Below are 72,089 nucleotides of genomic sequence, written 5' to 3'. Positions count from 1 at the left end.
GCTCTGAACTGCCAGCACAGAGCCCGACACGGGGCTCAAACTCACAAACTGTGAGATCATGACCTGAGCCGAAGTTGGGCGCTTAACCAACTGAGCCACTCAGGTGCCCCCAAGTTAAAATTTATTTCTAGAGCAGAGATTTAAGCCAAATTTCTCAGACTCCCAAACCCACGTATGTTATTACCACACCATTGACTCTAGTTTAAATTTTTTTTTGAACCCAAAAGAAATGTAGTTTAATCAAAAGCAAATCTTACTTGCATCTTTCTGGATTTTTATCCAGTACATGAGAAACTTAGGGGAATTAGACTAGTTGATCACTGAAGGCACTATTGAATGTGACTTGCAAGGCACCTTTAAGTAGTTAAGACTGAGATAGCTTTAGGACAAAATTAGTTAAGTATTCTTTGGCAACCAGTAACCACTCCTTTCTAATTGCTATTAAGAAGTTCACCACATATGTTTGACAGAGATATGTTTAGAAAGTTTTATAAAACTAAAAATAAATTTGGTTTATCTTAAATTTTTTCAGATGGTTATCTAATAGGAAATCCAATAAAAACCAACCTCTTCATTGTCAGATGAAGGCAAAGACAGTATTAAATCAATGAAATTATCGTTAGTGTTATTACTATGCATGTGGCCATGATAATAAAGGGCTAAAATAAACCCCAAATTAAACACATATTCTTGGGGGCACCTGGGTGGCTCAGTAGGTTACATGTCCAACTCTTGGTTTTGTCTCAGGTCATGATCTTACAGTTCATGGGTTTGAGCCCCATGTTGGGTTCTGTGCTGGCAATACAGAGCCTGCTTCTGAGTCTCTCTCCTTCTCTCTCTGCTTCTCCCTTGTTCACGCTCTCTCTCTCTCAAAATAAATAAATAAAAACTTTAAATAAATAAATATTCTTTAATTTGTCATACTTGGAGTTGTGAATGATGTTGACTTTAGTAGTATGTCTTTTCATTTAGAAAAGCTTCCATAAATGATTATGTTGAGGCTTTTAAAAATGGTCTTAGATTGCCTTCTCCATCCTGTATCCCCATAGGACCTGTGTGAAAATTTTTTCAAATAAATGCTTGTTTTAAAGAACTATTTCTCACTCTTGCAAGTGTGGAAGTAAATCATTTGTATAAACTTGAAACAGCCTAGTGTGATTTTTATGGAAATAACAATGGCAGTTCAACAATGGAACCGAGGGTGGGAGTACTGGCTGTTCTAAATACATCGCTAATAACGTCAGTGCATTTCCCTTGTCTTCCACACAAGTATCTCTGGGGAAATAGAAACTCTGTTGCATGCTAACCTGAATTCCTGTCATTGTACTCTGCACATCAGTCTCTCGAGTCTCAGGCTCACAGCCTACAGCTGAAGTTATCATCTAATGAGCCACACACAGCCACTGATATAGAGGGGAAATCAATACAAAGAATTTTTTTTTTCTTGTATGGGTGAGACAAATGATTCATGAGCTCAGCAATAAATCAGAGTGAACCAAAACAACTGAGCAATAGGACAAATCTTAGCTGGAAAGGCTGGAAGTTTCCAGGGGAAACAATATTAAATATAAACCCTTTCCTATGTGCTGATAACTATATTGGCTTCAAGTTTCTGAACCACTGAAAGTGATGACAAATCTAGCTTTACAACATATGCCAAATGCATCATTTCCTTCCCTTTCCCCTCTACACCACACCCTCCCCCACCCCAACGTTTGAGAAAAGAGCTTAGGACAGCAAACTCTACAGGATTATACTCTAGAGCTTTAGTCTGGCTTCTCCGGGGAGATGTTGGCTTCTTCTTCAGATAACAACTGTTCTGCAGGGAAGCAGGTATGTGATTTCTCTGCAGAACGCCTGAATGTGGTTCCTGTGATGTTTCTACGTGTGTACATTCATTCATATACTTGTGGCTTTTAAGAGTCTTATTTTGTAATTATTAGTGCTTCAAACATGATTCAGGATTTGTGGTATGTAAACCTCAAGGAATGAGTAATAATGCCAAATAGTGACAAAGCATGACCGACTGTCTTAGTCTGGTGTTTCCAACAACGGTGTCGTATCTGAATCTGGTTCTGATGCTTGCTTTGTCTCTTCAGACTGCATTTTTGTCTTGGTTTTCCCAGGCCTTGTAGTGTTTTGTTGTAAGCTGGAAATAATGTCGGAGATAATAGGCACTGAGAGAAATAGGCCTTCAGTGTGAGATAGTCTATTAATCAATTTAGAAGTTGGGCTCTATTTAACTCTTGCTATTACTGTAGGTACCAGAGGCTTCCAACTCCTCCAGCATCCTTGATTTTTGTATCCTCTACTGACGTGGGCTTCCCTAAGTATTCTTCCTGAAAGGGAGTCTGACTCTTGCAGCTCTCAGTTATAATTCACTGTTGTTATGAGGACCCAGTTTATGTGACTCCTGTTCTAGGAAAGCAGATATTGGCTATGTCTCTAGGAAAGCAGATTTGCCTACCTCTCCACATTTTGGTGTGTTTGTCCTGTGAGTTTAGTTCTCTGATGGGTTCTAGAAAAGTTGTTGAATTGCAATGTTTGGGGCCTTTTTTTTTTTTTTTTTTTTTCCTTTCTAAGGATGGGAGTGATGACTTCCAAACTCTTTTCAAAATATTGGAGCTGAAACAATATGTGCATGGTCTAGTCTTAGAAATCCACAAACAGGTCCATTTGTTTGTTTAATGTGAAAGACCCAAGTGATAGTCCCAAGATCTTCCTAGAGTTTTTTGTCTTTTTTTTTTTTTTTTTGCTTTTAGCCTTAGCGAGAAGGAGTTATATGTTTTCAAAGCTAAAACTGAAAATTAGCTATATAAAATCATACGTACAACCAAGTCAATAAATCCCTAAGTCCCTGAGAGCAAAGGTATCAAGACAGGACAACGGCACTACCACAGCCCCTGGTTGTAATTCAACACCCTTCTAAGATAAAGAGCATCCAGTCCACAGTAACCCCAAAGTATACACTCAGTCACGCCACAGCTGTATCCTTTCTAAGATCTCACACTTGGAAATTTCCCGATCAAAACACAGAACCCTTAGCCCGCCAAAACTTCCACTTCTGTACCTGAGGCAGCTATAGCAAAAGTATTTTATTACTGGCTTCTTAAATCAACTCCATGGCCTACTAGTTAGGCTAAATTCATTCTAGATACCTAGTTTCAGTGGATGACTGGCTATTCACTAAAATATGTCTTCGCACTTCTATTCACGCAGCCTCTGCTGCCTGGAAATCTCTTCCGCTCTGCCTTTTGAAATCCATTTTGCCTTTTAATTAAAACAACTTTATGAATCTACTCAATTCAGTGACTTTGTCTTTAAGCTACATAGCCCTTTATTTACACCTCTATTATGCCCTTAACATACTCTGCCTTTTATTTAAATTCAGGTCCACCAACTTCATCTCCTCTAGAAAGTGAGTTCTAATTTCTTCTTTTTTTAATATTTTTTAATGTTTATTTTATTTTTAAAAGAGAGAGACAGAGCATGAGCAGAGGAGAGGCAGAGAGAGAGAGAGAGAGAGAGAGAGAATCCAAGGCAGGCTCCAGGCTCTGAGCTATCAGCACAGAGCCCGACGTGGGGCTCAAACCCATGAAATGCGAGATCATGACCTGAGCTGAAGTTGGACACCTAACCAACTGAGCCACCCAGACCCCCCTAATTTCTTCTAAGAAGTAGTTTATACATGGTGCCTTATAGATAGTAGGAAAAAAATCATCAGTCTAATGCATAAAGGAAAGATATCATGTTTGTGCTGGGAACAGTGAGTTACTAAGGCTCATTGAGTTATATCATTTCAAAGTTAGGAATTCCAACATGTCGAAAGCAACATGTTAGATGAATACAGACAGGGAATGGATTCTACTGATAATCAGGTCTCTATTGTAGATGGGTTCAACATCCAGAGCCAAGAATTCTCTAACATTCTTTGAGTGATATTACTCTTGGAGTTATTATTACTCACGCTGAGGCTCGTTGCTGTCTTTCTATTCAGTCACATAACCTGGTAAATCTTCTCAAAGTTTACTCTCATAACATTGGCCTTTCAGCATCCAAAGATCAGGGAATTTGTAATACTAGAGATTTCACTTTGTAGTCTGTCTAATTAATGATTAGTAAATAAGACTGGTTGCTCCATGAGCACTGTTTAGATTCTGTTAAGTGGTCGTGCAGCCTGAGATTGACCATCTCCAGTAAGTATCAGGATTTCATTTTCTCAGGTTTTCTGAAATTTCCCGTGTCTCCACCAAATTTGTTTCAACGTGAAAGAAAAGAATTACATTACAGAAATTTAGCAGAGTGCTGGTAACTGTCTTTTTAGAAACTTTCTAGAAAAAAATTGAAGGAATATTTCTAGAAGTTTTCTAGAAAAAAACCTATTTGCTTATTCAAAAACAAAAACATATTGTATCATAACCCAGAATATTGGATATATTTCTGATGGCTGGGGTCAACAAACAAACAAATAATGAAGCTGGAAAATTCCATGGAAGAAAAGATAAGATAATGAAGGGGAAATTGAGGCTTCTGTGAGGAAAGGCCAAAAATAATTAGATATCATAAATCCGGAATGATAAAGTCTGAGAAGAGGATGAGAGGATGAGATAAAAATGCTTAAGACCACTAAGTTATTAAATAGAGCAAACATGGCTGAGTGACTAAATTTTAGAACAGTAAAACTAAGAAATATCTTTTGAAGTTTCACTGAAATCAAAAGCAGTACTATTTGGGAAACATTTAAACTGGCAAAAATTACCTCCGTAAACTCACATGAAAAATTAATTAGGCTAAGCAAGAGTTTCAGTAAAGCAATAGATGAGTTCCAAGGATTATAAAGAAAGAGATGAAATCATGAGTGTGTAAGAAGCCTCCATTATGGAGATTACTCCAAACAGATTTCTTTAATGCCATGGATTTTAACAACATTCAAGGCCCTACATAGACATTTAATCTGATGAGAGATGGATAATCTAATAGGTTCAAGTCTGACTGTATACTAGAGATAATTTAGGTAAATCACTGTTCTCAATTACTGTATCCACATGGCAAAATATTGTTGTACAGGACAGAGTGTTATACATTTTCAGGCAAGTTAAATCAAAGAATAGCTTTTGTAAGAGAAGGAGTGTTTAAATAGAATGTAATAACTACAATATGTAGCAGTTGCTTAAGTCAGGAATCAATTTGTATTTTAGACTGATGTTGCCTTAAATGGTAGGCTAACCGTTTCCATCAAAGAAAGAACTTTTATGAGAGCAATGACAACCCCTATCAGGCAGATCTTTGCAATCGCACAATACTTGCTCAACTAATATTATCCATTATTTTAAGCTGTGCAAAATAATTTAAGGGTAATTTAAGAGTCTGTTGAGAAAATGTTTATATGACTTAGAAAACACATAATGTGGCTTAATCATAATATTTCTGAAATTGCCTCCATTCTCAATTTCCTTTTTCAATTGGTTTGAGTCAGCATCTTCCCGACTATCTAGATAGCTTCAATAAATAGGAAAAAACTTACCGATATGTCAGTTTTTGTCTGAATGTTAGACATACCTGAAATCTAGTGATTAATCAATAAACATGTCATGAATGCATGAATAAATTAATGAATAAATAGCTGTACGAATGGTCAGTGCCAGCATGTTGTGCATTCTAGAAGAACATAGGTCTGTGAATGAGAATTTTAAGTCCAGTGTGCTATCATAATTTAAAATATCTAGGGAAGAAAAACACATACCTTTGTTGAGTCCTCACTGTGTGCAAATTCGTTAGCATCATTATTCGTTTAATTTGCTCAACAACTTTTTACAAAAGGCATCGTGGAGCATCGACAATGTACAAGGCATTTTTTTATTCATGGCCTCAATTCATTTAATTTGCTCAACAACTTTTTACAAAAGGCATCATGGAGCATCGACAATGTACAAGGCATTTTTTTATTCATGGCCTCAATTAATCCTCCCAACAAATTTCTGAAGAAGGTATTGTTTCGACAAATATACAAGTGATAACACTAAAGCTCAGAGAGATTAGAAAATTTGCTAAAGGTCACACAAATGAAATGTGCCTAGTTCTCTGTCCACCAGAACAAATGTTCCACAAGTTAAATTTTGAAGTTCAACCTTTGCATGATATCATAAGTGTTTTAAAATCGGCATACGAGTTGTTAGCATTTTGAAGTTGCTACAGAAACAAATATTTCCAAAAAAGGATATTGCAGAGCCTTTAAAATAGCCCTGTCATCAACATTTCTTAAATGCACATAATGCAGCACGAGAGAAATTTGCATGTCTTAATGCTTGGCAAAACATGAAAGTTTGCTTCTTTAATGTGCTGTATCCTTTAGTTGGCCATGACAGATTTATGACAACTGGATGTTTTCCAAAAGTCATTATGCTTTCTGATTTATTCATTTGTTTTAATCTTGGAAAGATTTGAACTGAATTCTAAATTTGTGTAATTATAACATTAAAGTTAAGATCTGTCTAAAAATGATTGGAAAAAAAAAACGCTTTGACCAACATCAGTCATTGGAAAGATTCACTTAATAATTTTGGTGTTGATTTTATTCATTGTCTTTTCCAATAAGGATGTCAGTGGAAGACAGACAAGGAAGCCATGAACAGACGTTGACATGTAGTGTCAATGTGAGTATGATCAAAACATTTGGTTAAGAGCATGGGATTGGAGTCAGACGGGTTTGTTCTCAGGTTCTCAATCTGTCACTTACTTGCCCTATGGCCATAGGCACAGACTTACCCTCTCTGAGCATCAGTCTCTACATCTTTAATGCTGGGGAAATACCTACTTCATTGTGTTTTTTAAATAAAATTTTAATAAAGCAATACACATAAGGAAATTAAGTGACTGATACATCATTGAGATCCCACTCAATAAATGGAAATATTTCTATTCTTATTTTTAAAAATAAACCTTGTTAAATAAGCAACAGAAATTGGTTGATTGGTTATCCTCATGTCTTTTTCATATGTCAGTATGTAGATATATTCTGATAAACTGGATCCAGGGAGAGACACTGAAAAGATTGCAAAAGAGGTCAAGCTGTCTCTGATACCCACTTCACTGCAGAATCCTCTGCATCTTTGAGCATCTTTAGTCCCCCCTATCCCGGCTTCATCCCCTCATGTTTGTACTCTCTTCAGCCTTCCTTTTCTGAGACAGTGTCTAAACTTCAATACTTTAGTCCCTACCTTTGGATCTATTCCTACCCTATTCTCAACCGGCTCTCTCTTCACATTTTTCTGATAATCTAATTCACCAAGATAGTTATGTCTGTATTTTAAAATTGGACATGGATATTATTTTGTCTTATATTTCATAAAGGAAACAATCGAATCTTTCAGGACACAGTTGAATAAAAATTAGTTTGTGATCTAATGTCTCTTAATTAAAGAGAGCTCTTATTGAATGGTCCGAGCTACTACCCTAACCATTATATTTAAAGAGATGACTATTTTTAGATGATGACAGGATATTTAACTCCTATTTAATAACATGGAAATTACTTCATTTCAAGGAGACATAACAAATAATCCTATATTTTCAGGGTAGAGAAAACCCATGTGGCTCCTTCCTCTCATTTTCTTCCTTTGTCTCTTAGATACTGAGAAAGCAGCTCTTAGAAGAAAGAACAGAGATGATACTGGGAAAGTACTAAAGATCAGATACTCAGAAGTGCAAACAAATGTCATCTATTTAAGTAACCCAGACAATCCAAGAAGCAGTCTGAAGGGAGTTTGATGCTAAATAGCTCTGAAGACTTGGGAGGTAAATCCTAATCGTGTCAAAGATTTGGCACAAAGACATGTTTCAGGGTGAGTTAATAAACAAACATGCTGATGGATAGTAGTGATAAGATCATGGTGAAGTCTTCTTAATCAGATAGGGATTACTGACCAGATTCCAAATATTTCCTACATGCATATTTCTTTAAATATTTGTTTTATAAGAGGATATTCCATGCCATTTTGTGTTTGTTCTGTTCAGATGTTTAAATAATCTTATTTTCAATGTTTGTAAGTCAAGGACAATTTACTGTTGTATTTTGTGTCTGGGAAAGAATCTAGTTGTATTGTGGGTCATACCTATGTAGTGTGTGATCTGAGAATTCAAAATAAATCCTAAATGATAAGGGATGGGGCACCTGGGTGGCTCAATCAGTTTAGAGTCTGACTCTTGATTTTGGCTCAGGTCATGATCTCATGGGTTTGTGACATCAAGCCCTGACAGTGTGGAGCCTGCTTGGAATTCTCTCTCTGCCCCTCCTGCACTCAGGCTCACTCTCTCTCAAAGTAAATAAACATTTAAAATTTTTAAAAATAAAATAAAATAATGAGGTAAATTCCCATCTGAAAATTACTTAATGTAAGTCTTCGTAGGAATTTTCACAAGAGTTCCATGACAGTAGAATTCTTGGCATCTCTGTTGAAGGCCAGAATCTTCAAATATCATTTATGTCCCAAAATGTTGTGGCACATCAGGTCTCTGTTCCCTCCTAACACCCTAAACATAGTCACCTACTTTTCACTAGTGGACCTTGATCAAAGGCACCGCATTTGTGATTGGACATATTTTCTACCACAGGTAAAGAAGAAACAGATAAAACCTTCAAAATCTAAAAATCCCCCCAAAAATTTATTTATTTATTTTTAAAATTTATTTATTTATTTTAAGAGAGAGCAAGAGCAAGTGTGCAGAGCTCGACATGGAGCTCGATCTCACAAACCATGTGATTGTGACCTGAACCAAGATCAAGAATTGGACCTTTAATCTACTGAGCCACCCAGGAGCCCCTAAAAATCCCAAAAGAAATTTTAAAATATAAGGTATAACAAAGACACTCCCAAATATGAACATAATTAGCACTATGTAAATTGAGCGTCGTGGAGATAGATTGACTTTCTAGTAAGTGATCAAAGAATACACATAATTAAGTCCTGGAAAGAAGCATCATCTAACTCAACATGTGTCAAAATCCCACAGTCAACAATAAGAGACAGAAAAATCCTTGTCAAACCTATGAAATAAACAAGATCTAATGGCTGTGGGAGTCTGGAAGGTTCTAACCAAGAGAGAAGTGTTCCAACATAAAATGTCAGCAGAGATATGAAGATACAACCAAGGACACATTAGTACAATTCAGCTCCTGAGCAGCCTGGACCATGCCCGCCTTATCATCTTATTCCTATGGGGCATGTGGATAGTTAACACTCATCTACTGAATACATAATTAAAACAAAGAGATGGGGAGGAAGGGTCTATAAGAACTGCATCCATTGATTGGCTAGTCAACCATTGCCCAAGTTCAGAAAACAGAGTGATATTAAAAATAAACAAAAACAAAAACTATCTGTGTGTGGTTTATTAGCTATAATAATTGGAGATCTTTATAACTAGTTACATTTGTTTTATTGGTTTTTTGATTGTGTAAAGCACTTAGGACCAGGTAGAATCTCTTCTCAAGCCGGGTTTTCCCGGATAAGAAATGATCACCCCAGGGGCTCCTGGATGTCTCAGTCCATTAAGCATCAGACTCCTGATTTTGGCTCAGGTCATGATCTCATGGTTCATTCTTGAGTTTGAGCCCCACATCAGGCTCCTCACTGACAGTGCAGAGCCTGCTTGGGATTCTCTCTCACTTCCTCTTTCTGCCCCTCCTGCGGTCTCTCTCTCTCTGACTCAATCAAAATAAATAAAATAAACTTTAAAAAAAGATGAAAAGATAATTTCTTAAAAACAAACAAAAAAGAAATGATCGCCCCAAATGGCAGGGCATGTACTCTAACGTAGAGTAGATACAGAGAGAAAGATGTGAAAGGAAGCAGGTAAAGAAGTAGCATCTAATCAGGAACAGCTACATGAATAATTATGGGCCCAAGAGACACTCAAAATTGTCTCAGCAGACACTCAGAATGATAAATAAGTGAATGAGTGAAATGAATGCATGAATTAGATCCAATTGAATAAGAATTTTCTTAGGAACTTAAGCATCAAAGAAAATAATTATTAGATAAAGGACAAGTTACAAAGAAAAAATGTAACAAACCATTTCTCCCCCAGGTACGAAATGTAATTTAAAAACTGGTAATCAAGCTATCATTCATATGCCACCCCTGCTGTGCTGCCTGTTGGCACTCCTGACTCCCGACTAGGGCAACCCAGCATCACAACAAACACACACATTCGGTTTTAATCCACTAATATTTCTCGGAGATAAATACCTCCTCCCAACCTCCAGAAAAGAGATATGCTAATGGATACTACCTTTAAATTTTGGCAATTTATTCACTTACCAATATTTACTGAAAGCCTACCATGCACCTGTCACTATTCTAGGCATCATGAATTCGGTGACGAACAAGAAAGAAAAAGCTCTTACCTGTGTAAGCTCATATTCTAGTGGAGTGGGATAGACAAACAAATAGAAGTATAATTAGAGTAAGAGGAGACAAGTATTAGAATAGGATTTATTTTAGATAGGGAGCTATTACAGCTCTTACTCATGATTTTTGCATCAGTCATAACTATTTGGATTATTATATTTGTTGAATAACAATTCAGCCACGCTGAAACTAATTTTGTAGTTTTGTGATTTTGTACAAAACTGATTTTGAAAGAAGACTTCACTACGCCCAATCTAAGGAAAGGGAGGGCTATTTCTAGGCTTCAAAAAAGCCAGATGGAAAAACTCAAAGGTAAAAAAGTTCTTCCCCACTGCTCTTGACTAGTTGGCTAGATTATCCTAATTGTGCACTGACTGGTGTCATTTGATGGAAGCTACCAAGGTCTCCTATGAGAAAATTATCTCCCTGATCTATTCGAGACAACAACAACAAACCAAAACAACAACAACAACAACAACAACGACACTGTGAGAGGCATTGTTAGGACAGCTTAGGTCTTGCTTCTCCCCATCAGTCACCGATGGCCACCAAGGCTGGGCCATATGGTACACAGTGGACACTTGGGGGATCTCACCCTGTATGTCCAAGAAAGTTCCCAGAGAGGAAGAAACTTGGACGGGTCAGAAAGCTTCTCCAAGAATGTCAATTATAATCAGGTTGATTAAAAGGTTTTGGGCTCTTTAAGAATAGGACTTGCTATAAAAAATTTGAGAAATTCCTCAACACTGTGAAGACAGTCGCATTTGGGGTCATGACTTTAAACATAAAGTCTAATGAAACTAGCCACTTCATCAATGTGCTTATGGTACTTAAAATTTCATCTTATTTTAGTCTCAGTTATGCATGTAAGTATTTTAGATGTTGTATTACAAAACAGAAATCTGGCTTTACATAGTGGCTGTAGGAAAACAGGCTGGAATCATCTCAGTCATCAACTACCATGACATTGGGCAGCAACTATTTAGATGCTGCTTGTCAAAAACAGCATCTGGGGGCAGAATTTCTGTTTCTCTTTGGCTTGCAAAAATCATTATTTTGCTGCTAAATATAGGCCTGTGTATAATACACATTTAGAGTTTGGATCTTACCTTATAAGGTAAAAGTAGGTGTGGAAGTGTTATAAAATAGAGAGTGCTACAAATTCCACTGGTGCCAATAATAAGACCCAGCTGTGCATGTTAAACTCCGCAAAGACCAAACTTTAGGCACTGCATGTATTTAGCAAAGTCTCCTTGTTTCTGAGAACAGCTCGGAATTGCTAAAAGCTCCGTTTTGGCACATAACAGATGAATCAATAAATGCTGGATTTTTAAAAATAGTGTTTTGTATGTATTTTTCAGAAGTTAGTGAGTTACCAACTATCAAAATTTCTGACATGATTTTCATCTCTGATATGCCCTAATGTGGATGGTCTGTGTCCGCCATTGTGGAAGTTTCTATCTGAAACCATTTCTCCATCACAGCACTATTGTCTTCCTGAGAACAAACATCCAAAGAATGAAGAAATCATTTATACTAATTTGTGGTGCCACACTACAGATATTTAATAATATTAAATATAAAATTAAGAAGAAATATTCTGACATATAAATTGGAACGGATACTGTTGTGTTCCAGTTATCTATATAGTCCTCTCCAAAAGTAGCTTATTGGGATTACACTTCATGCATGATAGTACATTTTAAGAAGTTGCTGAAATTAACAAGACATCTGAGTCTATGTAGCTCTGTAACTGATGCAAAATATGCTACTTACATAACTGGCTTTCACTGCTTTCCATTTCCTTGGCTTCCTTGGTTATTGTTGAGTTGGTCATAAAGACCTTGACCACATCTTTGAAGACCAGTAGAACATTCACTGAGGTGGTCAGTCTTGCTCATTTCATGATCATTGCATAGTTGCTCATCAAAAGATGGTAACCCGGAACAACGGCCAAAAACGATGGCACAGACTTACCTACCCATCAGTTCAAATACATCAAGTCTATTAGAAACAAGCCTTTGCTAAAGAGACTCTATCATGCAGTCTAACAAGTATACCCACCTTAATATCTACTTTTGAGGAACCAGAAAATATATTAATAAAAATGATCTCTGATCTTTCCTAGACAGTCATTTTATTCCAGGCACTGTACTGAATGTTTACAACCATCGTAGAATTTAAACTTTTCATGGAGGCACTATCTTATTCTCCCTTTTACCCAAGAGATACATGGAGGTAAAATGAGTCACATGAGGCCTCTCAGCTAAATAAATAACCAAGGTTCATTCTCTTCTCTTTTCCAGGCCACCTCTTTTGAAAAAGACATCCTCCTCTTCTGTTTTTAGTTCAGAGGTTTAAAAGGAAAGTTGTTATCAGAAATCTTTTAGAGAATTGACCTGCCGTGTACAACTCAGTCTTCAGGGCCTTAACAAATATCTAGCCCACATCAGAACTAAGACAATTGATGCCTCATTGCTCCAACATAGATAGGTCTTAGTTTAAAAAATTAATAGCAAATACTAGCCACAGAAGGGAAAGTCTATTGTAATACGCTTTAAAAAAAATAAAGGTAACTTAAAAAAACGGCAGCTATATTATAAGACCAAGCTGAAGCCAATATCATGCTAAATATCAAAAGAATATTCACACGTATGTGTGGATGGAAAGGTGCATCCTACCATGACCAATCTTTATATGTTTATCTTATTCTCTTCCCCTTGCATCATATTTGTGACTGTCTGGGAAGATAGAGTCCTATATATTTTGATTCTCTCACTCATATGCTATGAGTGACTTCTATGAGAATTTCTAATAATCAAAACACTTCATGGTATTGGGCCCACATTATATTTACTCATGCCATACAAACAAGACCTTTGCATGATTATTTCCCTTGTCAGTCACTTCCAGAAATCTGTTGTAACAAGCAGCATAGTGACAAGTGCAGGAAATGAATCACTAACTCTTGACCTTCATCAGTGTCTGCACCTAAAATTTAAAGCTGATACATGTTGGAATATAACTGGTTTTTTAACTGAAAATGCTTATTGTTGAATCAACCATTATGACTTTGGATCCTAGTTCGTCTTTTACTAATGGAGTAGGCTCTAAGTAAATTTGATACTTATAGAAATTAATTTAAAAGTTGGGAGTTGGAAAATGGTTGTTATTATTCAATTAAGCATATTTTAAGAAATCTTTAGGAAATTATACTTAAATAATTTGGTGAAAATGTTACTAGGACAATGACATTTTTGCCTTTGCTTCTTATCCCTAGAGCAAATTCAGCTTTTCCCTGGAGTAAAGGTAAAGATAGCACTGTTCTCAGACTTGATTTTTTCTTGACTTCGCAGAAGCTGTGTTATGTCTGGAATTCCAAAGGAGAAAGGGCATTTTTGTTTTTCAGGCAGATCCATTTGAATTTATATATTTTAGAGTAAATAACTTAAATGTGTGTTTTTTGAGCTAATTTTAAGCCAAACACGTTCTTGATGCCTCCACTGGTAAACATTTTCAGGAAAAGACATTCCCCTTGAAAACAAAGCTCCTTAAAATATCATGTGCTCTAGCTAATTTTATACCAAAAAAAAAAAAAACTGTCATGAAAAAAAATATATAAAATATTTGGTAACAATACTGAAACCACCCTGTGGTAAACAAAAGAGATGAAACATTTCCTCAGAATATCTCTTGTTGGTAAATGAAGACCACCAAAGATCAGGTCACTTGGTTCTTGACATAAAATGGTGGTTAACGTTACAGCTTTGAAAATATGACACATTTCAGCAATATAGAATATTAAATCCACAGACACACATATATATATGTGTGTATATATATACATACATATACTAAAGTGATATCTTATTTACCCTCTAGATTTTTATAAAAGATTAATTCAATTGCTTTTTTATTTGCTTGCAAATAAAAGATTAGATATACCTAAGTAACAGTGTTGCTTTTTTTTAATAAATACTTGACTTCCTCACAACATCGGGAGTATTCACCATGAATATTTAGATGGATGGATGGATAAAGGTGCTAGAAGAAAAGAAATTGTGACAGTCTTAAGAAATTATAGCTTTTACTTAAGATAAATTCTATCCAGTGCTCCCGTGATAACCATCATGTAGTTTTTCAACTAACTTGAAATTGAAAAAAATACCATGAAAACATTTCCATGAAGTTCTTGATTGTCAAATTTACTAAATGCCAAGACTAGTCTCTTACCAAATTCTCAAGAAGGGGGAATTTCTCTTAAATTTGCCTCGAGCACCCCCACCTTTGGTGGCCCTTGACCTAGTTCCTAGACACAGACTTTCCCAATCCTCACCCTTCCCCCACAATGGGTCAGCTAACACCCTTCTTGTGTAATTTCAGGTCTGTCCAGTCCCCACACCAATCCAGAACAAGGCAGGATATAGTTCAAGCGTCTAATCCTCAACCATGCCTCAGTGGATACCTCCATCTGGTATCCATACCTTTGTGCAATCTCCTCCCCTGGAGTGTGAGCTAGCTCTAGTGTCTTGCATTAATAAATAGAATACAGAATAAGTGATGAGATGTCACTTCCAATATTAGCTTACAAAAGACAGTGAATTTCATATTGGACACTCTCACTCTCTCGTTTGCTCTCTCTGAGGGAAGCCAGGTGCCAGGCTGTGAGCTATGCTCTGGAGCAGCCCACAAGGCAAGAAACTGATGTCTCTGACCAGTGAGGACCTGTGGTCTGCCAAGAGCCACATGAGTGGGCTTGGAAGTGTGTCAGGTGAGGACTGCCACTGAGTGATCTGGAAGTACATCCTCCATCAGTCAAACCTTGAGATGGCTACAGTCCCAGGTGATACTTCACTGTGGCCTAATGGGGGGCTTGGAGCCAGTATGGCCCATCCCCAGCTCCCCTCTGCTATATCCTCCCAGCTTGCCTGGTATATGGCACACAGCATCTCAAGGATTCTTCTCAAACTCCATTGTCCCATCACCCGGCCACTGTCTGACTGCAGAATGGAATTCATTTTCTGGCCCTGTCCACCCCACCTCCCACCCAGCAATTTTCCTATTAGGAAAAAACTTGCTCTCAAGAAACGATCATGAGCCCATTAGTTCCTGAATGTGGAATTCCAGACCTCAGGAAGCCACAGGGAAAGGTATGCATTTGAGGGGCAGTGAGGACAAGGGGTAAATCTTCCCAGAAGTCCTGACGTCATACCATGTTGTCAAGTCAATCACAGGCCACACTGCCCAAGGGTAAATCCCTTCCTGTTGCCACAATCAAACTATTTTCTTTTCTCATGTAAGCTCTAGAAGATCAAGGTTTGATGTTGCAATTTACATCAGAAATTAACTTATTTATTTGTTCATTTGCTTGGCATCAATCCTCTCCATTGTACAAGAGTCAGAAAATGAGAGGGGGCAAAGAAAACAGCAATTTCAATCCTGACACATTTCGAGATAGATTTCTTATGTCATTTTATATTTTAACCATTCGTATTTTTCTGTGAATGATGTTATGAACTATTTCCTGAAAGGTAGTTTACTTCAATATAGATATGTCATTGTATATGTCATTGTCATCTTTATGACAATATAGATATTGTCATTGTAAAATGGTACACTGCTATGGAAAACAGTAGAGCCGTTCCTCAAAAAATTAAAACTACCTTACTATCCAGCAATCCCATTTCTGGGTGTACGTCCAAGAGAATAGAAAGCAGGTTCTCAGAAAGGTATTTGCACACTCATGTTGGAACTACTACAACAAGAACACCATGGACTGGGTAGCTCATAAACAATAGACATTCATTTCTCACAGTTCTGGAAGCTGCAACATCTAAGATCAAATGTTCAATGTCTGGTAAGAGCCCGGCCCCTGCTTCATAGACCACCGTCTTCTTGCTGTGTCCTCCCATGATGGAAGGGGCATGGGAACCCTCTAGAGTCTCTTTTATAAGGACACTAATCTCATTCATGAGGGTTCTACCTCCCAAAGGCCCCAACTCCAAACACCATCACCCTGGGGACTCTGCTTCAACATACACCTTTTAGAGGCTCACAACCACCCAGTCTATAGCACACATTCAGTCCAACACTATTCACAATAGCCAAGAGGTGGAAGCAACCCAAATGGCCACAGACGGATGAACGGACCCACAAAACGTAGTGCACACACGTACAAGGGAATATTACAGAATATTATTCAGCCTTTAAAAGAGAAGAAGTCCTGTCACATTCTGCCATATGGATGAAGCTCGAGGACATTATGCTAAGTGAAATCAGCCGGTCACAAAAAGACAAATATTGAACGGTTCCACCTGTAGGAACTATCTAAAGTGGTCAAATTCATAGAAACAAAGTAGAATGGTAACTACCAGGGCCTACAGGGAGCACAAAACGGGAGTTGTTTTCTAAGGAGACAGAGTTTGAGCTTTGCAAGATGAAAAAGATATGGAGGCCAGCAGTTTGGATTACACATTGAACTGTACACAAGGTGCTACATTTTATGTTATGTGTGTTTCCACCACAAAAAAACCAAAAACAATGTCGATGTTCAAAGGATTAGCTGCTCTCTGGATTCCCTATTGCTGTATCCTGCCCGCTTCCCTGCCTACTACTGGTACACCCCAACCTCCGCAGTGGTCCCTCAAATGCCAGCCTCGCACCACCTGGCTGCCCTTGAGGCAAGTGTGGCTCCTGTGCATCTCCTGTAAGATTACGTGAACGATTTCATTTGGATAGTCCGTGGTTGATGAAGCCATGTCAGAATCCAGCAATCCCACCTCTGAGTGCACGTCCAACAGAATTAAAAGCAGTAGCAATAAGTGTTCTTCCTAGAAGGCCTAAAAGAGAAGAGGCACTTTCCTGTGTATGCATCTCTAAGAGACGTCCCCAGAAACAGCCCGATAAACATTGGGCACAGCTCTGAAAGCCCCTGATGATCCCCCACCTTGACAAAGAGATGCCACAGCTGAGCTATTTATTTTAGGTGAGGCTGGAAATCAAAGGATTCATCTACTGTACAGTAGAGAAGCTTTCAAGAATACCACTGTTTCCCTTGACATTTTGGTTCAAGTAGTTCTATCTTCCTACAACTAGGTTTTTCAAATTAGGAAACTTTTCAAAGATGTCAGCAGATTTTGACTAAAAAGATTTCATCAAATCCGAAGTTTAACTATTAGCAGAAATGAAATAAAAATATCTCACTGATAAAATACAATTGTTTAAAAAGTAAAAGAGACCTGACGTGGAAATTCTTTTCTGTGCCTTCTAGCATATTCTATACGGTACTGCCGAGAACTTTTCCTTTCTTTGAAGAAGTAGCAACTCTCCTTGATTCAACAGCAGATTGTTAAATCTCCAAATTTCTCTTTCTCTTCTATTTCTAACCGCCTTTGATGATTTCACATTCTTTGGGACACTCCATCAGGGTATTGAAAGAGCAGCAATAAGAAAGATAAAAATTAAAGGAAGGAAAAATCAAGGGTAAAAATGAAAGAAAATAAAGAAAGGTAAAAATGAGAGGTAGAAATGACCCATAAACTCATCATAAACCATTTCCCATCCGAAATAGCAACTGTCTAGAGGAGTGCTTCACACCTGCTGGACTTGTTCTAATAAAAAGTAATGATAGTGTTTGGTCCATGATTGAATGGGCTGAAAGTAATTTACCTAATCGCCAAGCGTGCACCGACAGACTGAGAGAGCACGGGTTGGGCTGCGTGCTTGCTCAGATTGGAATTTCTAATACATTTTAACAGTTGTGCCAAAGAGCTCTTGTGAACGGGCTTAAAGAGTTCATAGACCACGTTACCCTCATTTTTTCTTTTGCCCATGCTGGTATTTAAAACTACATCAAAGAAAGAAATACAAAAATTACTTAAGCCATAAGCAGGAGAGCAAACTCCTTCATAAAACCTTTAATTAAAGTCGACCACAGTGTGAAGTAGCAAACTATGCTTCTTTCCTCAGATAGAACAAAGGAAGTGTGACCTTCCTGTTTCTCATATTTCTTATAAGCAGAAAAGAACTATGTCTTATTTCTAATTACTGCAAGTCTATCAAATTCTCGTGACTGCGGGCATGGACTAGAGCTAGGCACGATCGAGTAACCATGAATAAAGTTTCAAATCTTAGTTTCTTTCATTTATAAGTACGCCTCTACTTTATGAATTTTGTTTCAGTTATGGCAGCTGATAATCTGTATAAAACAAATTGACTCAGCAGGAGAATGTCTTGATAAAAATCTTAATACGAATAGTGTCCACATCCCAACTATTCAAATTTCACTGCTTTCGAAGAATAAATGAATTTTGAAAAAGGCCCATGAGGTATGGGTCCCAGAGGGGTGAACTTGTCAACACTCTTCGGACTGGACACTTTAGTCCCATCCAGTTAACTGTATATAAAGTATACCTTAATCGGAAAAGAACTTTTAAAGTATCCTTACCCTTAAGGCCCAAGAGCTATAGTCACATAATCATAAGAGAAAAATCCGAGAAAAGAAAGGTTCCGACTGTTTGCTATTGATTTGTGCAGCCATTTTAATCTTTATTCCCTTACTTCAACCATTATTTGATCATTGGATCTGTTCCTAGGGGAATGTGTGGAGAAGCAACTGAACCAACTCTTTCTGTGTTTTTCACACACCTTGTCCCTCAGCATTCATGATTTAAGGAATGCAAGGTAGGTTTCCAAGGGTACATTCATATCAAGGGGATTACATGAAAGTATTCACTTTTTTGTGGCTAAAAGGGCTTTTCTTTGTTCTCTTACCAGGGGAAAAGGTTTGCTTTGGGCAAGCTCCCCATGGCAAACCTCTTTGAGGAAAGAATTCTGAAGTGCATTCAACCATGTCTTCATGACCTTCTAGTTAAAGTAATTTAAAAGGGATAGTGGGACGTGGTCCTTCACCGCCTTTTTCTGTCTTTGATGGCTGATCTTAGCCAAGATGAGATTTTGATATACTTCCTAGGACACTTGAAAAAGTACCTTTATAAAAGCAACTTTGTAAAAGATTCCACATTTACTAAGTACACAACAATGACGACAAAAACAACAGAAATCTCTTATAAATGCTCAATTCAAAATCAGTTCACACCCAAAAATTTTCAGGACAGGATTCTTAAAATGTGATACAATTTTTTTTTGCATATATTTACAAATTAAATTTACACAGTGCTTTACTGGTAAAGTTATAAGTAAAGTTTATCAGTATGGGATTTTAAGTCATAAGGTGAAAAAAACCCTGTATCTGTGATAGTATCGCCCAAGGCACAAGTAGAGAATATAAAAAGAAGGGGGAAAAAAAGTCTAGCACAAGATTTCACCTTGCTGCCCTTCGGGTCCCTTTCCAGAGTCAGTTTGCCCATCAGACTGACATTTTTGAAGAAGTGACTTTAGACATCATCTAATCCTTTCCCTCCATGTTACAAAAGGGGAAACGGAGACTCCATTTCTTGTGACTTGATTAAGGTGCTTCATGAGGATCAAATAATAAATCTTTTACATGGCTACCTTTATATTTTCACTCAACTTCAGGTTAAGCTTCAGTTGGATATTACTGAGGTCTAAAACACTGTTTTTTCAAAATAAGAAAAAAAATTGGGGGGACCCTGGGTGACTCAGTCAGTTAAGTGTCTGATTCGATTTCAGCTCTGTTCCTGATTTCACAGTTCATGAGTTTGAGCCCCGTATCAGGCTCTGTGCTGGCAGCGCTGAGCCTGTTTGGGATTCTTTCTTTTCCATCCCTTCCCTGCTCATGCTCTCTCTCTCTCTTTATCTTTCTCTCAAAATAAATAAACATTTAAAAAATAAAATAAAAAAATCTTTAGACTCTATGTAATTAAATTAATCAAAAGCATAGTCTGTGTAACCAGATTATCTTGTTCAAATCCTAGTTCCACAACTAACCAGCTACGTGGATTGAGTGAGTTTCTGAGACTATTTCACTTCCCATATTATCATAAAAAACAATATCTATTTCAAAGACTTTCCTGAGGAAATAAATGAGATCCTATGAAATGAGGTGCCCCGTATAGGTGGTAGGTAACCAATATCGTATTTTAAATCCCAGATGTGGGATATGTATGTTTACCTTAAAATTATTTGGTTTTCTTCCTGAAACTTATGACTAGAGTAGTAAAATATAATTAAATAGCTTAAAATGTAATTATCAGATCCATAAAATTATTTCTTGCTCTCAATGGTGGCAGGTATTGTGATGGTACAGAAAGAACCTGTCATTCTATCCTGTCCCGGAGAGGATATCGATTAACATGAACTCAGAAGTGACCCATGGAAGTCTCAATGCGATCAAGTGCTCAGTTGTGTTTAACAGTCTTGAAAGAGAAGGGATAGATCTCAGTGAGGCTTAGATTACCAGCATACGTTGACTTACTGCACCGCCCTTTATTGCACTTTGCAGATGCTACATTTTTTACAAATTGAAGGTTTGTGCCAATCCCGCGTCAAGAAATCCATTGGCACCGTTTCTCCAATGGCGTTTGCTCGCTTCCTGTCTCCCTATCCCATTTTGGCAATTCAGACTTTTTCATTATCACGACATTTGAATTGCTGCATTCTCAGGATAAAATTTTTTCAGGTGAAGAGTTGCTTCTTATGGACGAGCAAAATAAGAGGTTTCCTGAAATGGAATCCACTCCTGGTGAAGATGCTGTGAACATTGTTGAAATGACAACAGGGTGTTTAGAATATTCCATAAACTTAGTTGGTAAAGCAGGGTGTGAGAGGACTGACTCCAATTTTGAAAGAAGTTCTACTGTGGATAAAATGCTAACAAACGATGTCACATGCTACTGAGAAATTGTTCTTGAATAGAGGAGTCCACTGATGTGGCAAACTTTATTGCTGTCTTATTTTTAAAAACTTGCTACAGCCACCGCAGCCTTCAGGAACCGCCACCCTGATCAGTCAGCAACCATCGACATCTCCAGCAGCAAAAAGATTACTACTCGCTGAAAGCCCAGTGATGACTAGCATTTTTAGCAATAAGGTATTTTTCAATTAAGGTCTGTACTTTTTTTTTTTTCAGATAGAGAATAGATATAGTCTATCGCACACTTAATAGACTACAGTATAGTGTAAACATAACTTTCGTATACACTGGGAAACTAAAAAATCCATTTGACTCACTTTGTTGGGGGTATTCACTCTAGTGCGGACCGGGTGGAGCAAATGTGAATGAAGGTGATGGTGAACATGGAAGGAAAGGGGCTTCCCCTGCAGGGACAAGGAAGTATAAGAAGTCTGGGGTAAGAAGGGCAAACCCAAAGCAGCGAATATTCACACTCCCAAATGCACCCATATAATTGTTCATTCGCATAACACTCTATATTTTTACTCAGCTCAGCTATGAAGCAATTAAATGCTGACATTGTTTTTACCCAGACAGGGAGGATAAGTACTACGCCCAAAATAGCCAGGTTTGGAATTAGCACGCACAACCCTAGACCGCATTTCTCATTCCTTTAGCCTGACGCTTGCTTTTCTTATGTTCTTTAGACCATATTTCACACTTAAAATTCACCCTTTTTAAAAAATGTTTTTAATGCTTATTTGTTTTTGAGAGAGAGAGAGAGAGAGAGAGACAGAGCGTGAGCAGGGGAGGGGTGGAGAGGGAGACACAGAATCCGAAGCAGGCTCTGAGCTGTCAGCACAGAGCCTGATGCCAGGCTCGAACTCACAGACCGCAAGAACATGACCTGAGCCAAAGATGAGCCATCCAGGCGCCCCCCCCCCCAAATTCACCCTTTTAAATAGAAATTGGCATCCTATTTCCAGTTCCCCAGGAAGCATTGCTTAGACAACAAAAATCTATGGTTCCTGCCCCAGCTATGCTATCAATTAGCTGTGAAGCCATGAATGAACCACCTAGTCTCTGCGTGAATCTCTGCACGGAATGGTTCCTCCTGGGCATGAAACCTTACAGATTGAACAGGGATTTAGTTGGGTGGAGTCCAGCAGAGGAAGAGCCAGTGTGCATTGCACAGCCTATATCTGACCTGTTTCATACAATCTTCAGCTAAAACTGCCACTCACCATTATTTCTCTCTACCCCCATAAAAAGGGAGTTCAAGAATAGATGGGCGGAAAGGATTTTATCGCTCTGCCTGATAAAAGAAATCACCTTGAATTTGAATGGCAGCTTTCTGATTATTTATATGTACCCTATAGGTATCAAATCCCCCGACAGTATAACAGTGGGGTAGGACACCCCACCCCGAGGTGGCCTAACAAAACACTTGAGGGCACAGCAGGAAGAAAGAGTAGCCACTGCTAGGAAAAATGAAGGAGGAATGCCAGTCCTCTCCCAGGGCAGCACCAGGGCTTGAGAAGAACGAATAGAGAGCTTTTCTGTGTTGGGAGCGATGTGGACTTGAACTCTGAGGGCAAACCAAAACCAGCAAAGAGCACAGCCCCCAAATTCACCAGGTCGTCTACATCACAGCGGGATAGGTACTTAAAGGCAAGAGAAGTCGCCTTCCGCACTGAAAGTCCAGGTTAACTCGTTCAATACAGAACCCCGTTCTAGTCTGGTGCGTGGAAACTTGTCCTTGGTTTAGGCTGGTGGTTTGGAGAACCCAGAACGCTGACAAGCAGCAGGCTCTCGGACGCGTCCCCGGCCGGGGACTGCCCTGGCCAGCGGGCAGCGCCTGCTGATGCTGTCCAGGCGTCGCCCAGGGGGAAAGGTTGCAGAGCGGTCGGAAGGCGCGGGAGGAGTCTGGCGGTGATTGATGCGGAAAGGACGAATGAATAAAAGTACTTGTCTCGGGACGGCAGAGACCTCGAGCAACTGTGGAGGCTACTTGGTCTGGCATTCCCTAGGCGTTTCCTCAGAGCCGGACCGCCCGGCCCTGAAGGGAGGCGTGCTCGCCCCCTAGAGCGGGCTGGAACCGACCTGCGAGCCGAGCGTCCCGGGAAGGAGGTCCCCGCTCATCGCTTTGCTCCCGGTGCTTCCCATTCGCGAGGTAAACATTCTGGCTTGGTGTTGAGTTAAAATCAGTGATTGAACCTTGTCCTGGGGCCTCAGCTTGGGTTGGGAGTTTGGGGATATCTACTTTTAAATCTAATTAAAGAAAAAAAAAAGGACGCATAGATACAATGAATTAAAATGAGGTTGGAGTAAAGGAGAGCAAATAAAAGTTTGAAGCCACTTAGAGGGGACAGACGCTTCGAAGTTCATGCTGACACTCCCCCAAGTCGGACGAGTTGTGTGGGTCAGCCGGCGCACTCCGGCGGGCGCCGGGGCGATCCGAGCGCAGGCGGCTGGGGAGTAGCGGCTTCCACCGCCCGGAGGAGTCTTGACGACGTTCAGACACCGGGTGTCCGCGTTCCCTGCGGAGCAAAATGCAGAGGTTGGCATATGCCCTTGGCCTCTGGGTGCCTTGATACCCCCAGTCCCCACGCACCCTTAGCCAAAACGACTGTGCTTCCCCGGGACGCACCAAAGAGCTCAAAGCTAAGCCCTAGACACCCAGCCTTCTCTCTCTGGCACACCCCTTCCAGAATGCCCCGCCCCACTGCGAGTCACTTATCCCCCGGGGGATCGCAAGGGAGGAAAAAAGCACAGGGAAAGCTGGTTCGGGAAGGACAGTCGAGCGACTCAGGAGTGTCACGCGCGCCGGTTTAACACTGGCGCGCAAACTTGAGTTACATTTGCGCGCGGACGCTCGCCGCGCGGCTGCGCTCTGCACTAGCGGTTTGCAGGGGCGTGGCTGGGGTAGCTGCCCCAAGCTTCCAGTCTTTCTTCCCTGCGGTTCTCCAGACTCACAGCTGCAGAGCGGCCACCCGACGCCCACTGGAGCAGGCAGCAGCATGCGGCCGCCGCCAAGCTTGCGCGGACGCGCCCTGCTGGCGCTGGTCATCGCCTGCGGCGTGGCGGGGGTCCAGGGAGAAGAGAGGGGATTCCCATCGACCAGGGCCACTCTGCCACTTCCGGGACCCGGAGAGATAATGACGCCCCCCGCCGAGGTTTCCTGGCCGAAGGATGCCAACGCCAGCGTGCCTTCGACTTCTGCACCCCCGCAGATGCCTAAAGCAGGGAGAACAACCGGAGCCCGGCCACGCTCGCCTCCTCCGTGCGAGAGATCCATTGAGATCAAGGAGACTTTCAAGTATATCAACACGGTGGTGTCCTGTCTAGTGTTCGTGCTGGGCATCATCGGGAATTCCACACTGCTGAGAATCATTTACAAGAACAAGTGCATGCGAAACGGCCCTAATATCTTGATAGCCAGCCTGGCTCTGGGAGACCTGCTACACATCATCATTGACATCCCCATCACTGTCTACAAGGTAAAGGGCCAATTTTGACGGGAGGGTGCCTAGGTAGGAGGAGGAAGACGGAAGAGCCTTTGGGGGATGCTTACTCTAGAAGATCCATAGCCTCCTAAAAGTCAGCTAGCATTGGAAACAAATTCCCTACTGGTCTTCAGTAACCTTAGGCTAAGCCTCCAGCAAGTATAATCCCCACACCAGCAGGATCAGCATCACTTGGGAGGGAACATGTTAGAAAAGACATTTTATGGCCCCACCTCAGACCTACTGATTTCAGAAACTCTGAGATAGAGCCCAGTAGTATGTATTTTTAACAAGCCCTCCATGTGATGAGGATGAACTGTAAACTCTGAGAACCACTGGTCCTGAAGTATTTAGTCCCTAAGCCTAGCTCACTGGGCCCACTGTCTCTAAAAAAAAAAAAAAAAAAAAAAAAAAAAAAAAAAAAATGTGGTCCACAGATTGGCAGGACCGATATCACCAGAGAGCCTGTTAGAACTGCAACTCCAGCGGAGACTTACAAAAGCATAATCCGCATCTTTAGATACCTGGGCGATTCATATGCACACTAACCTTGGGAGGCATTTTTGTGGAGGGCCCTAAAAGTAGAGGAGCTGGAATTGGGTTTTTTAGGAAACAAATGGGCTAGAAGAAAGAGACCAGATTAGAGAGTACACCAACACGCTTTGCCTGCTGTGAATGACTGCACTGCACCTGCTCTTTAGTGCATGTCTACAGCGGGCCAAGCCCTGGAAAGGATGGGTTACTTCCCTTTACTACTTTTGACAGCCCGCAAGTAGGTATTTCTCCATTTTACAGATGATCGACAAGATGTTCGAAGCCTCACAGTTAGTAAGAGATTGGAGGTGGGATTCAAGCCCCAATCTGTCAGGTCCAAAGTACAAGCTGTACCCCCATCGATTACCTTGAGAACAAACCAAAGAGCACTCAGCGTGAAGTCTCTAAATGGTTTCAGCTGCTAACGTTGATTGTGATTACCACAGGGAACCGGGCACAGAGAGCTAGGGCAGGACATAAACCCCCGCACTATTTGACTCCAGGTTGTTTTGGAACTCTAGACACATCCCGACATCTCTGGGCCTTAGTTTCCTCAACTCTACAATGAGGCTGTTAGTGCCCAGCTACTGGGGTATTGTGGTGTTAAGGAAAAGAGCCTGGGTGAAAGAGCCAGAAAATTTTTAAAGCCCATGCAAGGATCTAAAACTGTGCTTACCCATCATGATCAGCAGTAGAAAGTCACACATAAGAACAGAACCAAAGTGTAAGGGAAAGGGAATGTGCTTTGGGAATTTGCCTGAAGCTAATCCAGGGCTCAGTACAAGGGGGAAAATGTGGCATGGAGGCTGAGAAGGGGTGATAGGGGATGTTTTGATCTTCGTGGCAGGAAGCACCATAAGACATGCCTTTAATCCTAATCCAAATAACCATACTTTAAGGGAATTCTAGCAATTTCTGAAGTGTAGATATAGGATTCAGATTAAGATCCAGGCTCTGGAAGGAAACACTCCCACAAATGCGGGATAAATAGAAGAAATCCTAAAATGCTGCATGGCACCTTGTTCTCATGAAGTCTGAGTGTTTCCTGGGAGAGGTGCAATCGAAAATGGTCCCTTAGATGCAGTCACAGTTCTGTTAGAGCCAGAAGTGATGCACTTACTTCTTAAGCAGCCCCAACGACCAACTCTTACTGTTCCAATTTGGCAAAAGAATTTCAATTCAATTCATCAAAACTAACTTGAGAAACTGTAGAGTGGATGTTGCAAAATATTTAAATGAGTGAAATAAAAAGCCTTCTGAAAAGGGAGATTACAATCCAGTTTTGCTAGGCTTGCATAGAATTGTGTGAAAGGTCTCCTTGGGGAGGACTTTCTTACTTTCTAACTTTCTCTGATCACATGATTACATTTGATAAACCAGAGAATATCTGACTCGCGGGGTGGGGGGCGTGGAGGGCACACAGTTTTTACTTTCATTTCAGTTTTCTTTATGATTTCCCTAGGAAATTGCATCATTTTGCCTGAAGCCATTCAATCTGTTAAAACTGTGCTTTTACTTCTGAAGTAAACAGTCAGTACAAATCCGGCCCCCCAGTCATCTATATTGGTCATAAACACATCCATCACAAAGAATAAGGTCCCATTGCCAAGTTTGCCAACGTGGAATGCTACATAGTAGCTTTTAGTTTATTTTTATCTTGCCTGTAAACATGTGTCGCTTGAAGCATAATATAATAATAATGGCTGCCATTTATTATGCACTAGGTTCTTGGTCAGTATCACTAAATCATTGCAGCAAACCCCAGGGAGGAGGTACTGTTGTCATCCCTGTTTTGCAGGAAAACTCCGTGTTGGACAGGTGAGGAAGTAACTTGCCCAATGTCGCACCAGTGGACAGTGGTGAAACTACGGCTTGGACCCGGGCCATCTGGGCCCTAGAACCCAGAAGGTTCTAAGTCTTCCTAGACCTGGGGCCTTCCCTGTCCCTCTGCACTGAGTGAGCTCAGACCCAGCATTCCCTTCTCTCGCATGCAGTATTCTTAGAACCTCATTTGCATGCCCTGGTGGGATTACAGGACACACTGCCACACGGCAGGGTACTTGGTAAACATTTCCAGCTTTAATCTGAGTCATGTGAAGATTTCTATCTCCTGAAATTCCCCTTCAGATGATCTGTAGTACATAATATGGATAATATCACTGTTATTTTAAAGGCTTTATTTTACAAAAAACACCCAATTCAGACTAGTTAAAAGCCATTTATTCTCCTAAATAATTTTGATGCCATATAAGTAAGTTATTTTTTTTTTTTGAAAAAGAGAGAAACATAGGGCACAAGTGAGCGAGGGGCAGACAGAGAGAGAGAGAAGCGGGGCTCACCAGAAGCAGGGCTCAAGCTCACCCGAAGTGAGGTTCGTGCTCCCCTGAGGTGGGAGTCAAACTCACGAACTGTGAGATCATGACCCAAGCCAACGTCAGATGCTTAACCAACTGAGCCACCCAGGCGCCCAACCATATAAGTAAGTTTTTAAAAATGCATTTAGGGGCGCCTGGGTGGCGTAGTCGGTTAAGCGTCCGACTTCAGCCAGGTCACGATCTCGCGGTCTGGGAGTTCGAGCCCCGCGTCAGGCTCTGGGCTGATGGCTCGGAGTCTGGAGCCTGTTTCCAATTCTGTGTCTCCCTCTCTCTCTGCCCCTCCCCCGTTCATGCTCTGTCTCTCTCTGTCCCAAAAATAAATAAACGTTGAAAAAAAAAAAAATTTTTAAAATGCATTTAGAACCTCAGCATAATCAGGTATTATACTTAACACAAAGTAATTTAAGTGAATTATGAATGCCATTTAAACTTATCCTAAACTGGAAGACTTTAATCTCTAAACCAATGATTTCTAAATTTTTTTTATGTTTATTTATTTTTAAGAGAGAGAGAGAGAGAGAGAGACAGAGCGCAAGCAGGGGAGGGGAAGAGAGAGAGGAAGACACAGAATCCAAAGCAGGCTCCAGGCTCTGAGCTGTCAGCACAGAGCCCGATGCGGGGCTCGAACTCACGAACCCTGAGATCATGACCTGAGCTGAAGTCAGATGCTTAACCAACTGAGCCACCCAGGCACCCCTAAACTAATGATCTCTAATTTTGTTTTTGTGGGATATTACAATTATCTTTCAGGATCCATTTAATTGTATATATTATATACAATTGACATATATTATAATTAATAGATATAATAATTATAATATATTAAAATGCAAAAAAATGTCATTCATGCATACACACACACAACATTTGCAATTTCATAGAGCCCACCTAACCCATCTGTTGGCACACCCAAGGGACATCAGTGTGAATCTATTACATTAATCTGGAGTTCAGTAAATCTAGCATTCAAAAAAGTTGACAAACCCCAAAATGTCATAGTCTCTGATACTGCTGTAGAATGGGACAGGACTTCACAGGGAGGTGCCGACAACCCTTAGGATATAGATCTGTTCTACCTCAAGAGACTAGGTCTCTGGAAACTTTCAGGTAGAATCAGTCCTCTCACCAGGTATCCTATGGCTGAGAGGAAATCCTATGATGAAGGCCACAGAGGTATCATAGGAAACCCAGACAAAGGAAACTGTTGAAGTACTTCACATATGCATATTCATGTAAATATGCTGAAAAGAGGAGTCTGGCTTATCCTTCCCAGCAGTGTCTGCTAAGGCTCTAACATGTTGCATTATGTAAGTCCATCCAGATGAAAATGGAAAAGGCAGTCATCCAAAGCGGGTATTTAAAAGTATGTATGTATCTTTATATCTCTGTGCACAGGTGTATACACATATAAACACATATAAATAGACAGGTAAATAGCATTTGGCACAGTGCCTGGCACCTAGTAAGAAAAAAATAAATGTGTGTGTGTGTGTGTGTAAGAATGAAAATTTGTTTGGGCTTTTTTTTTTTCAGCTTTGCCATTATAAATGTGACTACAAGTAATAGATTCATACAAATGGCTTTGCACACATGTGTGACTATATCTGAAAATTTCTAGAACTACAATTACTAAATCAAAGGGTATGTGCATTTGTGATTTTGATAGATATCTCTATTTTATGCCCCAAAGTTATGGTTGTACTCTTAGTTTGGGTCACTATTTTATATAACATCTCCATACAGATATGCATGTATTAATGTCTATCTCTAGTATATACATGGATCACCATGCCAATATTTACATGGTCTATATACATGTACCTGAACCAAAAGCCAGTATTTATAAGTATATGATGTGAGGATGAATGTCTTCTTACTCACAGGCTAGTTGTGTCCTTCCTTGTATAGACTGCGGTGAATGGGGTAACCGATATGTCTGTTGCCTATGAGAACCTATCTGACTAGTAAGTTGCGGTAGCACTGATGTCAAAGCTGTCCCAGCAAAGCAGGGGTATACTTCTGGATGCCGTGAAGGTTTTATGTTGTTGGTGGCTGATTGGTTGGTTAGTTAGTTCGTTTGGCTTCGTTTGGTTTAGCAGTGATATTTAACAAAGGGTGGTGGCAAGTTCAAGTTAAAATTCACTTAACTTCTTTTAACTTCTCAAGCAACTAAAAATTCTTGAGCAAGTAATGAGTTTTTAAACTATCTCTGGATTTCATTTAACAATTTCACTCTCAGTGCTATATGGGCATGGGTAACTGAGCTAATACGGTTAATTCTCAAATGTAACTTCCTTTATGTGTAAGCAAACCGCATGTGCAAACGAATCTGCTTGTGAACTGGAAGACAGGTTATCGGCATGGACATTGGTTTGATAAGGATCCACATGTAATCAGATGTCCGGCGGTGGTGGAGTGCCTTTGAATGGCTTTGCTGTTAAGATTTCGTAAGCTACTATTAGAGGCAAAGAGCCTGCCTTCATAGTTCTGAAAGGCAAAATCGCTGATCTTTAATGTTTAACTAGTTAAGGTAGGGTATACCTGACATTTAAATGCTGGCATGTAAAAATGTGGAGTTGCTTCACTGAACCCACAAATGAGTTTTGAGTGAAGTGACCTTGTCAGGTAATCAGACATTTTCTGCTTATGACACCCTATCTTTCTGAACAAACTTACCTTCCTCACTTCCAAACTTAGACTACTTCTAGTAATTAACAAGTTTATGTGCAATTGACTAGTTTCATAGTTATAAGTAAAAGTTAGTGGAACTCCATCAGATTTAACTTTTGAAGTTATAATTTTCTGATCGGTAAGTGGAGGTTTATGCACATAGAGCAACATAAGAAGTAAAAGTATCATTGGATAAGGGAGTCTGATTTCTTCCAAGATAATAACACTCCTCATCTCCAGTTAAGTAACTGAGATATTTTACTAACATTTTATAATATTTAGAGATATTCTAGTGGCAGAAGCTCTTTGAACCCAAAGTGGAACCTAGATATGTTGAGATTCATTTATTTAAAGCAAAAAAAAAAAAAAAAAAAAGAAAAGAAAAGAAAAGAAATTAAGGAGCACCAATTAAGCACATGTAAAGTGTTAGCTTTTAAAAAGTATTAATAGGCTATTAGCTCTGAATGACCTAGAATCAACTAAATTGATTATCAACAGATAAAACTAATATCCCAACACCCACCTAGTGTCGTGCCTGCAACAGTCAGTACCAGACAGATGCTTGTGGACAAAAGATGTGACACATAAAACATAAGGACAGTGGGACTTTGATAATCATAATTTTTATAACTGTTCAGATGAAAAAGAAGGGTGAAGTTGTTCCTCTTCCTGTATGAGAACATTGGCCATAGTTACATAATAGGTCAATAGCATAATTCAAATAATCCGGAAACTCAGGAGTTCACATTCCCAATTTATTGTTACACACGTGGATTCCTGTGACAAAATGGTTGGCAAACTCTCGGCCTTGGGCAATGAAAGATTCGCTAGATTAACTCTACGGTCCTTGCGTTTGCTTTTGATCTGCCACTGGCCACTCCATAAATCCAAGCCTCTTAAAATGTCACGGCAGTGTTACTTTCAATATGCCCAGGCTTATCTATCAAAGGCTCTACATTTTTTCTTTGCTCACTTTAAATGAGTTCTTCAGGATGAAGATATTTCCATAGGTATACAAGAGGATGACATAGCCAAGACCCTGTTGTCTCAAGGCCAGGGAGCCACGTGCTTCATTTTGCAAAGAAAAACCATATAAGGTGATCTCTGTGTGGCTAATATGCTATAGTTGATTATTTTTAGAGAAACATGCCAAATGCTAATAAATGATTAAGTGCTTCAAAGGGTGTTGACAGATAAAGCCTGAGCTTAAATAAGATTCAAGATGTAATTTATGATGTGAAACAATCTCTTTCAAGACTTTGACGAGGTTGGTTACGTTTGGGAGGCAGCTGAGTGTGGTATATCGGGGACACCTTACCCAACAACTTCTCTAATTTTAGACTTCTGTCCTTTCCTCTTGCCAGTGCTTTTATTTTAGAGATTGATTATTTCTCTTTCCCCCTATAGACCCTCTGGGGAAAATGTAAACGAAGAAAATAGAAGAGCAAGAAAGAGGCTCATGCTTGAGTCAGAAATTTATTAGCAAAGTTGACAGATGCATTTGTCGAGCAATTCTCTGTCCCTAAGACTCACAGCCACTTAGTTGGACTCTTCAGAATATGTACATGTCAGTGAGTTTTTAAGCACAAACTGTGGATTATTCTTAAATTCGAATAATAGGAGAGTAGCAATCTATTTATTGACCTGTTACAGACTTGGAAATAGATTTCATTGTAACACTAGCAGAGAATATATTTAAAGTAAACTTAAATTTCTCCTAAGATATATTTTTTTAATCTTTTCTTTTTGCTTCTGGAGATTTTGTTTCAGGAAACTCCATTCACCTTCATGGAGTCAATGTTGTATTTAAGCAAGTCATAGGAATGTTTCCAGAGCAGGAAAAACCCTCTGTTCTGCGGGTGTGCACGCAACAGATTCTTGGAGACAGAACCTCTGTCTCGCCCAACTCCAGGGGGCGTTGTTCACACTGTGGTCTGTTGAAGTGTCACCCCTGGGGTTATGCTGGCATTATTTCTGACCCACATTTTTCTAATCCTCACGACCTAATTTTTAGGTGATTAAGTGCATTTTAATGGATGCAGAATGGAACTTGTAATTGATACCTGTCCCCAAGGGCACAGGTACGACATACGTCAAGAAAATATTTTCTGTGTACCTGACCAGTAGCTTACCTTAAATTCTGTCCATACGTACGATTAAAAAAGAAATGAAAATCCCTTAATAAGCGTGCTCTATCTTTAAAATGCCAGTTCAAATGCAGAAAAATTCTTATCTGCTGCAGGAAACAGAGATAAAAGCAGAAGAATACACCCTTTCCCAAAGCTGTGAAACACAACCACTCCATTATTTCCCTCTTTTGACTCTCACTGTAAAAACATTTCTATAATACCAGTCATTTGAAAGAAATGTTCACACTTCATCACAGCCGTCTGGCAAAGTAACCGTTGTTGTTGTTGTAAATACATTGCTCACCCAGCCTTTTAAACAATCATGTCCTACAGCATCTCCATGCTTAGGCAGCCATCTCCACCAAATTTGCAACTAAAGCTCCTGGTAGGATCCCATTAGATATTGAGAAACAGTAAGTTCTGTTTTATGTCAGTCATTTCCTTGGCAGCTTTGAGTAGGAGCGACAGGATGGGAGAGGAACGTTTGCTTTTCACTTTTTCTAGCCTATTTGGAAGGCGGAACTCCAAAAAGAGAAGAGCTAACCATCACCCCGCAATCCCTCAGGGCCCTGGCTCCATGTGTCAAGAAGACCTGATCCTCTGGAAAGAGGAAGGAAGGGCATGGAATAGACAATACAAAAACAAACAAAGAAACAAACAAACAAACAATAAATGCGTAGCCATCTCAGTTCTCTAAAGACTTTGTTCCAAATATGAGAACTGAAAGTTCATGACAATAGTTTTATCATAAGATTTCTGCCTTATGATTGCATTCATGCATTCATCCACTGCACACTCATTCACTGTTAATCAACAGGCATTTAATGAGTGACCACTGTGTGCCAGGCACTATGCTGGACGTTAAAAATGTGATAGAGTATTCTGAAACAAGTAAATAGTTAAAACTCAGTATATACTCTTGATTTAAAAAATAGGAAAAGAAAATAGTATATAAGGTTAATGAAGCGATTGGACATTTATTAGTGCAAGACGGTTAACTTTCAAATTTCCTGACTTTATGGGGCTTAATTCCTTTGGGCATTAACAGTGGTATGTATTAACAGGGTTTTCTCCATTTAATTTCTCAGGAATGTGATTTTTAATTAAAAAGAGAAATGAAAAATGTAAATCTCCCAGTTGGAGAGATTTTGTAGGAATCATTAACAATACTTATAAAAAGGGGATATTTATTTCCTATTCATGCTATTTATCCTTTTAGAAATTAAGAAAAAAATATATAATATAAAAATAATTGCTAAATGTAATAGAAAAATAATGTATTTGTGTTTTTTCTAAATTTTTTTTTATACTTATTTATTTTTGAGAGACAGAGAGAGACAAAGCACAAGTGGGGGAGGGGCAGAGAGAGAAGGAGACACAGAATCCGAAGCAGACAGCCCGATGCAGGGCTCGAACCCACAAACCATGAGATCGTGACCTGAGCCGAAGTCAGACGCTCAACCGACCGAGCCACCCAGGTGCCCCTGTATGCTATTGCCTTTTTTTCTTTCATAAACAGCCATTCCAACATAAAGTTATGCAGTCATGGTCATCCTTGAGTAGAAATCTTATAATCAGTACGATCACGTCTTTTTTCAGTCTAGTGTTGATTTACTTATTTGTTTTTATTCATACAAAAGAAAAGTTCTCGGGAAGCAGTGTAAACCATAAGGGAAGGGGATGAGCACAAGCGTGGGCTATCATGTGTCGAATGGACACCACGCTGTAGGACCTAACAGTTTTGTCAAAAGCTCTTGGTTGGTTGAGTCATCGCAATATGAAAACCAGTAACAGTTATGGGAGTAATTTCTAACTGGTTCACATTTAATTAGTGGTAGGTAATATATATTCAAACTTACTTTTAAGCAGAACCTAGACATTTAATTCCTGTGACAGGGACCAAGAAACAATACAGAACTCTAACATTGATTTTGCAATTAGAGAGACTTGTCTGATTGCGTGCTTGATTTGTTTTCAGTATTCACGTCTTGCCCTTAAGTTATCTAATTGAATGGAGTGAAGTCCAAAGAAAAAACTCAACATGAGGAATAAGAATGTGTTATTGCTGGGTTTAAAGTTAGAATTACTTCCTCTTGCAATAAAAAGAATCAATTTCCCCTACAAGAGGAAAGCTATATTGTTGGACTTCAAATTAGGTGTTGGATGTCAGGATTTTTGTCAACGAAGAGTGAAATAATTAATTTCCAGTTATCACAAAAATCTATAAGAACATTCTTCCACTGAAATTTAAAGATGGCACCTTGGTTGAGAGTGATGTTTGCTTTTAAACTTTAGTAAATCTTCCCTCACTTCCACTTGGGGTTTTGTTCACCATTAAGCAAGGGGTTGATGTCTTTGCGTTTTACATAAGCTCCCAGCACTAAATTGCCCAAGACTTACCGGAAGCCATTAAGACCAAGATGAGCGTCAGAAGTGGGCATGGTTTCTGCCACTGGGTAGCTGGCTTCTCAGAGTCTCCACAAAGCCTTCTGGTTGGAGAGAGGCAGGGGTTGCCAAAGTCACCCTTCTCATTACAAAATAACAGAAGTGACAGTGGGCACTTTGTCTCTCATCTTTTGTGGCCTTCCAGGACCAGCAGCATTCGGGCCTGAATTGAAAGCCTGCAAAGCTAAAAAAGCTGATGAAGGCTAATGCTCCCTGGTTTGCAGTTCCTTTCCCTTTGGAAGGGTAGATTAGAAAATTGTAAGCCCTCAGTTATGATTCGGTTTCTGACTATCTCTGTGTCGAACGTGAAGAGAACGGTTACAATTTTCAGTTTGTGTTTCCCTATCCCCTGTGATAACTTGGGTCAGAGGTTGAGCTGCAGGCCTCCCAGTGGTATGAAGAACAATCCTCCAATTTCTGGGCTGAGCCAAAAACAATAGTAACCTCAAAACAGGGCCTGGATTCAGTACAGGGCTCCTTTCCATTGGCCAGACTTCTTTCCCTTCAGTGGCCTGGACGCTCATTCATCTTGATTCATCTGATGCCTGCACCTAGGTGATCCTAATATTTGCATATCTGGAAATAGTTTGAGGCAAATAAGATATTTGGAAATATGTTAATTTTTGGATATTATGTGAATGAGATGGCTACATGATTAGGAGAGATTTTATTTTGCATCTAGATATTTTTACCATTGACACATAGGTATGGGTCAAAATGCGAATATTGATTTAATTCTAAACAATCTTTTTTCTATGGTCGGTTTCTCCAAAACGCTATATAGACTCTAAAATCAGACCATGTGGGTTCAAATGTGGATCGGTTACTTCAGTGAGTAATAAACCAAGTTACCAGGACAAGTAACCAAGTGAGTAAAGCAAGGACAGATATATTACTTGTCAAATGATGAATAGCAAATAACCCCAAAACTTAGTGGTTTGAAACTTTTATTATCTCACACCTTGTCTGTGGCTCTAGAATTCAGGAACCCCTTAGCTGGGTGCTTCTGGTCCAGTGTCTCTCATGAGGGTGCAGTCAAGGTATTTGCTAAGGGCTTCAGTTTTCTGAAGATTTGCCTAAAGCTGGAGGAATCTCTCATTCATACAGCTGGTAAATTTGTGCTAGTCTCACCTTTTTTTCTTTTCTTTCTTTTTTTTTTTTAATGTTTATGTATTCTCGAGAGAGAGACAGAGACAGAGTGTGAGTGGGGGAGGGTCTGAGAGAGGGGGAGACACAGAATCTGAAGCAGGCTCCAGGCTCCGAGCTGTCAGCACAGAGCCTGATGCGGGGCTCAAGCTCACAAACTGTGAGGTCATGACCTGAGCCGAACTCAGATGCTTAACCGACTGAGCCACCCAGGTGCCCTGGCAAATTTTTGCTAGTCGTTTTCAGGAGGCCTGCGTTCCTCGCCATGCTGGCCTGCCCACAGACACTTGGGTGTCCTCCTGACATGGCACCTGGTCTCCTGAGAATGAGTGATCTACCAGACCACAAGGAGAAAGCCATATGCCTTTTGTGACTAGTCTCCGACATCACACATCATCCCTTTCACCACATTCTGTTCGTAGAAAGCAAATTGTTAAAGCCAACCCTCATTCAAGGAAAGGGAAACGAGGCTTCTTCACCTTGTGAAGGGAGGAGCAGCAAAGAATTTGTGGACGTATTTAAAACCAACACAGTATGTTAATAACCTTCTAAGTGCCTCAGTTTTCCTACCTGTAAAATGGGGATCAGTAGTACTATGTCCTAGGATTTCTTCAGAGATGTCAACGATATGGTATGTGCAAAGTGCTTAGAATAATGCCTAACCCATTTGCAAGTGCCACATAACTGTTAGTTTTGTTTTCTTTCTTTTTTTTTTTTTTTCCTGATACCTCTAAGAGCAATCAGAATTAGAAATATTGTCTGGATAATTCATAAGAAGCTGGTCTGGTAGAGTCTTTGGAACTGGTTGGAACTTTTTTATTCTTATGTTTCCAAGGGCAATTGGCGGTTCCTTTAAAGTATCTTAAGTTCATAGCCGGTTCAGACCTAAGGCATCCTGAGTCTGATGAATGAGTCTGAATGGCTCCATCATTCATGTGACAAACCTCTTAGTTCCCTGACTCCTCGTGTCTTATATCCAAACCATAACAAATCCTCCTGGCTCCACCTTCAAATATAAAAATATATCTGGTCTGCAACCCATTCGTTCAGCCCCAGGTTACCGCCGGGTCCAGCTGACCACAATCTCTCATCAAAGCTTCCTTTCTCGACCCCACATTCTATTCTACATTGAGCATCCACACGGATCTTTTTACTTATTTTTCTTTTTTTAATGTTTACTTATTTTTGAGAGGGAGAGCACAAGCAGGGAGGGGCCGAGAGAAAGAGGGAAACAGAATCCCAAGCAAGCTCACACTGTCAGCACAGAGCTTGATGTGGGGCTCAAACTCACGAACTGTGAGATCACGACCTGAGCCCAAATCAAGAATCAGACGCTTAACTGAGCCACCCAGGCTCCCCTGACAGTGATCTTCTTCAACCATAAATAAGACCATGCCATTTCCCTGTTTAAAAACGGACAATGTACTTCCTCAAAAATTATTCAGACGACTCCTTCTACAACATCATCTCTTAGACACTTGGCCTGGGTCTTGATAGACTTCTTTGTGTAAGGTCAGCACACTAGGCTTATTTTCTTACGCCGAGACCTTTGCACTTGCTCCTTCCTCTGCCCTGAATGCACTTTGCATGGCTTACTCTCTTACTGTAGTCAGATCCCTTACTCATATGTTGCCTCTTCAGAAAGATGTTGCTTGAGAAGCTTATCAAGAAATTACTCCAAATCCCACTATACCCTCTTCATATAATGGCAATAACCATATGACACCGTATTAAATATTTGTGTGCGTTTTTTTATAGGCCTCCTTCACTAGCCTGTAATCTCTAGGAGAGCAGGGAGTTTGCCTTATTCACTGATATGCACCCTGTACTCAGAATGGTGCCTGGCATATAGTGAATGCTCAATAAATGCTTATTGAATGAATGAATGAATGAATGAATGAACAAGCAGAATTCTGACCCAATTGACTAATCCAGAAGTCACAAGTAGTCTGATCTACAGATATATTTTTTTGATACAATGTTATTTGACAGTGTTTTTTAAAAATATGAGTTAGGGGCGCCTGGGTGGCTCAGTCGGTTAAGCGGCTGACTTTGGCTCAGGTCATGATCTCACGGTTCGTGAGTTCAAGCCCCGCGTCGGGCTCTGTGCTGACAGCTCAGAGCCTGGAGCCTGTTTCAGATTCTGTGTCTCCCTCTCTCTCTGCCCCTCCCCCGTTCATGCTCTGTCTCTCTCTGTCCCAAAAATAAATAAACGTTAAAAAAAAATTTAAAAATGAGTTAAAAACTTTTATAATTATGAGGTTTTATATAAAAATTCGATTTTTTTAGTTAAAATCAAGAGTTGTGTTTTGTTGTTGGTTTTTAATGTGGGATTCCTTGGCAAAAATCATATCATGGTCTTTAAGCAGCTTCCCCTTTTAGATGGGATTTACCCCACACCCTACCACTCTCTATTATCTTCCTGACACCAATGACTTCTTTATACCCGGCTTCTCTACCCCTCTGTGTTACCTGCCTGGCCCTGTAGATCTTCAGGACCCTAGATGAAGCATGTCTGTGGTAAGCTTGCAACATCTGTCCTACATGTCAGAGTAACTTTTTGTATCTAACTTGGAAACGAAATTGGTCTCATGTTGGAGCTCGAAGTCGTATTCATCCTAGACACACATTTCAGCCTTTGGTGCCATTTTGGAACAATCACACATCTTGACAGACTCCACAAAGAAACTTCACTAAAGTGAAAGGACAGAAAGACTCAATTGTGTTTCAAAATAGTTTTCACTTTTGGAAGATTATTTTTTAAAACATTTAAAAAAAAACACATTGATTTGAAATACTTTTCTTTATTTTCAAAACCTCAGGAACATTCAATCCAGATGTTCACCTAAAGTGATTCATTAACCAGTGTGGGCACACCCAGTTGTCCTAAGAAAGAAATTAACTGGTTTTCACAATAGATGGTTGTACATCTATTGTGAAAGCAGGAAGGAGAGACATATATGTATAATAGCAAGAACTTATGTCTTTTTACTCATGGTAGAGCCAGTGCCTATATGTTTTAGGGGTTTGAATATGGCATCCACAACATGGCAGGAACTGAATTAGGCAGTTGCAGAGGCCATATTCTGCCTTATACTCTAGGGATTCAAGAGAGCAAAAACTAAACAAAACAAACAAGTAAATGTTATAATACATGCAATGGTTGGTGACAGGTGCTATGGATAAAAAGGAAAGTCGAGGAAGGTATGAGAGACAGGAACCTGGCTAGTTACTGTACTAATAATGGGGTTAAAGTAGGTTATGTTGAAAAGATGAGGTTTGAGCAAAATCTGAAGGATGTAAGGGAGTTAGCCCAGTGGATCTGTGGGGAAAGAGCCTTCCAGAATAAGGAAACACCTAGAGTAAAGCCCTAACACAGCAGTGTGTCTAGGGCATTCAAGGAGCAGTGTGCATATTCCCGCTGAGTTTCTGGGCACTCAAGTTGACTACAGTAAAGTGGAAATATGCAAATACACATTTGTCATCTGTTTTTAACATTTATCGTCTATATTTTGGTTTGGCCATGACCTGAGCACGTGAGACTCCACGACAGTAGAAGAGATGTTTTCAGTGCATCACATTCAGTTTTCCAAGGGGAACTTACAAGATTGGCCCCAGTTAGCCCCATGGTGGAGTTTCGGATCCTAAGCTACTGTGTATGCATAACAAATTCTCCTGAACTGGCTGCATTTTCATTATTCCCAACCGCTCTCCTGATCCATATATCGAACACTGATGCTTTTCAAAGGAGTAATCCATGAGGAAAAGAAGAAGAACTGGAATTGGTTATCTAACTCTGCATGTTAATTACCGTCCACTAAGTAATGCAGTTCAGAGGGCACCGTGTGAAAATCTTGCTCACAGAGCTTCATGTCTTCTCAATGCAGCTGCTTGCCGAGGACTGGCCCTTTGGAGTTGAGATGTGTAAGCTGGTGCCTTTTATCCAGAAGGCCTCCGTGGGAATCACTGTGTTGAGTCTATGTGCTCTAAGTATTGACAGGTAAGAGCGTATATTTAAGCCAGGTATATCCTGAACACTATACTAGTGATTGCTATGTTACTTAGAAACTAAACTATGTAATTCAATAAAAGCAGGCTCTGCAGCTTGACAAATAATTCTATTTTGTACTTCAGATATCGAGCCGTTGCTTCTTGGAGTCGAATTAAAGGAATCGGGGTTCCAAAATGGACAGCAGTCGAAATTGTTTTAATTTGGGTGGTCTCTGTGGTTCTGGCAGTCCCTGAAGCCGTGGGTTTTGATATGATAACCATTGACTACAAAGGACGTTACCTGCGAATCTGCTTGCTTCGTCCCACTCAGAAAACAGCCTTCATGCAGGTGAATTTTACCTTTTCCTTTCCTTTCCGTTCTTGCCTTATAAATATTTAGCTACTTTCCGCCTGATCATCCCTTCTTGGGAAGCTATTGATTTATGACTGTCCTTGGCATAAATTAAGAGTGTAAGCCTCTCGGGGCGCCTGGGTGGCGCAGTCGGTTAAGCGTCCGACTTCAGCCAGGTCACGATCTCGAGGTCCATGGGTTCGAGCCCCGCGTCGGCTCTGGGCTGATGGCTCAGAGCCTGGAGCCTGTTTCCGATTCTATGTCTCCCTCTCTCTCTGCCCCTCCCCTGTTCATGCTCTGTCTCTCTCTGTCCCAAAAATAAAATAAAAACGTTGAAAAAAAATTAAAAAAAAAAAAAAAAAAAGAGTGTAAGCCTCTGGACCGGGGAGCTAACAGTGACTAATGACCCATGCTGTGGAAAGCTAGGTCACTACTTCCACAAGAATTCCCTGGTGTTCAGGGGTACAGATAAAGCAAGTTCACATGAGAGGATCGATTTGGACGTATAGCTTTTCTACTCATCTCCTCCATAAGGACTGCCAACTACTACTATTCCTCGTAAGACAACACAGCAGCCATCAGAGGGAGTGGATGGTTCAGTGAGTGATCAAGTAGGAGATGCCCGGATGTGGAAGGATTCTGAATGGCAAGCCAGCCCTCTATCTAAAGGGAAAGCTGCCATTGCAAAGAATTTTTCGTCTTGGCCATTTATTCAAGAACGTTGAATCAGGAAATGGGGGAAAATGGCAATGTTGGTATTTGAAGACAGATCTTGAGTATAAAAGACTCTTCCCAACAGAATGGATTAAGAGGCGTTAATGCAGGTGTCACCAATGGTTATTTTCTATTTCACATATAAGAAGACTATATACAACTTTAGGGATTATATGTATCCCAGTTATTAAAAGAAAAAAGAAGTGGGGCGCCTGGGTGGCTCAGTCGGTTAAGCGTCCGAGTTTGGCTCAGGTCATGATCTCGTGATTCATGGATTCGAGCCCCTTGTCAGGCTCCATGCTGACAGCTCAGAGCCTGGAGCCTGCTTTAGATTCTGTGTCTCCTTCTCTCTCTGCCCCTCCCCTACTCATGCTCTGTCTGTCTCTGTCTCTCAACAATAAATAAATGTTAAAAAAATTTTTTTAAGAAAAAAGAAGGACATTAATGTGAAATTGAGAATGAGATTGCTATCTTCTTGTGTCTTATTAGTTAAAAGGAAAAAGTTTTCTGCATAGATTACATAAATTCTGCTCCAACACAGTTGGAAAAAAAGACAGAGCAGAAATAAAGTAAAAAAAAAAAAGCCTAAGTCATAAGCAGCTTTGATTTTCTAATTGATAAGTGAGATTCATACATTTCTTAGCTAAATAATTAGTGCAGACCTTTCCACATCTATTTTTGTCTGGGAAACACACTTGTTAACAAGTGAATGCTTCCCTTAAACACTAGGATGTCTTCACATATTCAGATATGGTATTTCACAGAAAGAGTATCTTAAGAATGTTTTTGCTTAAGGATAATTTGCTTATGTGAAGGCAAAAATATTTGAATTACCAAATATTTTTAATTTTGCCCAACTGCCTAAATTTTTGAGTAGAATTACAGCACACTGCCTTAGAAAATTGAAATGCCCTTTAAGGAATGTTTGTTATACTTAGTATAAGTATTTAGTTATTTGTTCAGTAGATGTGGCCTGAAATATTCTATATAGTGTTTAGGAAATGTATCTACTTTAGAAGTAGATGAGTATGTTGTTGTTTTTTTAAATTTAACGTGTGGTATAGAAGATGTTTTTTACAGAGGAATGTTAACTCATATAATTTTCTCTTCTCCATAGTTTTACAAGACAGCTAAAGATTGGTGGCTATTTAGTTTCTATTTCTGCTTGCCATTGGCCATCACTGCATTTTTTTATACGCTGATGACTTGTGAAATGTTGAGAAAGAAGAGTGGCATGCAGATTGCTTTAAATGACCACTTAAAGCAGGTAAGAAAATAAAAATATGTGCTGACTCACGATTATAATTATGAATAAGAAAATTATTACAATGACAACAAATTAAAATTATTATACACTAGACCATACTTCCTTTCTCTTGCTTCCAGTATTTTTGAAAATACAAAGAATATTTTTTATATTATCTATCGAGAGATAATTCTGTTCTATGTAATCTAAAAAGATCTAGAAAGATCCATTACCTTTTTAAGGTGAATTACTAGTCACTTTACTTCTAATTCACATCAGCTATTCGATTTAAAGCTTGATGTTCTGAATTTGTACAAATGCCACTGGCTTTTTGTAAACAATATTAAATATTCTGTTTGGAAGTGGGAACACTGTGATTATCTGAGTCCTCTATTTAGTCCCTGACTATGGTTTTATTACAGAGACGGGAAGTGGCCAAAACGGTCTTTTGCCTGGTCCTCGTCTTTGCCCTGTGCTGGCTTCCCCTTCACCTCAGCAGGATTTTGAAGCTCACTCTTTATGATCAGAATGATCCTAATAGATGTGAACTTTTGAGGTAAGAAAAGTAAACTAGACCGATTTTTGTAGGTAAACGCCATTCAGAAGTTTTTTTCCACTGGTCCCTTGCAGAGACAGAGTACCATTTTGCTAGTCTTTAGGGGGCAGTTATGATTCTCACTTTTCCCCCTTCACTCCTGTTGTAGAGGAAGGAATAAAGCAGACTAATAAGAACACTGAGAATCGAGAGGCAGAGCTCTCTCCATTCGATCATAAAATGATCAAAATGTTGAGTGGGTGGCACTATTGAAAATACAAGCTCCGATTCTCCTTGGCACTTTGCAAAGCCTTCTCAGCCAGCCTCAGCACTTCCGAATGAGATTTTATTGTCAAAGAGAGAATTGGGCATGGGAGGGAGGGGCATGATGACAGAGAGAGACAGAGAGAGAGAGAGATCATTATGAGCAAAGACCAGTGATAAAGTCGAACTATTGTATATGAGTAATGTTTTTCCCCCAAAACGCAAGAGTTTGCAAGGAATATAGGCTTAAAGCAACAAAGACATGTTTTGGAATGTTTCTTACAGCTTTTTGTTGGTGTTGGACTACATTGGCATCAACATGGCCTCCCTGAATTCCTGCATTAATCCTATAGCTCTGTATTTGGTGAGCAAAAGATTCAAAAACTGCTTTAAGGTGAGAGTATTTCAAAATAAAAAGCTCTTTTTTAGCCTGGCATCAAATATAACCTTTCCAAACGATTCAGATTTATATCTAAAGAGATTTAGTCAATTATTTTACAGTATTCCCTTGAGTTACATTACAGATAATTTTTTAAAATATGACTTCTGCTCAAAACTCACTCTACTTGATTTCTGCCTATAAATCCTCATCAACCACTCCCTTCTGCCTCAACCAATCAGTTGGACTTGGAGAAATGCTCAGAAAATTAACAAAAAGGACATGCATTGATGTCTGACAGATGTCATACGATAAGAGCTAAACATGAGTTAAATGCCTTGTTCCCATTTTCAGTAGGTTTTGGACTAAGGCAGCATGGCTTGGATTATAACTAACTTAGTATCTTTTTCATATGGGACATGAGAATAGCAAGTCTAATGGAGACATGTAATTCAGGTTCTACCTCCTCTTTGCCACCTTGCTTGTAGAGCAGAGTTGTGCTACTTGATGTGGAATACGTGTATTATTCTTCGTTTGGCCACTTGCATTGTAACATCCATCCATTCATTCACTCCTTCGACAATCTAATATGAATGACATATTCCCTTCCCTTATATGGGAATGATCCATTTGTCCCTGGTAGCTCATTACTGGAAAGAACTCAGCTTCCTCAAAACATCTAAATCAGTCTTAAGTTCTTTGCCCACTCATAAGCTCATGAATTGTAGAGCTAGAAGAGAACGTTCATCAAGATCGACTCCCTCTTTTTAGAGAACAGAAAACAACGGACCTCCCAGTTCCTTATACATACAGATCCTCAGAAAGCAAACCGTATGAACAAAGTTTGGGGATTTAAAAAAAAATCCAAGAAAAGAGATTGGATGGATCAAACCGAGACATTAATGTACTTTCTAAGTTCATTGTGTGATGGCATTAAAAAGGCACACGAGCATAACACGTGGCTGACAAAAACATCAATACAACATTAAATTCACTGACAGAAAGCAGGCTACAGAGTAGTGCATATAGTACAATTTTATTAAGATAACACACTCATGCACACAGGCACAGACACGGTCGTGTGTTTATATGTATGGTGTGTGGTAATATTTCTACTTGCATAGGAAGAAGTCTTGAGTTATATATTTATCAAATATTAAGAGAATTTCTCAAGTAAGCAAGAGTAAATATCAAGAATGAGTGCTTTTCCCTTTTAATTTTAATGAAAAGGTGAGTTTTAGTGATATACATTTCTTTCCCTGTATTTTCTAGTATAAAAAACTACCATATACTACTTGTGTAATTATATGCTGTTAAAGGGAAAAATAAGAGAGCATGGAAAGGAAGTGGCCAAGAACTCCCGATCGTGCCCAGACAGTCAGAACCCTAGAAAGTAGGAAGAGTCATGACAGTAACTGATGTGAACGGCTAACGAGTTACTTTGCTCTGTACAGTCATGCCTATGCTGCTGGTGCCAGTCATTTGAAGAAAAACAGTCCTTGGAGGAAAAGCAGTCATGCCTGAAGTTCAAAGCTAATGATCACGGATATGACAACTTCCGCTCCAGTAATAAATACAGCTCATCTTAGGAGAAGGAATAGTCACTTAATTTCATTTTCTTTATTGTGGACAGAAGTCGCTAAAACAAGGAGGCGTTTGCCAAAACAAAACAACTGTGTGCTTGCACAAAACAATGTAAAAGTGTAAGAGTGATGATTTTCTTAACACTCACAGTGACCCATGACTCTCTGTGAGCTATTTATTGCCTGAGAAAACAAAAGCCTTGAGAATTAAGAAAGCCTCCTCGTGAAAGCACTTAATTTTACACAGCCAGCACTCCCGTGTAGCTCTTAATAACTTCCAGTACATTCCTGCACCGCTTAGGTTTAGGTTGAACTCACTCTGAATTCCTGTTCAAGAGGTTTATGTTTAAATTCATGTGAATCTGATATAAAGGAAAATTGTGTCACCGTAAAATGGAATCTTTAAGTAAAGTTTAAATGGCTCAATTCAAAATTTTAAAAAATCCTTTAAAAGAACCTTTTCTTAATTCATGGTGTCAAACCACTGGCTGGACTATAAAATGTGAAAGCAAGTTTAGCTGGTGTATCTTTTTTTTTTTTCACATTAGAAACATAATTAAAGGATCAGGAGGTAGCATCAGAGAGACTGAGGTTTTTGAAAATCATTAATCTTTCTCCATTCAGATAAGACCAAATGTCACAAAGGGAAGGAGAGAGAAGGTTTGGAATGCTTTCCCAAAAGACTGCTTTGAAGTCTCCTACTCATGTATTCTGCGAAGAAAATACTACCTATGATTTTTTTTCAAGATTATTAAAATATTCTCCTTTCACTACTGTAGTTGAAACACTATTTGTTTATTTTGTCATCTGCAAGTAGTTAGCTACAATTATAGGACATGCAGATGATTCAACAAAGGGCCAGCCCCGGCGTTTAGTACCTTTACAATGGAGAGATGCCAGTAACCCTAAGGGACAGGACGTGAGTTGCCTGGAGCAGGGCCCACAGGGCGCAGGAGAAAGCAGGGTCCTCTCCCACCTGCTGCAGTCAAAATGGTCTCTGGCGTAGGTGTCATATGATAATTAAAACACTGTTTTTTGAAATCACACAAATTAATCAATTTAACAACTACTTGTAAAGCTTATTACTAATTTTTATATCATTTTTATAAATAACTAATAAAAAACAGTTTTTGATGTGGTGCTTTTTTGTCACATACAGGCAAAAGTGCTTTTGAGGACTGTAAGGACCTCTTTCTTTGTGCATTCTTGCCTAATTCTTTCATCTCCCCAGCAAAGCGCCTTAGGTTAACTTGGGATGATATGTGTGTGAAAATATGTACAAGAGAGAACGGAAGAGAGAGGAAATGAGGTGGGGTGGGAGGAAACCCACAGGGACGGATTCCCATTCTTAGCCTGACGTTCGTCATTGCCCCGTCACATCAATGCAAAAGGTCCTGATTCTGTTCCAGCAAAACACAGTGCAATGTTCTCAGAGTGACTGCAGGAATAAATTGGGCCCAAGAGCTTTAACTCTGTCTTAAAATATAGCAGAGTTTCTACTTTTTTTTTTCCCTTTAGTAACCCTGGGCCACGTGTTGGAAATGAGCTAGCAATGTTGTTTTCTGCCAGCAACTAATGTGACAATACAGCAAACCAAAACCCCAAGATGTGGCCAAAAAGAAATGACAATAATTAATTCACATGCCACATGGATTCTATTTACAGATCACTCACGGTCTTGTTTATTAGTTTCTTCCCAATCACTTTCTCAGACACTTGTCAACACAAAAGACATTTCAAACTTTGGATTTTAAATTAACTTTGGATAACTAATATATTTTTTATTCCCACTTAAGTTTTAGCTCATTTTTATTACCATGTACTGAGTTTTGGTTCTTCCTCCTCATTTACATCCCAATACCCTTTCCTTTTCCATATCAGACTGTGGTCCGTAAAAATCTTGCCAAATTTTGAAACCGCACGCGAAGAGTACGTACATGGACTATTTATAACGAAATTGCTGTCAGTAGCTTTTCTAAAAATGTTTGATTTGAAAATGTTAACATCTGATAAAAGTTGGTAAGAAGCAAATATGATTTCTGGACATAATTAAAACCAATATGGCCAAAGGAATTCAGGTTGCAGCAAAACATGGGTATGCTGTAGTTAACTCTATAAAATTGTAATATAAACATGTAAAATAATTATGTATTTTGTCTTCTTGTGGTCACTTAAAGTGGCAACTACTGTAGTTGCTGATTCCTTATTATGTAAACAAAATCAATAAAAAGTTAAATTGTTTAAAAAAAAAAGACCAGCTTATTTTTCACTGCGCAGGCAATAATTTATTAAATACCAATTGATTAAGTGTTTAAAGGTTATACAAATGTTATGGGTAGACATTATTTATGTTAAGCATACAATGATCATGGAAGGATAAGAGTTGTTAAATTTCTGGTCTCCAGGCTGCATTATTGTTGTGTTTTATTGTTGTGAATAACCAGATATACACACAAGACACTCAATTTTCCAAGGCTGATGATCTGGTTGATAGTTTGCGATGGCCCCTCCTGTCTTCCTATCCCTGGTTGCCTGCCTTTGGAGCATTTCACTGGTTGATGATTATTGGACCAAAGGTCAAAGGGGAAAGGTTGAAATGAGCTTTTGGCATTACTCGCTTCATTTCACAAGCTTCTTTTGAGTGTTTGCTATGTGTGAAGTAGGATGAAATTAATAAAATGCAAGTTTCCTATTTGATAGGAGACAGAAATAATAACAAAATTTTAATACAAGGCAAAATGAAATGAGTACTGAGTAACCACAAACTCACTGCCCTCAAGGCTCATGTGTTGTGTCTCTTAGCACATGACCCCTTTTTCTCTCTGACCAAAATAACCAAGAATTAGCATTTACTCTTTTCCCATACAATGATGTTAAACCCAGCCTAGTGTTCCAGACCCTTCTGAGCGATCCCTGACCTTTGCTGGATTTCAGCTGCCTAATCTCAGCTGAGCATTTGAGATATAGGTGTTCAGAGTTCCAGGGGCTATGTGAGAAGTACAGGAAGAGCAAGCGTAAGTGTTACTCTCTTTAAGCCGTCACCAACAAGATCCTACTTTCTCTTGAACAGTCAGTTGTCAAGTTACAATAATAATAATGCATGCACAACTTATTATAGAGAGTAGGCAGAATAAATATAATTTAGATTCTTGGAAGAAAATCAAAAGATGGAAATGGCCAGAAATCCAAACAGCACAGAGGCCAAGCTCTTTATAAGAGCAATGATTCTGAATGACTTGCTTTCGGTCATTAGTCATCCTCAGAAATGACAACATTAAGTAATCAACAGACTGAATAAATATACCCAAATTGGTAAATCCCACTGGACACTTCCAGGATTCAAGGTTCATGTGAGCACAGGGAATAAGTGCATCATGTTAAGAAGGCAGCATGTGTAATGGAAAAATCACCAAAGGGAAGGAAGGAAGGAAGGAAGGAAGGAAGGAAAGGAGGAAGGAAGGAAGGAAGGAAGGAAGGAAGGAAAAATATGTCCTTAGTTGTTTTGACAATGTGACCTCAAACAAGTCAGTGAACATCTCAGAGCCTCAGTTTAATTATCTCAGGTTAATGTTATTAAAAATATATATTAACATCCCCGGTCTAATTCTTTTATCAAATCAACAAATTTCTAGTGTACTTACTTACTATATATAGAGAGAGAGAGGTTACTAGTGTAACCTCTAACATATAGGCATACACAAATGCAGAAGACATAATCCCTGCCTTTTAGAAATTTACAGTCTAATAAGGGAGACAAGCAAACAAGGCAGCTAACAAGTTATAGGTACTGGTTTATACATACATGCATGGTAAGAATCAGGAAGTTTAGGGAAACTCACCAGAAGAGTCAGTTACTTGACCTTAAAGGAAGTTTGTCAAACAAAGAGTCCATGGCACAGCTGGCTAAATGTCAAGTGGGAGAACAAAAAGGGGTAAAGCAACATGGCCAGTTCAGGGAAAGGGCCTGAGTCCTAGCAGGCTGAGGGAGAGCCATGAGAGGTAGGGCTGGAGAGATAGGCAAGCCGGGGCGCGGAGCGGCCATGTTCTACGCAGTGGGGCTTGCCCTCCCCCGTGACCAGTGTTTCTCAAATGTCTGAGGACTGCACACCACAGGCTCATCTGGGATGTCTTGTTTACAACACAGATTCCTGGCCTCCAACTTGGATTCCTACAATCAGAACCTCTGAGGTGAGGCCCAGAAGTATTTAATTTAACAAAGACTTCAAATAGCTCTTATGGACCTAAACTTGGGGAAGTCCTAGAGTGTAGATATTTGCAAAGCCCTGAGTATTTTAAACAAGGAATAACAAAATGAGTTTGGTGTTTGTGAGACTACTTTGGAAGCAGTGTGGAGCAGGATCAGAGGACTACAAGGCAGAAAGCAGTGAGACTGGATAAACAGCTCCTGCAACTGACAGGTCAAAAAGCTGAGGGTCTGAGACAGGAAATGTGTGGGGATGGTAGAAACAGGTCTGGTCTGTTGAAAAGATAGTCATCCAGACACACTGACCAGGTTGATGTGGAAATAAAGCTCAATTTAGAGGTTTCTGGCTGGAATGATCATGAACTTAGATCAGAGATCAGCACACTATGGCTCAGGGTCAAATCCAGCCTGCTGGCCTGTATTTGTAAGTAAAGTTTTATTGGAACACAGTCACACCCATTTGTTTACATATGGACTATAGTTGCCTTTCACGACAACAGCACAGTTGGGTAGTTGTAGCAGAAACCCTACGGCCCACAAAGGCTAAAATATTTACTCTCTGGCCTTTATAGAAAAAATGTGCTGATCCTTGACTTAGATAAATAATAAGGGAAAAGAGAGACAGCAATTGAACTGCAGAGAAGGAAAGAGTTCTGAGGATAGAAAGAATTCTGTTTGGGATATAATGAGCTTCAGGTACCATGGAGCATCCGTGGAGAAACTTACGTCTATCTGGGTTAAAGACAAAAGTGTGCTTCGAGTGGTTTAGAGATGCCAATTAAAGGGGATGAATGAAATGCCCAAGGAGAATCAGAAAAAGTAGGGGAAAAAAAAGGAAAGAAGAGATGGAGAAATAAAACAACAGGGGTCACCAAGGCAAGAGGAGTGGGCAGAGAAATTCAGGAGGCTGCAGGGAGCAAGAGCAACCTATCCCACGGAAGTCAGGGGAGCCCAAGCAAAAACATGGATGGGATGTGAATAAGAGGAATGGGAGAATGAGAAGCTACCTTTGAAACTGGTAATTCGAGACGCGTCAGAAACTTCATCCAGAGCAGCTACTGCACGTATGTGTGATGGTGTGATGATGATGTATCTCTATTTCCTCAACTCCTATTCACTCAGTAATGTCTACTATATATACAGTATATATAGATATATCTGTATATATATCTCATGTATCATGTTACCTTAACAATAGCGAAGGGTAAAGCTTTTGGTTAAAAATAGTGTATTAAACATATAAGCTTTTCTCGTCATCCTTCCAAACACTCCATTAAAATGACCAAAAAAAATATTAAAAAATGGTATAAACCCACGAGAACAGAGATGAAAGGCAGACACAAGATGACTAGAAATGTTACTAACATTGTGTAAGATAAACACCAGATGGTACAGAACAACTTACTCAGATTTCAGTCCTCTTTGCTAAATGTCTGCCAGGGAGGCAGGGTACCATGTTCCACATCTCAGAAGCGACTCAGGAATTGGAGGTGGCAGGTACCTTTGGAGGCCAGGGTCTGAAGTGAGGCCAAAAATAAAAGAATTGACTCAAACTCTAAAAGATTAGACTCTAGCATCCATCTCTAGCCTGTACAATGGGTGGCTGTTCCCTAACCAGCTAAAAGACAGGTGGCTTATTCTCTAGAGTGTTGTGCCAGATTATCCATGCACTTGGTCACAATGAGGACAGGCTGAAGGTGGAAATGAGGTCTCTTACTGGAATCAAAAGATAAAAGGAAACATCTGCCTCATGGGCAGTCAGAATTTACCCCTCATCCCACGCTCGGCAACCAAAATAGCAACTAGCAGCCTTAGACATCCCAGGCAAAATATTGAAGATTCTGTTCCAGGGAAAAAAATCAGTTCAAGAAGAAGATACCCATGGGTATCAATACAGGGGTGAGGAGGGTTCTCATCACAATGAGTTGTATGCCTGCTTCATTCTGCCCACATAAGTAGAATTTCCAATTTGCCACGCTTTTCAATGTGAATTAGCAGACTAAGGCCAGTAGACCCTTTAAGAAAACGTCTAACGTTAAAGACAGAACCTGAAGCAAACGAACAAACAAACAGGGGGAACTTAGGAAACAGAAAAAGCACAGGGGGGACAAGTAAAATTCAAGAAAATTAAAATAAATTTTCCAAGAGCAATAAGAAACAAGAAGCAAAAACAGAATGCTATGTGAACAAAAGAAGCATTCAAAGATTGAGAAAGCGCCTTGGTTAACTGAAAATATGTTCACAGAAATAAAATGTAATAACAGAATTTTGAAGGTGACATTGAGGAAAAGTAAAATGTAAAGCTACTCCACCAAAGGATGCTTAAGCAAACTAAGGGAGGAAATTAAGAAAACCAGGAAACAGGTGAATCCAGAACAGGAAAGACTCAAAAACGATTTGCAAGATGATGGCAGGGACAGGTGGCTTATGTTCAACCAGTCTACAAGGTGGTCAGTCTGGGTCAGAGCAGAAGAGCAAAGAAAGAATAGTTCCAAGGAAAAAAACAGAACAGAGACTGACTGCTATCTTACCATATTTATAGGACTTTGTCGTTCCAGGAAAGCATAAGGATAAACGAATGACGGTTCCATGGAAAGTCAAACAAAAAGTAACTAAGCAATTATTAATACCCCCCACCACACACATAAAAAGTTTTTCTCTTGTAGGAAAAAAAAAATATATATATATACATATATATATATATAATCATAGATACATGACTTGGATTTAGCAAATTTTCTTTGCCAGAATAAACATGGAAGTTTGTTTTAACCAGATTTGTTATACAAATAAACTGGAAGAAAAGCGAGAAGGAAAGTGATGCAAGAAAAGGAAATCTTAGTTTTCTATGGTAAAAATTTAATCTCCACTTTGGAAAACAATTGGGAACCATCTGGGAAAGCTGGAGATATGCTAGCCTAGGACTAAAATTTATGACCAATAAATAGATACCAGAATGTTCATAGAAGTATTGTTTGTTTCCATAAAAAATAGAAAAACTCAAACTCCATCAGTAATCATTTAAAGAGCCAAATTTGGGGATTGATCCACACAATGGCATGCTCTACAACAGGCTTCTCATCCTCAGCACTATTGACATTTTGGGTCAGAAAGTTCTTTATTATTTTTAATATTTCTTTAAGTATACATATCTTACACCCTTTTCTGTATATGTGTTATATTTCACAATTTAAAAAGTATAGAGAGGGGTGCCTGGGTGGTTTAGTAGGTTGAGTGTCTGACTTTGGCTCAGGTCATGATCTCACGGGTTGTGAGTTCGAGCCTGGCGTCAGGCTCTGTGCTGACAGCTCAGAGCCTGGAGCCTGCTTCAGGTTCTGTGTCTCCTTCTCTTTCTGCCCCTCCCCCACTTGCATGCATGTGTGCGCACTCTCTCTCTCTCTCAAAAATAAATATTAAAAAAATTAAAAAATAAAAATAAAAAGTAAAGAGAAACAGGAAGTCTATAGACAGCATCCAATTTAGAAATAAAGAAACAGCAGTAAGCATATATTCTTTAGAAACATGAAGGGAAAACTATTAAAACATGAAAAATAAGAAAAGTCTATGAAAAAATGAGAAAAAATGTCATTATTTTAGGGGTGTGGCATTCATGAGACCAAAGGATTTAAGGTAGGGGCAGGAAGCATCTATTATTCATTATAAGCATTAGTACAGGAAACTAGGTACATATACTAGTTTAATAAATATAAAAATTAATTTTAAAAAATGGAGTAGAAGTACAGTGAAACATGTGGACACATCTTGAATCATAAGCTCTGTAGCCATTCTGGTTAGATTTTTTATGCTTCTTCATCACAGTGATATTTCTTAATGCTGAGTATCTGGGTTCTTTGGAGTTGACAGAAGTATAAACAGGTTACTTTACTAAACAGGCAATTTGGAAGCATTTTGTCGTGTTGACTAATCTATTAAGCACATAAATCCCAAAGCAGATTTTAAAACTACAATATGTTCAATATAAGAAACAGGCAAATTCAAGTGCCTTCCTAAATTTATTCTTGCAAGTTTAAACTCTTTAGCAAACCAAAGGACATGGGGGAAAAGAAAACTGAAGGGTAGTTGAAACTGAATTTCATCTCAATACATTATAAGTGGTACTACAAAAATGATTTTTCCAAGAGGTTGAAACATAGTATAACCAAGAATCCATGGATAAGCATAATCCTGGTACACTTTCAGACCAGGAAAGCTTTAATTCAATTGCTTAAATTGATACTGTAGTCAATTTGGAAATTCATTGTCTCAGTACATATTTAAAAGATTGTGGAGAAAACAAAGTAATAAATCTTAAATAAGCGCAGCTGTTCATTTATTTTTGTCCGTAGACCAAAAATCAATCCCATGACATGGAGTTTGGTGAGAACTCTGATAGGAAAACACAGAGGATCCCAGAATCAATGGCACTTAAGGATGGCTTCCAAGGGTGAGAGACATTTAAGCTGAAGTCTGAGAGTGAGTAGAAGCTAGCCAAAAGAGGACAAGAACAGGGAAAGTTCTTCCAGGAGAGAGGACACCATGTACATAGCACAGAGATTAAAGAGGATATGACCACCGAAGGGGTGTGTATGTGTGTGTGTGTGTGTGTGTGTGTGTGTGTATGTGTGTGTATGTGTGTGTCACCGGAGGCAAGGAGAAAATGACAGGTGAGTTAAAAAAAAAAAAAAGCCACCTCAGAAAGGGATTTATATACTGAAGAGTTCAGACTTGACTTGGGTAGCAATTGGGAGACACTAATGGCTTTTAATCCAGGAGGTGCATTTAGAAAGATCGCCATGGATGCACTGTGGACAATAGAGGGAAAGCATAAGTGAAGTCCCAGAAACCAGTTAAAAGGTCGTAGGTGATTAAGGTAAGAGATATTGTGCCCTAGACTAAGGTGATTATTCTGGAAAGATGTAGCTGGACTACAGAGATATAAAGAAGGTAAATAAACTGGACCTAGTGATTAATGAAAGGGAAAAGAGAGTCAGTGCTTTTTTTTTTTTCAGTTTATTCATTTATTTTGAGAGAAAGAGAGAGAATGCATGCAAGCAGGGGAAGGGCAGAGAGAGAGGGAGAGCAAGAATCCCAAGCAGTCTCTGCGTTGATGCAGGGGCCAAACCCATGAACCATGAGATCAGGACCTGAGCTGAAGTCAAGAGTTGGTTGCTTAACCGACAGAGCCACCCAGCCACCCCCATCCTAGGTTTTGAGCATGGGTGATGCCATTCACAAGGAAAACCCAGCCTGTAATTATTTTATTATTTTTCTTTCCAGATTTGTATTTAAATTCCAGTTAGTTAACATACGGTGCAATATTTGTTTCAGGTGTAAAATTTAATGATTCTTTACTTGCATCTAATACCCAGTGCTCATCACAAGTGCCTCCTTAATGCCCATCACCATGTAGCCCATCCCCTCCCCCCCGCCCACCTCCCCTCCAAACTTAACTGTAGAGCACCAACAGGATTATTGGAGGGCAGCCTGTAATTATTTTAAAGGATGTGCATGTGTGTGTGCCAGAAGTGAAAACAGAAGTATTTACGTGAATTGAACTTGACACTTCTTACGCTTAAGGGACTTGTAAAGCGTTCAACTTTTTTTATCAACACACGAGAGTCTGGAGAGAGTTTACATTAATAATGGAGGCAAATTGCTAGTGAGGGAGAGGTCAGAGATACAGAAGAAGGGAGATGTTTGAGAGAAGAAAAATCTGAGAAAGTGTGAAGAGATGGAATTGGAGTCATAGGAGAGATGGGGTGTAGACAGGAGGGGAAAGAGACAGACTGAGGAGGAGGAAGGGAGGAGGAGGAGGAAAGAGACAACTCTTGATTAATTTTCATTCCTGTCTTTTTTCTCATCCTGTTGCCTCTGAAAAGTTGTTACTAAGATACATATAATCATATATTTACAAAATATATTTTGGAGTGCTGCAAATACATTCTATTTAATTTGCTGGTTATGCAGAATAGTCTCCTTATATATAATAAACCGTGTTAGGGGCAACAAGGAATTTGTTGAGATTATTATAAGAATTACCTATAGAATTGCTTTCTATAAATATTGGGTGGCAGCTTGAACTTAAACTGTAAATTCCTTGGAAGTTGGTGATTATGCCTTTGCATCTTTTCTAACTTTACCAGCTCATAATCACTTAAATGCAGATGTAAATTTTTGTGGGAGATGACTTGGGTAGGGCAGGCAAACTCTACAATTAGTGACTGATGGCAAATTTTAAATTCTAGGTCACATAACATAATTAATATTGGTAGCTTGACTTTCCATTAAGCATTCCAGATACATCAGGAGCTGAGTAGCTTTAAAATGCTTTTAAAAAAAGAGAGTTTACATTTCTTTTAAGGAGGAAATTGATTTTGACTGTCATAAAATTATTCCATGTATCAAGAACATATCGGGTCTGAAGAGAGTAAGACAGAAGGTGATCTTCCATGACCTTCCTTCCATTTAATTCTTCAACTTAATGCAAATAGTCTTCTAGACTTACCACGCCACTGAAACACCTGTGTCAAGATCACCCAAAACTCAGTGTTGTCAAACTCAATAGTTCTTACTCTGTGCTTGAGACCGCTAACGAGCACTCAGCATGACTGACCAGCTTCCCCTCCTTTAAACTCTCTCCCCATGACTCCTGTGCCCCATGCCCTGGTTTTCATTCTGCTTCATTGACCAGCCTCTTTTAGGGCCCCGTGGCTCCTGACCCGGCCTCTATTGTGCTCTATGGAGCCTTGGTCTTTTCCCTCCCTCCTTCTCTTCGTACCTGATGAAATCCAATCCCACAGCACTGAGGCAGCTGCTGACTTCCACATTTATATCATTAACCCAGCCCCCACCCCGGGCCATGCTCCACTTGGCTCTTTTTTTATTTGCCATCTGAACCTTTTCTTAAGTTTATTTATTTATTTTGAAAGAGACAGAGAGAGTGCAAGTGGAAGAGGGGCAGAGAGAGAGAGAGAGAGAGAGAGAGAGAGAGAGAATTCTAAGCAGGCTCCACAGTGTCAGCACAGAGCCCAATGCGGGGCTCAAACTCAAACTGTTGAGATCATGACCTGAGCCAAAATCAAGGATTGGAATGCCTCACAGACTGAGCCATCCAGGCGCCCCTCCACATTTCTCTTTACCACCGCCTATTTGACATCTCTGCGTGGGTGTCCCATGGACATAGAAAACCTGACATATCTAAAATAAAACTTCATTTTCTCACCACACCTGCTTTCCACGCCACCACTCTGAGTACGCCCTGTTATGCAAAGAGTACTACCAGCCCCCAATAACTCAAAAGAACGTTGATTTCTTCCTTCTCCTCACTTCTCATGCCCAATGCAATAGGAAGTTCTACCTCTGGGTTCTACTCCACTGTGTCTCTCAAATCCATGCATCTTCTCCTTTCCATGCCTCTCCCTAGGAAGGAGAACTGTTGTCATCTGGATATTGTATCTGCCTATTGATTGGTCTCTCTACTTCCATATTTATAAAATTGTAATATTTTAAATGTATGTTGGATCATGTCACTACATTAGTTTAACTCGTCAATAAACTCTCATTATATTTGAAATAAAATCCAAAATCTTTAACATGAGCTATGATGTCTGCATGATGTAGATTTTTTCTATCTTTCCACATCTTGAGTCACTCTCCCTTTTGCTTTCCATCATCTAGGCACGGTAGTTTTCCTATGGGTCTTCAAAGCCAACCACTTTCCTGCCCCGAGGCCTTTGCACATACAGAGAAGTTAGAACGCTTCCTCCCCACCACTCCCTGCCACTTTTTGCATGGCTAGCTCTGTCAGGTCTCAGTTTATTTATTTTTATTTTATTTTCTCCCTCTTTTTTTTTAACGTTTATTTATTTTTGAGAGAGAGAAGGACAGAGTGCAAGTGGGGCACAGAGAGAGGGAGACACAGAATCCAAAGCAGGCTCCAGGCTCCAAGTTGTCAGTACAGAGCCTGACGCAGGGCTCAAACTCACGAACTGCAAGATCATGACCTGAGCTGAAGTCAGACGTTCAAGCAACCGAGCCACCCAAGAGCCCTTCAGATCCCAGTTTAAATGTTACCTCCTCTAAAGGTGATATCCCATTCTAAAGGGGACATTTTAAGCTGAGACTAAAAAGAAAGGACTCTCCTATTGGACTCTTTCTCTTATTTTCTATCTGAGCCCTTTGCATGCTTCCTTCACAGCCCTTATCACAATTTGTGATTTATTCATTCCTTATTTGATTTGGGGGTGGGAGGCTCTCCCAGGCAAAACTTTTTCAGGCCAGGGTCCTCGTCTACCTTATTCACCATTGTATGCTTGACACACGTGGCCAAGTAATGTCTATTGAATGAGTGAAACATCTATAAGAAATACTCTCTAAAATAATTTTAAGCAATTGTTCTTTCAGCCTTAAGTTTTCTCTTGTTCTGGATAAATAATCCAACTATCTGGAAGCTTTCAAAAAAATTTTCCCTCTAACAAATTGCGTGGTTTTATAATTCTTTCCTGAATTGATTTCTTTTCTTTTATCCATAGATTACAGTCAGTGAGAGCGATGAGATGAGATTTTCCAGTAGTGTACTTCTTCATCTTTCCTCAAGCCCGGAGCGTATTCTGAACTCAGTGGTGTAGGGAAACACCACGTCTTACTCGTCATAAATAGAGCAACGTGACCTGAACTCAGATCACCTAGATGGATAAGTGGTCTTTCTTTTAGGGAAAAGGAAAGTGACTGATAGTATAATGAAATTAGATTTATTTTTCTATTTTCTTCTGTAAACGTCGTTTGCCTACTATCCAGACAGATATTGTCGAACAGACATGTGCTCTAACAAAACATTTTGAGTTTGCCTTCACCAAGAGAAGTGTGAGCCAAGAAATCACTTTAGAGGGAAGCATTAGTTTATTTCCAAGACTACTGCTTGAGAAATTATTTTTTGGATGTCAGCTTTCCGTTTTCAGTCTGATGTAAATCAGTGTCAATAGGTCAAATAGAATAATAAATTCAGATAAACCCCAGTACATGCAAAATGAATTATAAGCTATTCAGCTCACAACAGCAGTTGGAAACAAATTAATTAGGCTGGTGTTAATCCAGAGAACCCATCACTGTGCGTTATAACTTTCCTCTAATACAACTGACCACTTAAGGACAGCAAGAGAAATGGCCTGCTTTTCTTATCCCTAATGTTCACCCCAAACTGCAGAATCTCTTCAAAAGCACTTCCATGAAGTGATCTGGCCACAACCTTCAACTCGAAAGAGTTATGAATTAATCAAAAGGATTTCTAGTTTATCTTTTTCCAAATACTGTGATTCCCAAGAAACCAGCTGTGCCAAAATTAGGGGTAAGCAGTAAGACCACACGTAGTAAGACCATCAAATTAAAAGGGGAAAACAAAATCAGGATACGGCCTGCTTTTCTTCCCCTTTAGAGGTTGATAACAAATATGTGGTGTGCAAAGGGACCTGATAAAAAGTGGATGTGAAGAGGGGCGCCTGGGTGGCTCAGTAGGTTAAGCTTCTGACTCTTGATTTCAGCTCATGTCATGATCTCACCGTTCATGAGTTCAAGCCCCACATGAGGCTCTGGGGTGACTGCAGAGCCTGCTTGGGATTCAATCTGTTCTTCTCTCTCTGCCCTTCCCCTGCTCATGTGCTCACTCTCTCTCTCTCTCTCTCTCTCTCTCTCTCTCAATATTAATAAATAAACCTAAAAAAAGTGGATATGAATAAATACGTCCCTTCCATCCTATGTGCTAATATTAATAAGCTGGTCTTATAAAACTATTAACTACCACCTCCAGCCAGGGGCCACATGTAATCTTACCTTTTAAACTGTGATGCTTGTAGATTGAGCACTGAGAGGAATTTTTTAAATCCCCTATACCATCCTGCTTCTACCTCACCACACACACACACACACACACACACGCATACATGCACACATACACACATGTACACACATGCACATACAAACAGACTCCATACCTCCAACTCCGTAAAACCCAACCCTGGATAAGAAAACACTGAAAAACATGAATTTCCTGTAAAGCCCCTAGTATTTGATAAGCAGCAAAATTTCCCTTCTTTCCATTAATTCAGAGTATGGCCCTTCCTTCTGATACAATCCATGAATTCCCAAATGAAACTTGCATAAGAACACATTTAGCTCCAAATCATATAAACAACCTACACTAACCTTGATAGGTGTCATTCAAAATTCTTACTGTCCATCTTCCAACCGGGTGTCTCATTTGACATGCCAAACAGTACTGTGCACCCTAGAGTCCTCAGATCACTTCCGCCCCACAGTGATCTATAGAAAGAAGGGCCTTTCAGCTTCACTTTGCAATTTGAATGCCTTGTAACCTAATGTCAATGTCATTAGAAACCATGATTTTTTTTTCTGGTGAAAAAACAGATATAGATATTAAATCAAAGAAGTTAAGTAGAAACTACATAATCCTATATTAAATTAGAAATATCGTTATGAACCCACAATGTATTTTCTCTTAAAATATGTATTTTCTAGTTCTTTCCACTAAAAATGCCTTGGAAAAAAATGAGCAAGTATGGTAGCAAGATGGACTCAAGTGCCCACATTATAATTTCTAACTACTATTAGCCACTGGAAAGAGCAGACACTCATTGGAGAAATGGATGACCTCAGCTCCGAAGCAGAATATATACAAGGGGAGTCTGGTATTTCTTGTAATACCAAAGTGCAAGGAAATCACCGAAGACTCAGGAGCCACCTTGAAGGGGTTCCCACCAACCGAAGACGTGCCATTTGAACAATAAAAATGACTATAATGGATCCAAGCCCACCAAATATATTAAAAACCAGTATGTCCACAATAATACAATAAACAAACCAAACATCAATGCTTCTATTGCACCTTGTAAATATGTCTATTATATCACCACATAATTGCCTACGGTTGTGGCTCCTGGTGTCATGATGAACCCCTGAAGTGCAAATAAATACCATGTTACAGTCATTACTGCATAACTGAAAGAAGGTAAAAAAAAAAAAACAAAAACAAAAACACTGCCCTATAGAGAATGCCATATGTACGGTATCCAGCAGTTAGTTGGAATGTTTCACTTCAGCACTCCACTAAATCCAGCCTTATCAAGTTTACCCATGGCTACCATGTTGTTAAATCTAACAGTCAGTGTTCTGTCCTTTCTAAATCTGTCAGCAGTATTTGACACATATGATCATTCCTTTCGTCATGAAACACTGTCCTCTCTTGGTTTGGGGGCTATTATTCCCTCTTCCTCTCCTTAGCTCCCTTTATAGGATGCCCTCCATCTTCCCAAACCCTAAACATTGGAGTACCCTAGGGCTCAGTGCTCAGACCTCTTGTCTCATCTTTCTATGCTCACTCCTGAAATAATGCCATCTAGTCTCGTGGCTTTAAATTTTCTCTGTATGCTGATGCCTGCCAAAGTTACATTGCTTGTCTCGACTTCTTATATGAACTTCAGATTTGTATAGGCAGCTTCCTACTTGATAAGTCCACTTGGATGTTTAGTGGCTGTCTTCAGATTAGCATAAACAAAACTAAAGTTCTGATATTGCCGCCTGCACTCCAAATCCTGCCTTTCCCAAAGTTTCCCCACGTCAGTTAATAACAAACTCCGTTCTTTCAGTTGCTCACAACAAATATCTCGAAACCACCATTGCGTTCTCTCTCTTGCATAACCAACTTGTAACACGTTAGCAAATTCTACTGCCTTCAAGATACATGTAGAATCTGACCACTTCTCTCCATATCCAATGCCACTGTCATGGTCTAAACCATTATCATCTCTCCCCTGCATCACTGTAATAACCTGTCTGCTTCTGTCCTTATTTCCTCAGAACCTCTTCTTGGGATAAATCAGATAGATCATTCTTCTTTGCTTAGCTTTGCTCCCAACCCCAAAAGCTTTCTATCTAGTTCAGACTAAAGCCAGACTAGAATTTTTACTCCCCAGTACCTCACTGAAACCACTCCCGTTAAGGTAGTCCAACACCACCATATCATTAAACCTGAAAGTCAATTTTCTGTCCTACAGGTATTACATCTTGCTACTGACACATTCCCAATTCCCTCCTCTCTCCTCACTCTGCACAGCAGCCACATTGATGTCCTTACTCTTCTTTTTAAATGTTTTTAATTTAAATTTTAGTTAGCTAACATACAGTGTAATATTGGTTTCAGGAATAGAATTCAGTGACTTATCACTTACATACAACACCTAGTGCTCATCGTAAGTGTCCTCTTTAATACCCATCGCCCATCTAGCCCATCTCTCACCCGCCTCCCTCCACCAACCCTCAGTTTGTTCACTATCATTAAGACCTAAATTTGAGACAGGAAACCATGAAAATCCTAGAGAATATAGGCAGAACCCTCTTTGACCTTGGCCAGAGCAACTTCTTACTAGACATGTTGCCAAAGGCAAGGGAAACAAAAGCAAACATGAACTATTGGGACTTCATCAAGATAAAAGCCTTCCTCACAGCAAAGGAAACAATCAACAAAACTAAAAGGCAGCTTATAGAATGGGAGAAGATAATTATAAATGGCATATCTGATAAAGGGTTAGTATCCAAACTCTATAAAGAACTTCTCAAACTCAACATCCAAAAAACAAACAACCCAGTTAAGAAATGGGCAGAATACATGAATACATGCTTTTCCAAGAAGATATCTCGATGGTGAACAAACCCATGAAAAGATGCTCAACATTACTCATCATCAGGGAAATACAAATCCTTACTCTTCTTTGAACCTGCCATTAACACTCTAGCCCAGGGCCTATGTACCTGTTCTCTCTGACTCAGTGTTCTTTCTCACTTCCTTGAGGCATCTATTCAAATGTCAACTTTTCCAGACCACCATATATGATACAGTAACTATTCCTTGCCTGGTATATCCTATTCCCCTGTTTCAGTTGGGGCTGCTCTAATAGAACCATAGACTGGGTAGCTTATAAAAAACATTAATTTATTTCTCAATGTCTAGTGAGAGCTTCCTCCCTGGTACATAAACAGCTATCTTTCCCTGTCTCCTCACATGGCAAAAGAGGTGAGGGAGCTCTCTGGACCTCTTTTAAAAGGGAACTAACCCCAGTTATGAGGGCCCTACCCTCATGACCTGATAACCTCCCAAAGCCTCACCTCCAAAGACCATCACTTTGGAGATTGTTTCAACACATGAATTTGCAGGAACCATAAACCATAAATTCAATCTACGTCACCTCCTTTCTCTGCTTTATTATTCTCCATAGCAATGGTTACCAGATCTGCCACACCATAGATTCACTTGTTTTGTTGTCTATCTTTAGTCAGAATCTCTGCTCTATAAGAGTAGGGACTATAAATCTTTGCTTTACTACTGTAACCCTAACAACTACAACAGTGTCTTGAATATGGTGGACATGTAATAAATATTGGCTGAGTTCATCCATCCACTCACCAAGTATTCATGGTGTACCTTTTGGGTTCCAGGACAATTGTTGAGTATTGTTGCCCCAATCATGTGACTGGTTGGCTATAGAGCCAGAATGAGAGCTCAGGAGTCTTGAGTCCTTGTCCTGTGTTCTTTCTAGTAGATCACTCAGTTCCTGCTTTGGGACTGCTGTTCCTGGTAATTACTTAGATTAATGAACATATTTTCTACAACCTGTGTTCCTAAAAAAGACGTGAAGTGACATCCAAATGGTATGTCATGTTCTTCTAGTTTCTTTAAATTAAAAAATAAAGAAGGCAACAACTGTATAGTGAAAAGAATTCTACATTTTAAAGTGCCTCAAAGAAGTGCGAAATGATGAGAGTGGACCTTACTGTTGGCAGTTTAGACACTGGATTATGGATAATCGACCAGGTCCCTTTGAGAGGTATAAGATAACAACTCAGAGATAGGAGGCAAGGTATTTTTTTTCCTGGTGATATTTGCAGTGGAACAAGTAAACATGTGTATGTTTCCTTCCTTAACATTCCACAATTTCAACTTTAAAACTGCCTATTGAGGGGCACCGGGGTGGTTCAGTAGGTTAGCATCTGACTTCCGCTCAGGTCATGATCTCGCGGTGTCTGAGCTCCTGAGTGGAGTCCCACATGGAGCTCACTGCTGTCAACCCAGAGCCTGCTTCATATTCTCCGTCTCCCTCTCTCTGTCCCTCACCTGCTCAACGTTCTCTATCAAAAATAAACATGAAAAAATTATTTAAAAACTGCCTATTAAAAAACAGCTATTATTAAAAAAACATAGCTGTCTTTTTATTGCTGGTCTAAGCCATGAGATAACTTCAGATCCAACAAGTTAGTTACCTCAGAAATGAGCAAGATAACTTAAAGGTAATAATAATAGGCTCTACCTAAATTAGTCTTTTCTGCAAGTAATTAAAAAAATAATAATAATGGCATCTTTATAAGGTCTGTGAGCTTAGAAAAGTCTATTATTCCAAATATATAAAGATAGAAACAGGGACACACAAGTCACACAAGTTTTGTATACATTTCATTGGATAAAATATGCATTTTATTGAGCCTTGCAATGCTATTTGAATTCCCTACTGTTTCTAGATACCTGACAAAGCTTGAGGCACAAGAGAGGAGGGTGGAAATACAGAAGACAGTAAAGAGAATTCAGACTAAGTCTCCCTTTCTCTTAAAAAGAAAATAAAAATGTACCTTTGGGTAAAAATGCCATTCTAACATTTTTTGGACTTTAACTAGTACACCACACGTAATCAAACTGCACTAATGGGAAGAACAGTTAAATTCTCTTTTGAGACTGAACATTTTACTTAAGACAATTTCCCAGCACATATAAAATCCTTTGTTTACCATGTTTTCTGTTTGTTCACTTTTTTTCTTAATCTCAACATCTTTCCATTTAATCATACCCATTTGCCCATAAGGGAGAGCAAATCACCTCTTATTCTTACCTTAGCTGTGACATTATCAGATGCTCTGGGTTCCTAAAGAATGTTCCCAAGGTAGCTGAGTGCCAACAGGTAGCTGATTTCATCATGCAAATAAAGGAGATTATCATAATTCTAAAAACCTGAAAATATTGTTAACAAAAGCTAGACCTCTTCCAATAAATCGCACCAGATATTCTTCTGAGACCATGTTCCCTATATAAAGAAAATCATGTATCAATTAAATAGATTCCCCAGGACCTGGTTCAGTAATGGGTGTGTACTAGCTATCAAAACTAGTTTGGTAAATTTATGAAAGAAGCCCACTCATTATGAGAATGAAATGTTAAGAATGGTTCCTCCCAAGAGATTTCATTACAAAAACTGTAAGCATTTCTATTCTAACCCTTTGAGTCAAGTTGGGTAAAATTCTCTCAACCTTTTTTTTGGAACAATTTCTGCCTTACAAAATAGTCTGGATTATTAGTAGCATTATGTTCTTTGAATTTTATGCAAAATATTATTAACAAGTTGTTTTGAGCTTATGAATTCTATGTAGAATACAAATGAGTTGTTTTGAGCTTCCCTAATGCCAACTGTTTGCTCATAGTGGCAAAGTCCATACAACACAACAGAAGAAAACTTTTCCTAAAATCGGAAAGCTAGATTCCTGATAGATTCCTAGTTGCTAAGTGGGGATTTTACAGATGATAAAGTCAATGATTTCCTTACGGTGGATTCCTAGGGATCTCTGATGGCACTACACCAGGAGAAAGCAAAACCTTAGGAGTTTGGTGTCTCACTCCATTTCAAACACAGCAAATGTTCCTACTTCTGATTAACATATTGGGCTTCTAGGTAGGAAAGCTCGTCAACAACACAAATACGAAATCCTCAGATTATTTTACCATTCACCTTGTACAAATAAGGCAACTAAATCCCAGAACACGTTCAAGAGTCCAGTGAGTAGTAATCTAATATGAATACAGATCTTCATTCCAACTCTCAATTTAAACTTCATTACACCAACTTCTTTCCCCATTTTGAAACACAAAAAATCTTGTCTAGGTCTACCATCTATCACTCCCAAGTATTTCTGCCACATGCTGCCAATTAACTAAGGACAGCAAGGCAACAGTAATTAATTCTAAGGTATTTGTCACCATTGCATCATTGTCAAAGATGAAGCTTGAAGTAAGCACTTTTCTTCCCTCTATCATAGGACCTTTTCATGAGCTTCTGGTTAGACCCAGGTAATCAATAGGGAAATGTTCCTCACATGTTGTGGAACCCCGCAAGAAGAGTGCACAGGTACTCTCTCATCTCCCAGAACCAAATGGCTTCCCTTGAGGTTGGTGAACAAGCTCCAAGACAGAAGATAATCTTCTTATTTCAAGGAATAGAATTGACTTTCTACAGTAAAGACATATTATAAACATGCTACCAAATCAATAGTGAGAAGTAAGTGTTCACACACAGCACTAGAATGGATATAATCCCAAAGACAATCACAAATGTTGGTGACGATGTAGAAAAATTAGAACTCTCATAGACTGCTAGTGGGAACATAAGATGGTGTAGCCGCTTTGGAAAATACTTTGACAATTTCTTAAAAAGTTGAATAGTAATGTATTATATGACCAGGTACTTCTACTCTTAGGTATGTATCTAAAAGAAATGAACACGTATGTTCACATAAAGATTTCTATACAAACGTTTATAGCTGCCTTGTTCATAATATCCTCACAATGGAAATAACCCAACTATGCACCAACTGATGAATGAATAAATAAAATATGGTATATCCATCCAATGGAATTTTATTCGTCAATGAAAAGGGAACAAAATACTGATATATGCTACACCATAGATGAAAACATTATGCTAAATCAAAGCTAGACACAAAATCCAAATGTAAAAGACTACTTAATGTATAATTTCATTTATATGAAATGTCCAGAAAAGGCAAACCTGTACAGACAAAAAGGAGATTAACAGTTGTCTAGGACTGAGTCTGGAAAAGAAATCTGATGACAAGTGGCCTCAGGAATCTCTCCAGGATAGTGGGAATGGTCTAAAAATGGATTGTGGCAACAGTTGCAAAATTCTATAAATTTACTAAAAATCATGGAATTATATACTTAAATCAGATAAAATTTATGATATGTAAATTGTATCTCAATACAGTTGTTTTTTTTAATTTTTTTAATGTTTATTTATTTATTTTTTAAATACCACAGACTGGGTGGGTTTTTCTTTTTTTTTTTTTAATTTTTTTTTAACGTTTATTTATTTTTGAGAGACAGAGACCAAGCATGAGCGGGGAAGGAGCAGAGAGAGAAGGAGACACAGAACCTAAAGCAGGCTTCCGGCTCTGAGCTATCAGCACAGAGCCCCATGCAGGGCTAGAACTCATGAACCGTAAGATCATGACCTGAGCCTAAGTCGGAGGCTTAACCAACTGAGCCACCCAGGCCTCCCTCAATACAGTTGTTTTTAAAGAAAGAAGTAGACATTCACAGGGAATTAGTAAAGTCTATAGAGAGATATAGCCTGCAGAAACGCATACAGGATTTTTGAACCAGAATCTGAAGTAATTTTGATACCTTATTTTCTCTTTATCGTGCACCTTGCAGAACACTTGTGTATAAACCGGAATTTGGTCCTGCCAGAAATCAGTTCTTCCATTCCAGAACTTAACAGTAGTACATCTTCTCACACACCTGCTATACCCTATATACAATACTAAGCACAGATGTGATAGTGTTGCTGTATTCTTTACATGTTGTCTTGACCTAGTTTTGAGGTTCTGACTAGTTAGAGGCCAGTTCCTCTTCTTGAACAGCTGATTAATTTCATACTCCAAACTACTGCCCTTATTGAGCTCTCAGACTCTGGGCTTCTTTAAGAGCCCTAATCAACCCCAGGGCCAGGTAGGTACTCACCAGTTAGGAACAACCCCTATAATCCTGGACCTGAAACCATTCAAATTAGCATAGCCACAGGGAGCCCAGAAACCTAGATAATCCCACCCCATTGCCACAATAAGGTACCCTCTACAGCTCCAGCTAGCTAGTACCCTGTCCTCGGGGAGAATCCTTTATATGGCCATGCCTAGGAGCCTTCTCTCCTTTGCAGGCATTAACAGAATTCTGCCTTCCATCGAAGTGTCAGTGTGTAGTGTCCTGCCATCAAAAGGATCTTTAAATTCTGAAACAACAGAGCAAATGCTTGATGGTTTCCTGGGGAACAAGATAACCACATGGAACCATGCATCCACAGGACTTTCAAGTACACTTTCCCCAAAACTTCTCATTTGCTAAGTACTCTATGAAGTCAATCTAACTAGTCTGGAAGCATCTGCCTTTGATTTTCCCTGGAAATCGTATAGGTTAATGTATGTAACTGTTCTCTCTAAAGTATTTTTGTTGTTCTTGTTTTCTTATTCTAAAACAGAAAGGTAATCTCTGAACTGATTTTGACAAAAAGCTTAACAAAACATTGATTTTTTATATTTTTTTAATGTTTATTTTTGAGAGAGATTGAGAGAGAGAGTGAGAGAAAGAGGCAGAACGCAAGCAGGGGAGGGACAGAGAGAGAGGGAGACACAGAATATGAAGCAGGCTCTAGGCTCTGAGTTGTCAGCACAGAGCCCAACGCGGGGCTCAAACCCATGAACCGTGAGATCATGACCTGAGCCAAAGTCGGATGCTTAACTGACTGAGCCACCCAGGTGCCCCAATTTTTTTTTAATATAGTGCCCACTTTCCTAGGGTTTTTGTTATATCCTAGGAGACTTTGATAAAATACGACATCACTGATATTAAGGCAGTTCAGTTTAACTCCTCTCTCATACAACTGAAAAAAAAAAAACACATAGCATCATCAAGCTTATAAAATTTAAAACTGAGTTATAGACAAAGACCGACAGACATCATGGACCTTCTTCATGACTGACTGGTGCATCTGCTATTTAGAGGGACTTTGGATACTTCAAAATATTCCTCATCTTGCTTCTTTCTTTCTTTCAAGGAGCTGAATGTTATGGTTACAGGGTACTGGTTGAGCAAGTAGCATTTAGTGGTTCCAGATTTTCTTTGGTAAACTCTTACATGCAAGAAATCAGCAGTGTGACGTACTTTAACTGAGTGGAATGCATTGTTTATTCTCTTTTCAAGTTTGCCTGGGAGATAACATCACTCTCCTTTTTCAGAAGCTGGCTCTTCTGAGTACTCACTGTTACAGGAGACTGAGCAGCATATAGATAGTTTCTCCAAAGTTTTTCTCTTCCTTCACTGATCATGCCCTCCAATCTCTCCCAGTGGATTTGGAGCTGTTGTGAACCACTTTTGGACTAGCTTCCCAAACATTCACCTTGACTCCAGGAGACTGCATAGAAAACCTTTCAAATAGCAAAGAGGACCCCGCAAAAGTTAAAGACATTAAAACCCATTCAGATGAGAATTAGACTTACAGAGATTTATTTCTGCCACCACACAAAATTCATTTGTTTTGCCACAGACAGGAATCATATGCATGGTTATGGACTTCTGAAGACCCATTTAATTAAGTCTTGAAATAAAGGATCTGAGAGAAAACTGCCTATGGAGATAACTTGAGAAGTTAAACAAAGTCCCTGAATTCTAAAATATCCCATTTATTAGTCTTCAGAGTACTACAGATTTTTATGTTGGCATCATACTTTGGGTGTAGTATTGTCTCTGAAAATTCCTTGCAATAAGGCTCCACGGTCACATAGAAAGAATACAATAATTAGCATAGAAGGGTTAATTGAATTTCCTTGTGACAGAAAATTTTTGAAAAACTGTGGCCCAGCCCAGCCTGGTTATCCTAAAAACTTCTTTGAGGACAGTAAACATTAAAAGGCCTTATTCCTTATTTATTTATTTATTTATTTATCTGTACAAGCACTAGAACCTTACTATGACTTGGCCAGCTTTGGTCAAAAATTTGGTGTGACCCATTTATGCCCTCGCATGGACCCTGAAAAAGTCATGGATAGTCTACTTAACACCGATTTCATTTCTACACGGGATTTGAGGTAGTCCACAACAAAGAAAGTAAGTTTAAAAAGTTGATAATTTAGAAGTAAGATTACATTTTAAAAATCTGTAAAATATGAACAAAAAATAAATCTAGATCTGTATCTTTTCAGTGAAATGGGTACAATTGGTTATGAGCTAGTTACCACGTTGATATATCATTTTTCAATATCAGGGAACAAAAAGATTTTACCAGGAAGGAAAAAGCCTTCATGGGTCCTAAATTAGAGGAAATTTTTCATAAGGAACATATTTAGCAGATATTGATAACATAGGGGACAAATACTAAATAAACAATCTAAAAGTAAGTGTGTAATGGAGGTTCATATAAATTTCATATATGGAACCTTAAGAGTGTGACTTTCCAATATTTGTAAAAGAAAAATTCCCACAAAGAACTATCAATATTCTGAATGAAAAGAGAGGAACTATCCACATACAGCCTCCTAAGAAAGATAAGCATGTAAACTCACATGGAAAGGTTTTAAAATCATACTTCTAGGGGCGCCTGGGTGGCGCAGTCGGTTAAGCGTCCGACTTCAGCCAGGTCACGATCTCGTGGTCTGTGAGTTCGAGCCCCGCGTCAGGCTCTGGGCTGATGGCTCGGAGCCTGGAGCCTGTTTCCGATTCTGTGTCTCCCTCTCTCTCTGCCCCTCCCCCGTTCATGCTCTGTCTCTCTCTGTCCCAAAAATAAATAAACGTTGAAAAAAAAAATTTTTTAAAAAAATTTTCTAAAATCATACTTCCAAAAAAATTTTTAAGTATTTTGACCAACTACAAATTTTACATGAGCTGCTTTTACAACATCATGACTTTACATCCATCCTTCCGCCAGTAATTAATGGAAATTTGTCATATGCAACGAGAAATATCAGTGTCATTGGTTTAAGGGTCAGTATTCTATTATGATTATGCTGTCATAGCAACCTCATTCAAAGAAATAAAGTTGTAACCTGTTTGACTCATCTTTATCAAAATAAAATATAAAAATAAGAATGATATTAGAAAAATTAACAACAATCTGCTCATGGCAGTGACTCAGTGAGCAATGTTGCTGAAAATGAGGTAAAACACAAGTTTCCTTGCAACATCCCCTTCACTATAAAATGATTTGTATCTTTTTCCTATCAAGTTTCAGTGTATTCTGATTTTGGATGAAATTAGTAGAGTTATATGTTTAATATTAAGAGGTCCACGCTTTAAGCTTTAGGCTATAGAAGTTCATATTTTGTCTAGTCACCATAAGTATACTTGAGCCAAAATCATTTACCTGCTTCATTTCAGACATTCATTTCAATCCCCTGTTATAACAGGATATTATTCAGATTCTTTTGAGCCAAAACAGAAAAGCTCAATGAGAATCAGAATTCATCTCCATGGTATTTTGTGGACTTTAATTTCCTTTTTATTCAATTTTAGAAAAATTGTAAAACTTTAATTCAGTTTATATAACTATTTTCATTTAAAAAAACATGTTTTTAACCTCTTTATTACTAGACTCTTCATTGCAAATATAAGTGGGAAATGTAACTTAAATATATATAAGTATGTATGTATATTCAATATGTATACTTATACATATATATATATTATATGTGTACATTATGTGCTTATAGCAGATGTTTGTATAATTTACATACCGATGGCCATAGTCACCTAAAATGTACACTGGTTAGAATCACAGAGCTCAAAAGAAGCGCATAAATCCTGAAGGCAGACTCCAGTTACGTCAATGTTCTTAGCAGATTATATCATGCGTGAGTTCAAACACTCGAGAAGTACAAACCTCTGCTCCACTGGAGTTTTTCTACTTCTACCCATGCACAGCAGCAATGAGTCTCCTCTGGGTTATGACTACAGGATTCAACTTGGCACCTGCTCAACGTGGCTGTCTTTCAAGTTCACACAGAATACCAGCTCTACCAAATTCAAAAAGAGATTTCAGTTTCACCAAGTACCTGAAAAGGTTCCATAGCTGGAAGCCTGAGAGTTGAGAAAGAATCCAAGAGACAGATAATTCTGGCATCATTTAGATCCTCCAAATTCTTCCCTAAACTCTCTTGCCTTGGACACCAATGCTTCAGTTGCCTACTTACTACTGGCTCTCTCTGATTTGGTTCAAGGGTCCCCTCTGAATTCCCAGGCATCCGGTCCCACTGGGACTGGTATCCCACAGAGACCGTTAGTCCCTCTCAATGACGATTGAGAAAAAAACATCACTTCCCACAAATCCCAATCTAATTTTAACTTTTCCCCATTCCTCTCCCTTGCATGTGCGTATGTGTGTGTGGGCACACACACACACATGCACACACTCACGCGCACACACACATGCGCGCGCGCACACACACACACACACACTCTTCTCTTCTAGCTACTCATACTGAGGTAATGGAGGGTTTGGGAGAATCCTAAAAGGACCATCTCTCAGGATGAACTCCATCTACTGCTTCCCGTGGCGCTGCTAGTCAGCAGGTCAACAGCTGCTGCCCTCTCAGTTCACACCAGGGCTTGGTGATTTCTCCCTTCTCCCAGCTGTTCTTAGGAACGCAGAGTGTCAGCAGCTGTCTCCCTGCAGCAGTTCTTGTCAACACACAGAGTTTTGTGGGCTTGCCCTGCTTGTTCACGGTCTCTTGAGTTAACTCCTACAAGCACCATGTCAACAACACCATCACTAGGAACTCAACAGTGCCTAACCCATCCAGCGGGAATTACAATGGCGTACGTCTCTTCTAGAGAAAGGAACACTTTCAGATGTGACTAATCCTAGAGTTCTTCTAGTCATCCCTTCCCAAAATTTCCAGAAAAATT

At 39.3% G+C, this 72,089-nt stretch overlaps 1 protein-coding gene and 1 long non-coding RNA gene across 2 annotated transcripts; both read left to right on the top strand.

Moving 5' to 3' along the window:
* Positions 1-1,731: 1,731 nt before the first annotated feature.
* On the top strand, positions 1,732-8,234 carry LOC125170121 (uncharacterized). Its single transcript, XR_007153902.1, has 3 exons — positions 1,732-1,833; positions 6,596-6,653; positions 7,628-8,234. It is a non-coding gene; the product is annotated as an uncharacterized LOC125170121 (long non-coding RNA).
* A 14,983-nt stretch (positions 8,235-23,217) lies between these two features.
* Positions 23,218-47,325, top strand: EDNRB (endothelin receptor type B). Its single transcript, XM_047874625.1, has 8 exons — positions 23,218-23,395; positions 24,193-24,722; positions 39,915-40,027; positions 40,162-40,366; positions 42,201-42,350; positions 42,752-42,885; positions 43,414-43,522; positions 44,962-47,325. The coding sequence occupies exons 2-8, from the start codon at positions 24,243-24,245 to the stop codon at positions 45,094-45,096; spliced, it is 1,326 nt and encodes a 441-aa protein (XP_047730581.1). The 5' UTR covers positions 23,218-23,395; positions 24,193-24,242; the 3' UTR covers positions 45,097-47,325.
* The last annotated feature ends 24,764 nt before the right edge of the window (positions 47,326-72,089 follow it).

Source organism: Prionailurus viverrinus, chromosome A1 (assembly GCF_022837055.1).
Source record: "Prionailurus viverrinus isolate Anna chromosome A1, UM_Priviv_1.0, whole genome shotgun sequence".
In the NCBI taxonomy this organism is placed as follows: Eukaryota; Metazoa; Chordata; class Mammalia; order Carnivora; family Felidae; genus Prionailurus; species Prionailurus viverrinus.
Note: the sequence above shows the minus strand (reverse complement) of the source record. Positions and strands in the feature narration are given on the sequence as shown.

Excerpts from the sequence above, each read along its gene's own strand:
- EDNRB (XM_047874625.1), top strand. The coding sequence starts at position 24,243 with ATGCGGCCGCCGCCAAGCTTGCGCGGACGCGCCCTGCTGGCGCTGGTC. Across the intron at positions 24,723-39,914 it reads TCCCCATCACTGTCTACAAG|CTGCTTGCCGAGGACTGGCC; the intron begins GTAAAGGGCCAA and ends TTCTCAATGCAG. Across the intron at positions 43,523-44,961 it reads GATTCAAAAACTGCTTTAAG|TCATGCCTATGCTGCTGGTG; the intron begins GTGAGAGTATTT and ends TGCTCTGTACAG.